Source organism: Garra rufa, chromosome 7 (genome assembly GCF_049309525.1).
Source record: "Garra rufa chromosome 7, GarRuf1.0, whole genome shotgun sequence".
NCBI lineage: Eukaryota > Metazoa > Chordata > Actinopteri > Cypriniformes > Cyprinidae > Garra > Garra rufa.
This window is the reverse complement of record NC_133367.1, coordinates 33,972,111-34,044,199: the sequence shown is the minus strand read 5'-3', so window position 1 is coordinate 34,044,199 and position 72,089 is coordinate 33,972,111. Positions and strand designations below refer to the sequence as shown.

The following is a 72,089-nucleotide window of genomic DNA, read 5'->3' as shown; positions in this document are numbered from 1 at the left end:
CCATTCCAGTGTTAAAATTGATCTAGACGTGTGTTTACATGGACAGAATTTCTAGTTTAAGTGATAGTTCGCCCGAAGATTAAAATTACCACATGATTTACTCACCCTCAAGTCATCCTAAGTGTTTATGACTTTCTACTTTTAGACGAATACAATCGGAGTTATATTAAAAAAGAATTAGAAGTGCAAAATGAGGATTTGTACCGAAAAATGTATGCCAAGAGGAGACCTAAGAGCATGAGATCTAATTTCTGAAATATTGACTTAATCTGGTTATGATTTAATCGGAATATGACCAAATTCTGATTGATATCGGAATATTAATGTGTGCATGTAAACAGTGTCATTGTGGATTAATGGGAGAAACTTTTATTAGCATTGTGATTTATATCTAGCCTTGATTTAGCTCTATATATCATAACGGTTTAACATTAATGGCCGGAACTTTCTTATCTCATCGAGCTAAATCTTTCCAGCTTTCTGCTCAATCACACAAGTTTGTTTTTATGAGATAAAATTAAACTCTCGTTGTTGATTCGACCATATTAACATCCCAGTTTGACTAAATATTTAGCCCTCAGTTCTCTGCTTTCCATTGTATGGCCTTTTTTTAATTTATTTAAAAAAAAAAAAAACACTGCCCAACAGGTGCAAGCGTTTAAGCGATTTCTTTTATAACTTCTTGACCTGAGTTAATTTGCTTTTAAGAATTTTCCCAGTGGAGACATCAAGGTGTTTATGTGAAGAGTAATAAGATGAGTGAATGGTGAAGAAGAACATACTGTGTTCCTCAGCAGATTTATGAAAATCCGTTCTTGCAAAAAATCCATGAGAGCCTATTAACAGCTAAAAACAGTTCTTGTCAGAGAAATAATAGACGTTTCCTGATTAATCTGTCCTAATAGAACGACCAATTCATACGTAGTTTAAACAAACAGCGTTCCTCTCCAAGTGGAGATCACATCGCATGATGGAGCGTGACATTTTCCATGAGCCACGGCTCTCAAATTCAGAACAGATTGCAGAAGTATCATTTAATCAGAAAGGGTAAGGAAAATGTGATTATTATTTCAGCATGTGGAAAGGTGATATCATAGTGCGGACCAGTGCGCTAACAAATGTCTTTTTCCGACAGAAGGACTGGAAGTGGAATTGCCTTTTCTGCTCATTTGTTAACTAAAGCTCTCATTTGTATAAAAACATCTGCCGAATGACAAAAAATGTAAATGAAGTTCAGGAAAAACTGACAAAAAATGAAAATTGTCTCATTATTTATTCACCCTCATGTTGTTCTAAACTTGTGTAACTTACTTTCTTGCTTCGTTTCTTCTGTGGAAAATAAGAGAAGAAAAGAATGTTTTTGTCCTTACATTGAAAGTCAATGGGGTCCAAAACAACAGTATTGACTTTCACAGTAACAGATTACTTAAAGCTTTTATTTATAATGCATTGTGAAGGTCTACATATTTTACATTGCAATGCATTATATCTGTTCATAACTAATTGTAAACAATAAATATGCATACGCATACATGTATATACAGTTGAGGTTAAAAGTTTACACACACCTAGCAAAATCTGCAAAATGTTAATTATTTTACCAAAATACGAGAGATCATACAAAAAAAGCATGGTATTTTTTATTTAGTACTGGCCTGAATAAGATATTTCACATATAAGACGTTTACATATAGTGCACAAAAGAAAATAATAGTTGAATTTATAAAAATGCCTGTTGTTCTTCAGAAGAATCCTCCAGGTCCCACAAATTCTTTGGTTTTTCATCATTTTTGTCCATCTGAACTCTTTCCAACAATGTCTGTATGATTTCAAAATCCGTCTTTTCACACCGAGGACAACTGAGGCACTCATATGCAAATATTACAGAAGGTTCAAACACTCACTGATGCTTCAGAAGAAAAAAAATGCATTAAGAGTCGGGGGGTGAAAACTTTTGAAATGAATGAAAATATGGAAATTTTTCTTATTTTGCCTAAATATCATACATTTTTTCATTTAGTACTGCCCTTCAGAAGCTGCAGAAGATACTTGCATGTTTCCTAGAAGACAAAATTAGTTAAACTGACCCCCCCCCCCACAGCTTTTAATGCATTGTGTTTCATGCTGAAGCATCAGTGAGCGTTTGAACCTTCTGTAATAGTTGCATATGAGTCCCTCAGTTGTCCTCAGTGTGAAAAGATGGATCTCAAAATCATACAGTCATTTTTGGAAAGAGTTCAAATACACAAAAATGCTGCAAAAACAAAGAATTAGTAAGACCTGAAGGAGTTTTCTGAAGAACAGCAGCCAGTTTAACTTTTCAGGACAAACAAGGGACTAATGAACCACTATCACTAAACAAAAAAGAGACAGCGTTTCTCTAGTTAAGACCCCCCTTAAGATCCTCGGCTGGGATCGTGTAGAGCCTTTTGAAGCAGCACTGAAACTGCAGTTTGGACCTTCAACACGTTAATCCCCACTGAAGTCCACTATATGGAGAAAAATCCTGGAATGTTTTCCTCAAAAACCTAAATTTCTTTTCGCCTGAAGAAAGAAAGACATGACTCTTGGAAGACATGGGGGTGAGTAAATTATCAGGACATTTTTATTCTGAAAGTGAACTAATCCTTTAAGAAGCATTTATTAATATTGTCAATGCTGAAAACAGTTGTCCTGCTTCATATTTTTGTGGAAAAAAGTGAACTAATCCTTTAGGAACTGTTCACTGAAAGGTTCTTTGAGGAACCAAAAATTCTTTCTTTCATTTCATCACTACGAAAACCCCCTTTTTCGATCTTAATTTGTAAGAGTGTACCACTTTAACAGAAGCGTAAGACTGTGTTTTGCAGCAACGCTGTTACACACTTCGCCAGAACATTCTCCACCGTAGATGAAGCATGTCTCCAGTCCCAGCAGCCGTTTTAAATTTCATCATCCTAATTATTCACCCTCCGCCATTGTGAGAAGTCATCGTGATGTGTAACACGGCTCCAGCGTGCGTGAAGTGTAGGTGGGCTGCAGGCATCAACGCCTGTCATTCACGACGCTTGTTTGGATTAGGGTCAAAGGTTATGAGGTATCTGTTCACTGACCTCCGAGTGTGTGTGTATATATGTCTCATTCAGGTGTAATCGAATCTCATTTCATACAGACTGCAATCAAACGCTGACGTCTGGAGTTCCTCACTAACAATCTCTGGCACTGTGTATGACATACATACTGCCAACTCTCCCATTCTCTTCCTTTTCTCTTCTTCACCCGTCTGTCTCTCGCGTTGAGGGCCGCAGTGAGATTTTGCTATGAAAGACAGATGGGACGCTCTGCAGGCAGTAGAAAGGAGAAGTTTATGTTTGGCATGTGGGGGAGAATCAAAGTGCAGTTTTAGGTCAACTGTGTGAAGTTTGGAGGTATACAATCTGAACTTTTGACAATGGCCACAACTCACGAAACACAACGAAAACATGCCAGAGTCATGTTTCACTGTTACAACATCAAAGAATTGGGAATTAAATTTAGCTTGAAGAAAATGAAAATGAAGCCATTAAAATTTGTTGCAGTGGCAATTAAGTGCTTTTCAAGGGTTCCTGCAGGCCTTGAAGTCTTAATTCTCCCTTCAACAAATTAGGTCTTAAAATAGTATTAAATCAGAGCAGAACATCTGAAATTCATAAAGTAATGGCATTAAATGTTGCATACACTGCAAAGCATCCAAACTTCCTTGAATCAACATTTATTTGAGGTGCAAATTGAACATATGTGATCCTGGACCACAAAAAAGTCATTTGTACTAGATTTATACATAATCTGAAAGCTAAATATTTAAAAAGATTTTTTGGCATAAAAGAAAAAATGATCATTTTGACCCATACAATGTATTTTTGGCTATTGCTACAAATATACCTGTGCTACTTAAGACATATGGTTGACATATGAAGTCTCATTTTCTGAAAAAATAAACAAAAACAAGAACAAGTATCTGCCAATGGAGTATGAAAACTTGTTTTCACTTTGTTTTGATCAGTTTCTCTTAAAACAAAACTTATTCTAATGGAAACAATACATTGTATGGATCAAAATCATTAAAGATCATGTTCCATAAGGGTATTTTATAATTTTCCTACCATATATATATATATATATATATATATATATATATATATATATATATATATCAAAACTTAATTTTTGATTAGTAATATGTATTGCTAGATTCCAGATTTTCACATAGTTGTATCTCAAATATTGTCATGTCCTGACAAACCACACATTAATGGAAAGCTTATTTAATCAGCTTTCCGATGATGTATAAATCTCAACATCAAAAAATTGACTCTTATGAATGGTTTTGTGGTCCAGGGGTCACATTTTGTTTCTCAAGTAAAAGTATCTTGATTTAAGAATTTTTGGTACAGTAAAAGTTATATAAGATATAAGTTGTATTTTCAAACGTTAAAGCATTGCTAATACAAGACATTTACTTTCAGAGAACGTATTCACTTTTAAAAAATGTTTAATTTTTAGAGTGAACTTGGTCTTAAAGGCCCGGTTTCACAGACAGGGCTTAGACTAAGCCAGGATTGGCAGATAGTTCAATTAGGATATTTAAGTAATTTTTATAAACATGCTTAGAAAAAAACATTACTGGTGTGCATCTTGAGACAAAACAAAGACACCGATATATTTTAAGATCAGTCAGTGCAAGTTTGTTTCAGTTCAAACAGCTCAGACTTACATTTTAGTCTAGGACTAGGCTTAAGCCTTGTCTGTGAAACCGGGCCCATATGTTTTTACATTACTTTAACTCAACAAACTAATTTTAACTCATTTCAGAGAGAAGATTTTACTTTTTCAAGTCCGTTTAATAGTATTATTTAAGTTGTAATGATTTGTACAACAAATTTGATTATGCTTAAAAAAAAACCTGGACCACAAAACCAGTCATATGTAGCACGGGTATATTTGCAGCAATAGCCAAAAATACATTGTATGGCTCAAAATGATCAATTTTTCATTTTGCCAAAAATCATTAGGATATTAAGTAAAGATCATGGTCCATGAAGATATTCAGTAAATTTCCTACTGTAAATATATCAAAACTTCATTTTTGATTAGTAATATGCATTGCTAAGAACTTAATTTGGACATCTTTAAAGGCGATTTTCTCAATATTTAGATTTTTTTGCACCCTCAACTTCCAGATTTAAAAAAAAAAAAAAAAAAAAAGTATCACAGCCACATATTGTCCTATCCTACAACCCATACGTCAATGGAATGCTTATTTATTCAGCTTTTAGATTATATATTATTCATCATCTCAATTGTCTCAATCAATCTTATTATCTCAATTTCCAAAAATGAACCTTTATGAAGTCCAAGGACATCAAATATAAAAACTAATTCAAAATATGAATAAAAACTACAATAGTTTATTAATGAGACCAATATAACCCTACCTGGAGCATCTTTTGCTTTCAGGCCCCGGGACTGATTTGATCCCTGGATTTAGTTAGCCTTTAATAAAACACTCCATCTGCGGAGCAACCGTGACAGGATTTATAGATCACACAGGACGAGTGTGTGAGCGAGAGAAAGAGGGCAGGCTACATCTTGGCAGAACACCCTGGTGCTCACAGCCGCCCACTCTGGAAAAAAAGACTGTGGCTGCTGCCCTCATCCTCTTTCTTCCATCCTTCACTGTCAGAGTGTCCAATGAAGCTTCGCACATGCTGTCAGTATCAAACGACTCCAGTTGTGATGTTGTAACCGGGTGGTGTTTCACATGGACAGCCACACTTTTGACAGAAAAGTCTAGTTTGCGGCTTATTCTGACCAAGAACTGTTTTTTACTGTTTTATCGATCTGTGATCATTTTTAAATATTTTTACATAAAATCAACTGCGTGAAGTTTGGAGATACCTTAATGCAGTCCAGAGAAAATGGACTGTATGCTAGTACAAACTGTGACTACATGGTTCCTGGAAACGAAAGATGTGAATTTGTTACACCTAAAATGCCTCAGGAAATGTGAACACACACACCAATACAGGATCTCGATCACATTCATGTTTACTCAAGTTATTTGATCCTAAAGCTCGGCTAATCTTAATCTACTTGCCTGAACCTTTTTTCACATCCAAAGGAAGTACTTTACCAATCTGTGAGGTTGAGCAAACATCTGTTTTAGGCTCAGTGATTGAGTCTCATCTGTCTCTTGGGTGGATGTTGTGATAGGAACACTGCCCTGCTGAAAAAAACAGCTAATACGAGCCTAGGCTGGTTGGCTGGTCTTAGCTGGTTTAAGCTGGAAGTGGCTGGTTTTAGCTGGTCTCCCAGGCTGGTCAGGCTGGTTTTAGCTGGTGGTTTCCCAGCTAAGACCAGCCTGAACAGCCTGGCCAGGCTGGAAAAGTGGACAAAACCCCTCTAAAACCAGCCTGCCTTCCAGCTATGACCAGCTAAAACCAGGCTGGTTGACCAGCTAAAACCAGCCAACCAGCCTAGGCTGGTTTTAGCTGTTTTTTTCACCAGGGTGATTTCATCTGCGTTTGAGTTCATGGTGCAAAAACTCATTGAACTGAAATAGATAAAGAGCTTTTGTGTAAAGTCATTCTGGTTTTGAGTTCGGCAGCGGCTGCGCAAAGTCATACGGATGGTTTTCATTATGAGCCGTGTAGTGCGAGGCGATCGTGAAGAGTTTGCAAGTTTGGCAGCTTCCTCCTCGTGTACTTGAGCTTTTCCCCAGGGACAAAACGTAATGGTCAGGAAAGGTTGAGGACTGCGCGATACGCCAAGCATCTTTTCTCTCGGTTTCTTTCTCACAGAGATCTCAATGATTGTTCGACCAGAACTTTTACATTTGGATTTCACAATGTGAAAACTCAGAAACATGCTCAGGCTTCATTTGGCAAAGATAATATCACTCTAAATGCTCCCAAAAGACCATTTAATGCATTGTCTTTGTGATACAATTAGCCATAGGCTTACTGGAAATATGTGCCTTTACCTACATTTTTTTTAAACTCCTAAAATACAATTCACTACAGTTTTCAGCTGAAATGAACACCAGAGGCAGTGAACTTTTATTCGTTTTTACTCAAATTATGCTTACAGGGCCAGAATATCAATAAACAAATGGTTATTTTTCCACAGTTTCTTGCAGAATACTACGTCTCAACCTCAGATTTTTTTTTTTACCATACCAGTGATTTGTAAACTAATGTGTTTGACGTTTCTGCCACATAATCAGCTCCATATGTGTGGCTTTTCTGACAAGGTAAACTTGCTCGATAGCTCACCTGGTACAGCATTGCACCTGTGACTTTCATGCCAGTAAAACATGAGTCATTATAAAAATGATAAGGCCTTGATGAGAGAAATGGCATTGTTGCTTCGCCAAATGTGTTTTTATCTCATGTTTGCCTTTGTTGAAACTATCGTTTAGGTTTGCAGTATAGTTTAGCTTTGCTGGTACGTTATTTTCAAACGCAATACAGTAGGGCTGTCACTAGCCATTATTTTGGTAATCGAGTAATCTGTCAATTATTCTGACGATTAATCGAGTAATCGAATAATTATAATTATTTTTTTCTTGTAGTAACAAAAATAGTGAACACTAAGTGAACAATAGCCTTTGAAATGACTTAAAATACATACACTGCCTCTCAAAAGTTTGGGATCAGTAAGATTTTTTATGTTTTTTTTTTTTTAAGTCTCTTCTGCTCATCAAAGTTCCATTCATTTTTGACCAAAAATGCAAAAAAAAAAATAATATTATGAAATATTGCAATTCAAAATAACTTTTAATAATTTTTGATTTTAATATACTTTAAAATATAATTTATTTCTGCGATGGAAAGCTGAATTTTCATCAGCCATTACTCTAGTCTTCAATGTCACATGATTCTTCAGAAATCATTCTAATATACTGATTTATTAATTGTATTATTCATTTTGGAAACAGTTGTGCTGCTTAATATGTTTTGGAACCTGTGATACTTTTTTTCAGGATTCTTTGACAAAATCTTTTAAAACAATATAAGTCTTTACTATCCCTTTTTATCAATTTAACACATCCTTGCTGAAGAAAATTATTCATTTCTTTCAAAGAGAGAAAGAAAGAAAAAAAGGTACTGACCGAAAACTTTGAACTTAAATACTAAAATTCCTAAATACTTAAATTCTATCTTAAATAAATGTTGTTCTTTTTACAGTTTTTCTCAATTGCTAAAACACTATAACCAGTCTTTTGAACTAAAATTTCAAAACTATAACGCCATTTTTGAAAAAGCACACCCATTTCCCTAAACTATAAACACTATTCCCTGCTTTGACACATGAGTTATATTTGGTGAACTGTTACTTCAAAACTCTACACACAAATCCCTACATTTCTCAGTGCTTACACCATGAGGTCATTTAGAAAGCACAAGCATTCAATATTGTTCACTCAAGTCTGCGAAGTTTGAGCTCAATTAGCACACAATTACCCAACTGGAAACACTAGGAGTCAAAATTTAGCACACACCAATCAGAACCTTCGATGGAGATAAAAGTTTTTCTCAGTCACTTTGGTGCATTTCTCAGATCAGAAATGAAATATACATTTGTGCAGTTTCAGTTGCTATTGTCATGTTGCTCAAAATGTATTATATACTGTAGTTCTCTGTGCAATAGTCTTACCCCTCAAAACATCAAGTCATTAGCTCATCGTATAAATCATTACCTAAATGCAAATTTTTTGATCTAGTTGTCCTAAACTGTCAATCATATATTCTACACATTTCTATTAGACTTTTTGTAAATTTGCCATGAATTATTCAAGTGAATCTTGACTTTCACTAATGAAGATAATATAGATCAACCAATGATAAAGCAGTTCTCTGAAATAGATCAAAGGTACATCTCATGAACCTTCCATTGGAAAGCATATAGACAGAGGACAATGCAGGAGTTACACATTCTGACAGTGGACTTTCTTATTTTTATTTTCACCTTTGTGAAACAGAAAAAAAAGAAATATGGGCACAATGACGTTGTGTGCTTTTATTTTATTTTTTTATTTTTTGTCAGACCACTAGTACAAGTGTAACTGTGAATCCTATCCAGTCTTTTTCAATCAATATCCCACATACAGTAATGTGTAATTTTGAAGAGGAAGAGTAGGAGGTGAAAGAGGAAGAGGAGGAGGAGGAGGAGGAGAAGGAGGACGATGACGACAACAACATGGAAGAGACAGAGGAAGAGCAAGGGCAAGAAGACAAGCAGTCTCATATATTTTAGTTGATGAGTGCCAGGGTTGGATCAGGCATGCAAGAGGATTTTACCCCTGCTGCCTGGCCAGGGCTAATTTAGCCTGTGATGCTGAAGAGGTTCTTTGGCCTGTCCCAGACCAAAGACAGGATGCTGGGCCGAATAATTATTTTGTTGTTTTTTGCTGTTTTGTACTGTACTCTACAGTACATTAAATTAAGGAATAAAACACGCAAAGGAATAGATTTGTTGTGTTCATCATGTGAAAAGTTTTTTATTTGTATTGTTTTTGTAGTATTGTTTTGAATTTATCTCATCAGTGTGTAAAACTGTGTTGTAGTGTGTTTGTTTTTGAGGATTTGTGTGTCATGTCTGAAAGCAAAGTTTGGTTTTTCAGCAAGATTGAATTGTTTTGAGTGGAGAGCTTCATTTTGACCTCAATATAGGAAGTTTGGGGAAATGAGTTAGGAGTTGTGGATTTGTGTTTAGAGTTTCGCAAATAAGAGGCATAATTTCAAGAAATGTGTTTAAGCAATTGAGAAAAACTGTAATGTTTTATTTATCAAAGAATCATGAATAAAGTATCACAGGCTGCAAAAAAAAAAAAAAAAAGCAGCACAACTGATAATAAACCAGTATATTAGAATGATTTCTGAAGGATCATGTGACATTGAATACTGAAGTAATGATGCTGAAAATGTACCTTTGTATCACAGGAATAAATTATATTTTAAAATATATTTAAATAGAAAACCACTATTTTAAATTACAATAACATTTTACAATTTTACAGTTTTTTTCTGTATTTTTAATCAAGTAAACGCAGCGTTGATAAGCATAAAAGTCTCCTTTAAAAAGCATTAAAAATCTTACTAATCCCAAACTTTTGAGTGCAGTCTATATAACCACAAAGAGGCAATAATATTCGTTCAAATAAAGTATCAAAAGCAAGTAATCATATAGTTTTACTTAAAACTGTTAGAATACATAATGTATTATAAACAATAAAGCTAATGTACATTACACATTATAACAAATGACACGATTGTTTTTACACTTTACTGCGTGATCTAATCCTTGTTTAATATTGACTCAACAATATTTAATTCAAAATTTCTAAACGATTAAAATGGTTGTCAAGTACTCACGCATTTACATACATGCATGATGTTTCTGTTTTCGCATTTTCACATTTTTGTATTTTAAACAGAATAACAATAACAGTATCGTTTTCAAAAACTTGCACTTTGAAACCCGTTTTCAAAAGTTCAGGCCTTTTTTTAGCTGTAAACTGTGTTGTGTAAATGCCCCCTTAATTTCAGAACTTTAATAAAACATGCTTTTATTGTTACTTACTGGACATTTAACTATGAAAGTGACGCAAAGCATAAAGAAAGCAATGTAATATGTGGACTATGTTCACATAGTATGCATAATGTGCCAGTAGATATCTATGTTCATACCTTTATTGTCTACCTAATCTCATGACGAAAACGTATCTGTGGGAACTTTATCGCAAGATGCAAAATATGTACCAATAAGTACGTATCACTGCAGTTTTCCAAATAAATGAACACGTTTTCGTACACAATTATGTTTTGCTTTCCGGTGTTGACCTACGTCAGATTAGTAGGTTTCCTCCCTAGTATTAGTAAGTTTAGGGTTAGGTGTAGAAATGTAGAAATTTCTACAAAAGTCGGTAATAATTTGGCACAGTTTACAAAACACCGGATGTTATGTATTAATAGTACGTATTTAGCTTCTCGCGATAAAGTTTCCACAGGTACGCTTTCGTCATGGTGTTAGCATGTTGCTAAGATAACAGTTCAAAATCCACATCTGTTAATCTCAAAATCTCAAAAATACAGAACACAAGAATTTAGCTAAACATCTAAAAACGCTGTATTATATACTTCTCAAAAATATACTTAAAATAACATTTAAGTATACTTGACTTATACTTAGAAAATGTCTAAATATACTTGAGCTTTATTTGTGCTCTGAGAATCTGTGTGCTCATTGTTAAATGTACAACAACAGATGATTCCACATGTAATCTAACACAATTTTCAGACATAAAAAAGTATCAAAACCATAGATATGTCAAACTGTCATAAAATGTCGACTCACGAAGAGGTAATAATGACTGTCAAGCTTTGGGGTGTTGATCAACTCTATCTACGTTTTGATTATCATACTCTTTTTTTTGTTTTTTTAGCTTTTTGTTCAAAATGTTGTTTATTTATTTATTTTTTCATTTATGCAACTTACCCCCATTCAAGTGTTTGTAAAAAAGAAAGCATGAAGCTAGAATAAAAAAAAGGAGATACCGTGTTCTTTCTTTTGATGTTTTGTTCAGATATTCTTATAACAAAATATATACAAATTAATACCTAAATAGGGACATAGTAGTATACTTAAAGTATGATGTAAAGTTCACTTAAAGAAAACTTATGAGTATACTTGTAGTATAACATTACTAAACTAGTAGTTTACTGAGACTATACTTCAAAGAGCACTAAAAATGCATAAGAAGTATTGAATTAGTACACTATATGTATATCTATAAATTCACTTTTAGTATACTTGCAGTACAAACTAAAAACATAAATGTAAACTAGTTGTGTACTTAAAGTTTACTACTGTTATACTTTTAAGAATAGACAGTGGGCCAATCTAGTCCCAAAGAGTATTGAGGTACACTTAAAAGTATATCTGCTAGTACACTGATATTTGTATACTGACTACTACAAGTACATTAAAAATATACTGGAACTTTACTTAAGTATACTTAATAAAATAAACTTGAAGTATACTTCTTTTTGGTAAGGGATGGATGAGAAACTTTTGAAAAACACTAGTGTAAATGAAGAGCATTTTGAAACAAAAACACAGTTTTCAAATGCATATGGATTAGACGTAGCCTTTAATAGTCAGTTTCAAAAAAGAGAGTCTGGGGTTAGCATGTTGCTAAGCTAATGGCTTAGTAGCCACTCTGATAATCACAAAATCTTAAAAATACAAAACACAAGGATTTAAGGAGAAATTTCAGTATTTAGTTAAATTCAGTACTTAGTAAAATACTAAACATTTCCCTCAACTTCAGGGTTGCCAGGTTTTCACAACAAAACCTGCACAATTGCTATCCAAAACTAGCCCAGTCGCAATTTAAATGGGTCCCCCCCTTAAAAATTGCATTTCGCGAGTAGAAATAGACATTTTTTGGTGGGGTTCCACTGGTAAAGTTCGCATTTCAAGGGATAAATATCATGTTTTTGGGATTGCTTCAACCTGCAGAAATAATAAACAATCACCAGCAACAGTGTTAAAGCAGCCCAATTCCACTGGAAAACCACATACTTGGCAACACTGCTCAACTTAGATATTTTGATATAAGGGTTTAAGGGTTTTTTATGCATCTTTGCAAATGGCCTTTCTTAATAATGTGCTAGTTAGCAAATTTTGCAGCTAAACGCGGCTAAATGTGCCTAAACATTATGGCAGAGAGGGGCGGGGCGAACAGAGCTCATTAACATTTAAAGGAACATGCAACAGAATTGCTCGCTCTAAAAAGGGCTGATTTTGACCAAGTAAAAAGAGATTTTAACCAAAGTATGGTATAGACTTCTCATTAGGACCCTAAAGAATCATATCAACTTGTGGATAATGGGCATCGAATGATACCTTTAATGTGTTGGGAACATGCTATAAAACCTAAAACTGTTGCTTAGACGTGTGGTGCATTTGAAACAGAGTTAACTAAGTACGCTATATTATTGTATGTCAGGTGCAATATGAATGCAAATATACTTTTTAATACTATTTTTAGCTGTAAACGTCATTATTTCTCCTATACTTTGTATTGTTTTACCAATACAATCATTTCATCAGTGCTCATTCACACTAGTACCAGAGGAAGCTACCATACACTCAAGTGCATTATCCTCTGTCTCTGTGGAAAAGGGCTCATTGTGTTCAGCAGAGAGCGCTGTGGACAGATGGCTAATTGTGAGGATATCTGGCCCGTCCTGTGATACAAAGAGATATGGCCACTTCTAAGGCCATGACGAGTGTTTGTATTGTTTTCATTTGTGCTATCCAGCTTGAAGTTGGGCGTCCCAGCACCTGCACGGAATAAAAGGACGAAGTTGGTGGGAATTTGACTGACCTTGACCTCGAACTCACTGTAGGAATCAATGTTTTTGCCTCGCTTTTTTCGAGAAAAGAAAATTCCCATAAAGCTGATGCTAAACATAACTGAGTGCTCTGTCATCCCTACAGCTTCCAAGACTACCATTTTTGCAAATCTGAGAAAATCTCCAGTCTGTTTTGCATTTAGTAGCTGTTTGCATCATGTGGCATGCATCTGCTTGTCAAAGAGCGTTTGTCATTGGCATACCGACCGCGACAGTAACACCGCTCCGCTCCCTTCCCTCACACACGGCCCCGAGCATGTCTTAACCTGCGTTATATTGCTCTTAACTAGCGCCCGTAAAAGAGGGGTTTATTTTGCGGGTGGCCATTTTGTAGCTAAATTGAACCTCGTATAAAGCAGCCCACAGGCCTGGAGCAGCTACTATAGAAATTGAAAGTCTTGTGGTTGCAGCGAAAAGTAGTCTTGCGCATAAAAACTAAGGCATGTGAGCACGCGTGCAAGAGAATGTCCCTGACGTGCCTCAGCGGCGCACCTTATTGCAGGAGGTTAAAGGTCAGACGTGGGGGTACGAGCCCTGAGGTGGTAATGTGTGTTTAAGGGTCTTTGTCCATCCTGCTCAGGGAGAAATGAGGTAGTGCACATCTGTGGTGTGTGTGTGTGTGTGTGTATATTTAGGTTTGGCGTTTATAATTAATGTTGTTTATAATGAATGCTGCTACACTGCAAAATTAGATTTTTCAAGGTACTTAAGAAGCAAAATATAGGGTAAATGTAGGATATTAAAGGGACAGTTCATCCAAAGATGAATATTTTGTCATTATTTATTGACCCCTTAAGTTGTTCCAAAACTGCAAGAGAAGTTGGTAACCACATAGCTGAAGGTAGCCATTGACTTCCAGAGTATGGAAGAAAATACTATGGCTCCCGTCAACTATTTGGTTTCAAATGTTCTTCAAAATATATATTTTTGTGCTCAACAGAAGAAAGAAACTTTTACAGGTTTGAAACAACTTGAGGGTGAGTAAATGTTCACAGAATTTTGTAACTAGGTGAACTATGATTTGAAGTCTTGTTTTCCAAAAATCTTTAGCACTATTAGTAAGTTTATTCTTGAAACAAGAAATATATCTGAGTTAATCTTGTTTTCCTTATGAATGAAGGTCTTTTTGCTATCCTTAGCTCACTGACAGATATTTTTCCTCATTTTAAGTGTAAATTCATATAATTTGTATCTTTTTTTTTTTTTAGAAAACATGACTAAAGGTCCTTGAGTCAGAAATTCTCATCAGAATTTTCCACACGTTAAAAAATAAATAATATAAAAAAAGGATCGGGTTCAATTTTTTTGACCGATTTTGGCGAATGCGAAAAAACGCATACGAAAATTTCGGCCTCATTGTGCAAGGACCTAAAGACTACCAAGACATAAATATTGCAAGACTAAATTTTGCTTTTCAATATAACTTATTTTAATTTTTAGATGTTTAGTCTTATGGTCCTTGCACAGTGAGTCTGAATTTTTGTAATGCGTTTTTTCGTATTTGTCAAAATTTGACCTCTAAAAAAGCTTGCCACGAATGTGAAAAAATGCAGAGAACCTGATTTTTTTTTTACGTGCGAAAATTTTCTGACGAGAATTTCAGACTGTGTGCAAGGACATAGACTAAACAAGACTAGACAAGACTAAATATGGCAAAATATTGCAAGACTACATTTTGCTTTTCAATATAGCTTGATTTAATTTGTAGATATTTGTACTAGGAAACATGACAAAAATACTGTGTAACCTTTAGTCTCTTGACTAGTCCTGTTTAGTTTAGTAGAGTACATTTTTGGTATTCGTTAAAATTTTTGCTCTGAATTGTCAAAACACCTCTCAAAAAGCCTGCCACGGATGCAGAAAATTAAACCCAATCTGATTTTTTTTTATTTTTATGATTGATAAAAGTTTCAGTGTGTAAACATAATTCCATTATATTTTAACGTGCAAAAATTTCTGACAAGAATTTTTGGACCTTTATACTAGACAAGACAAGACAAGACTAAATATGGTTAAATACTGCAAGACTAAATCCTGATTTTCAATATAACTTGATTTAAGAATTTTTTAAAATATTTGTACTGGAAAACATGGCAAAAATACTGTGTAACCTTTAGTCTTTAGTCTTGTCTAGTCTTGTTTAGTCTAAATGTTCTTGCACACTGAGTCCGAAATTTTAGTTAGAAATAAAATAAAAATATATTGTGTCAATCACGTTTACACACTGCCCCCGAAACGTTTGTCTGTCATAAAAAATTGGATCGGGTTCAATTTTCAGCATTTTCCACATCCGTGGCAAGCATTTTGAAAGGTTTTTGACAATTCGTTTTGACAATTCAGAGCCAAGATTCATGACGAATTTTGACAAATATGAAAAACACATGCAGAAATTTCTGACTCAATTAAGACTAAATGAAACAAGACTAGACAAGACAAGACTAAAGACTAAAGCTTACACAGTATTTTTGCCATGTAGTACAAATATCCAAAAATTCTTAAAACAAATTATACTGAAAAGCTAAATTTAGTCTTGCAATATTTAGCCATATTTAGTCTTGTGTCTTGTCTTGTTTAGTCTAAAGGTCTTTGTACAGAGTCCGAAATTCTCGTCAGACATTTTTGCATGTTAAATAAAATTATGTTTTGTTAGTCACGTTTACACACTGCCTCCGAAACATTCGTCCATCAAAAAAAAAAAAAAAAAAAAATCGGATTGGGTTTAAATTTCTAAGTTTCAAAATTTGTGACGAATTTTGACAAATGCAAAAAAAACATACGAAAATTTTGGACTCAATGTGCAAGGACATTAAGACTAAACAAGACTAGACAAGACTAAAAAGACTAAAGGTTACAGAGTATTTTATGTTTTCTAGTACAAATATCTAAAAATTCATAAATCAAGTTATATTGAAAAACAAAATTTTGTTTAGTAATGTTGAGCCTTATTTAGTCTTGTCTTGTTTAGTCTTAAGGTCTTTGCACACTCCAAAATTCTTGTCAGAAATTTTTGCAAGTTAAATAAAAATATGTTGTGTCAATCACGTTTACACACTGCCTCCGAAACATTTGTCCGTCATAAAAAAAAAAAAAAATCGGATCAGGTTCAATTTTCAGCATTTTCGCATCCGTGGCAAGCATCTTGAGAGGGGTCTTGACAATAATAAATTATTCAGAACCAAAATTTGTGTCAAATTTCACAAATGCGAAAAAACTCGTACAGAAATTTTGGACTCAATGTGCAAGGGCCTTAAGTCTAAACAAGACAAGACAAGACAAGAATAAAGACTAAAGGTTACACTGTATTTTTGTCATGTTTTCTAATAAAAATATAAAAAATCTTAAATCAAATTATATTGAAAAAATTTAGTCTTGCAATGTTTAGTCATATTTAGCCTTGTCTTGTTTAGTCTAAAGGTTCTTGTACACTGAGTTCAAAATTCGCATCAGAAATTTTCACAAGTTGAATAAAAATACGTTTACACAGTGCCTCCGAAACGTTCTTCCCTCATAAAAAAATGGATCGGGTTTAATTTTCCACATTTTTCACATCCATGGCAAGCATTTTGAGAGGGGTTTTGACAATTCAGAGGCAAAATTTGTGACAAATGCGAAAAAGCACATGAAAATTTTGGACTCAGTGTGCAAGGACCTTAAGACTAAACAAGAAAAGACTAAAGACTAAAGGTTACAATGTATTTTTGTCATGTTTTCCAATAAAAATATTTAAAAAAATCTTAAATCAAATTATATTGAAAAAATGTAGTATAGCTATATTGAACCATATTTAGTCGTGAGTAAATGTTCACAGAATTTAAATTCTTAGGTGAACTATGATTTGAAGTCTTGTTTTCCAAAAATCTTTAGCACTATTAGTAAGGTTATGTTTGAAACAAGAAATATATCTGTGAGTTAATTTTGTTTTCCTTATGAATTAAGTTCTTTTTGTTATCCTTAGCTAACTGACAGATACTTTTCCTCATTTTAAGCATAAATTCATGTAATTTCACATATTATTATTTTTTTATAGAAACCACTGCACACTGAGTCAGAAATTCTCGTCAGAATTTTCCACACGTTAAAAAAATAAATATGTTGTGTAAATCACATTTAGACACTGCCTCCGAAACTTTCGCCCATTATAAAAAAATAAAAGGATCGGGTTCAATTTTTGGCATTTTTTCACATTCGTGGCAAGCTTTTTGAGAGGTGTTTTGACGAATGTGAAAAAACGCATAGGAAAAGACTCACTGTGCAAGGACCTTAAGACTAGACAAGACATAAATATGGCTAAATATTGCAAGAATAAAATTTTGCTTTTCAATATAATATAATAATTTAATTTTTTCGTATTCGAAATAATTTCGTAATAATTTAGTTTTTTCGTATTCGTCGAAATTTGTCACAAATTTTGGTTCTGAACTGTCAAAACACCTCTCAAAAAGCTTGCCACAAATTTGAAAACATGCAGAAAATTGAACCCAGTCACATTATTATTTTTTTTTTTTATAATGGATGAAAGTTTCGGATGCCGTGTGTAAAAATGATTGACACATCATATTTTAATTTAACGTGCGAAAATTTCTGACGAGAATTTCGGACTAGACTAAACAAGACTAGACAAGACAAGTCTTAATATGGCTAAATATTGCAAGACTACATTTTGCTTTTCAATATAACTTGATTTAATTTGTACTAGAAAACATGAAAAAATACTGTGCTTTTGCATGCGTTTTTTCGTATTCGTCAAAATTTGTCACAAATTGTATACTTGATTAAGGGATTTTTAGATATTTGTACTGGAAAACATGGCAAAAATACTGTGTACCCTTTAGTCTTTAGTCTTATCTTGTCTAGTCTTGTTTAGTCTAAATGTCTTTGCATACTCTCATCAGAAATTTTGCACGTTAAATAAAAATATGTTGTGTCAATCACGTTTACACAATGCCTCCGAAACGTTCGTACATCATAAAAAAAAAAAATCGGATCGGGTTCAATTTTCAGCATTTTTGTGACAAATTTTGACAAATACGAAAAAAGCATACAAAAATTTCGGACTCAATGCACAAGGACCTTAAGACTAAACAAGACTAAAGATTGCACAGTATTTTTTTTTTCATGTTTTCTAGTACAAAAATCTAAAAAGTCTTAAATCAAGTTATATTGAAAAGCAAAATGTAGTTTTGCCATATTTAGCCATATTTAGTCTTGTATTGTCTTGTTTTATTTAGTCTAAAAATCCTTGCACACTAAGCCCAAAATTCTCGTCAGAAATTTAGTCTTGCAATAATTAGCCATATTTAGTCTTATCTTGTCTAGTCTTGTTTAGTCTAAAGGTCCTTGCACACGAAGTCCGAAATTCTCATAAATTTTCACACGTTAAAAATATGTTGTGTAAATCACGTTTAGACACTGCCTCTAAAACTTTCCAATGTCATTAAAAAAATTCTGGTTTAATTTTCTGCATTTTTCACATCCGTGGCAAGCATTGTAAGAGGTGTTTTGACAGTTCAGAGGCAAAATTTGTAACGAATTTTGACAAATACGAAAAAACGCATACGGAAATTTCGGACTTACTGTGCAAGGACCTTAAGACTAAACAAGACTAGACAGGACTAAAGGTTACACAGTATTTTTGTCATGTTTTCTAATACAAATATCAAAAAATCTTAAATCAAATTATATTGAAAAAAAAATTTAGACTTGTCTTGTTTAGTCAGGTTCTTAGTACACTGAGATTGAAATTCGCATCAGAAATTTTTGCATGTTAAATAAAAATATGTTGTGTCAATCACAATTACACACTGCCTCCATCATTACAAATGTTCATCCTTCATAAAAAAAAAAATCTGATTAGGGTTTTATTTTTCTACATTTTTCACATCCGTGGCAAGCTTTTTGAGAGGTCTTTTGAAAATATAGAGCCAAAATACGAAAAAACGCATATGAAAATTTTGGACTCAACAAGACAAGACTAAAGACTAAAGGCTAAGCTACACAGTATTTTTTTTTTTATGTTTTCTAGTACAAATGTCTAAAAATTTGTAAATCAATAAATCAAGTTATATTAAAAAGCGAAATTTTGTTTAGCAATGTTTAGCTATATTTAGTCTTGTCTTGTCTTGTTTAGTCTAAAGGTCTTTGCACACTGAGTCCGAAATTCTTGTCAGAAATTTTGGCAAGTTAAATAAAAATACATTGTGTCAATCACGTATACACACTGCCTCCGAAACGTTTCAGAGCCAAAATGTGTGATGAATTTTGCCGAAAACAGAAACACGCATACAAAAATTTTGTAAGACTAAACAAGACTAGACAAGACAAGATTAAATATGGCTAAATATTGCAAGACTAAATTTAGCTTTTCAATATAATTTGAGTTTTTCGATATTTGTACTAAAAAACTAAAAATACTTTGTAACCTTTAGTCTTTAGTCTTGTCTAGTCTTGTTTAGTCTTAAGGTCCTTGCACAGTGAGTGCGAAATTAAAACACCCCTTAAAATATATACTGTGTGTATGTATATATATATATATATATAAATAATATTAAATTCAGTTAAGTAACTTTGAATTTACAATTATTTTGGGTTGTTTTAATGGTGAATATATATTTTTTTTCTTTTTTGATCCTTTTTTGTTTCATGATTTTTTTTACTTTCAGGATTCATAAGGTCGAAAGATAACAATTATATATTCAGAAGTCTTTTTTCTTTTGCAAAATCTCATTTTATTTTTTGTTAACAAAGACTTTTTTTTTTCTTTTTACTGGCGCAGTTTTGTTTGAATGCTAATCATCTTTCTGCATTGCGGTCTTGGCCTGTTCAGAGCTGTCATCAATTGTAGGAGCGCTGCTGGACTAAGCTCTCTCAGCCATTGCTATCTTAATCCATAATCATAACAGCTGCGCACAGCTCCGCTAGTTAAAAAGCCCATCTAAATCATACTTTAGAGGTTTGGCTGCTTTTTTAAGTGGAGGGACTAAAGCCCTGGATGGGGCTTTCAGAAGTCAGCTCCATGTAAACAGACAATTATGTCATGTTCCTTCCTGGTACCCCCGCACACATGCTAAGAAACCAGGTTTACTTTATCATACACACATGGTTTTAAACCTGCCCATTACTGATCATTTCTACCATGTTGGCATCTCTGCCAACCAACGCACACTCATTGGAAAAAACATGCCTTTGCCGTCACTTCTGCAAAAAGTCTGAATCACAAAAGCAACACAGAGGAAGGATATTTATAGAATCACTTTCAGAACAAATGTTCCAGCTGATGCACACTAAAACTGACAGATAATCAGAATCTGCATGATTTCATCCTATGTCATCTGCTGGAACGCCACTCTCTCATAAACAGTTAGCGGAAGTTAGCGATTAAGGTTTATAAAGTTTTAAATATGGATATTTTTCTTACAAAAACACATCGCTTCACGTCATAAGGCCTTTATTAACCCACCGGAGCCATGTGGAGCACTTTTTATTATGTATGGATGCACTTCATTGCACTTCAAATTCTCAACACCCATTCACTGCCATTATAAATCTGGGAAGAGCTAGGACATTTATTAATATAACTCTGATCATATTCGTCTGAAAGAAGAAAGTCATATACACCTAGGATGGCTTGAGGCTGAGTATGGCAAAGATGAAATGACTATTTTTTCTAATATAATTGGTTCTTATATGCAATTTAACAAACCTCCCTCTGTTACTGGCAAAACAAATTAGATTTTTTTGATTACTTCAGCTCGTTACTTATGTAATGGGTTGTTATGGTTATTTTTATATTCAGACAGATGTCTAGTCATCTTGTCCAAATGCATCCGCTATTGCAACACACTAAAGTGCTGGTACGTTTCTGTTCTCAAAAGCATACAAATGTTAGGCCTGCAAGGAAAAGGAGTTTAGTTATGGTTAATTTAAGGTGAACAATTTCCTTCACACATCATTCTGACTTTCAGTGACGGTTATGGCATAATTGTACAATTTCTGTATTAAATATTCTTGTTACAACACAGATGAGATTGGACAAAGAACTGAAAGACACAGAACTAAACCAAACATTGAACCATAACAGAGAGTCCACCTGAAGAAAGAGGGCAGAGGCTTTGGAGGAGGGCGTGGAACTGGTGAAGGACAGGAAACAGGAGTAGCAGGCTATGGTGCAGCCAACGGCGGGAGTAGCCTGGGTGGAGCTTTGGCTGAAAGGCTGGGTGGAAGACGGTGACCGACTGGCGAAGCACAAAGGCAGATGGACCAGTGCAATATCGATGGCCTGGAAGCCCAAGGTGTAGTTGCTGGCTCATGTAACTGAGGCGTAGACAAAGACTTGGCTTACCGGGCAATGACAGATCAAGCGAAGATGAGAAAGGGAGGAGCCGGGTGGAGCCGAAGTGGTGGAAGTTAGCAGCAGAGACTAAGCGAGACCTGAGGTATAGCCGGGGACGCTGAGCTGGTGGATGGGAAGCCTGAGGTGAAGTTGTACAGAGCTAGCAGTGGGGGCAGAACCGAGGACCTGGATGCTACCAGTGGACCCAACCAACACATTCTCACTTCCAACTCGTCACATATTGACGCTTGGTCAGGACCCATTGGTGTCACCTTTTGCTGCACAGGGTACCCCTTTAGTGTCATTTTTCAACATGCAGGGTCATCCATTGCTTTAAATAAGAAAGCCTTTGGCATCAATATGTCGATGCGAAAGGCATTGGGAATTTTATTGTCGTGATTAAAAAAAAAAAAAAAAAAAGTTTTTTTTTTTATTATTATTACCCAATTAAATTATAATTATATTTATATAATTATATTATTACCCAATTAAATTATATATTGGGTAATAATATTGCCATCATTGCATATATGTTGGGGTGGTTTCAATCTAAACCAGGGATCACCAAACTTGATTCATGGAGGGCCTGTGTCCTGCAGAGTTTAGCCCCAACTTGCCTAAACACACCATCATTTTTAGCAATTAAAACCTTAGGTACTGCCCCCTAATAATCGACTAACCGTTAGTTGACGAGAAGAGGCATGGTCAACCAAAATTTTATTAGTCGCTTAGTTGAAGAAAAAAAATTCACAGGAATTGGTGAAATTCAAGCAGTCTGTGACGAACAGATTGTTAATGGCTGTGGTATGTGGTAATATAGTACATCGGGCAGGACATCCAAATACTAAACTCAAAGTCATCATTGATCGACGTCAGATATGGCTTTTCATCTAATATATGTAAGTAGTAACAACTTTACATGGCCGCTCAATCTAATGTTAGCCTATAAAAATGTGCACTATTAAAGTATGGAGTGTGGAAGCTGAATAGTGCACCGATTCTTGCTCTTAAAATACTCCGTCATTTTTGGTCATAAATATAAAAGTAATACATTGTTGGAATCTGTAAAGACTCTACGTTTATTTGTGTGCACTCAGAATAACAACGAAACATTGCACTTTTGTAAAATACTGAAAGCAAACAGGATGCGCTTTCTGTCATCTCAGTTTCTGTGAACTTGAGTGCGAAACTTTGAAACAATGTGTATACTTGTCTTACAGACATGAACAATATAGGCTATTTATAGAGAGTGAAATGTCTACTTTTAAATGAACCAATTCAAATAGAAAACAGATATTCTCAGATTATATAATCCGTATGAAACATGTAGGCGCATCACTATTGCGGAGATAAAGTGTCAGTGACGCGGACTGCATCTCTTAAGCCGAAAACGAAGAAAGCACTAGTTTATCAATAAACTATTAAAACGTTAATGCAGTCTCCTTGCTGTTTTTTCCTGAAACATTCATAATTATTATATCTGCTGGTGCACTTGAGCACTTATTAGGCTATGTAGGCAATTAAAGGTTTATTATTATGTTTTATATGGCTTAATAAACGTGCAACTAATAGTCGGGAAGCCCTAGTTTTACTCTCAACTTCGCATAAAAATATTGCATAGCTTCGGAAGACTTGGAATGCAACACGACTTGAAATACTTTTGTACTGCTATGGTCAGTATTTGCAATATTTGCTTTTATTTGTGTTTTATATTGTTCAGAAGTGGGTCGATTAGGGTAGGAGTGGGGTTAGGCCCTCCGATTAAAGTATAAATTCATATAAAATGATTTCTATTTTATACAAATGTATGTAAACTATTAAATTAAGCCAAACAACTGGAAGCAATGAAGGACCCTGCACATGGAAAAGTAACGATAAGGGTTCCTGACCAAGAGACAATATGTGACGAGTTGGAAGTTTTGCAGGAAACTGGCCAAAACAAGTGGATGAGATGGGACCAGGAAATCAGACAGGAGCATTGGAGAAGGAAGGTCTCTGGTTGGGCCTGGAGCATCTGAATATCCAGACAGGACCAGCAAAGGCAAGAGTTCCAGGATGGGGACTTAGGTGGGAATTGAATCCGTGGACCACAAATATATCAAGTTCAGGTCCGGTCCTGGTTCTGGGATGGATTGAGCAGCACACGTAGACTCCAAGACCGTAAATGGTAACCACTGTGGTTCAAGGACAACTCCAAATAGCCCAGTAAATATATATATTTTTAATTCAGTTTATAGTTTTAGGCCTTGGTTTAGTTTTAGGATGGCCTTTTTTATACCTTTATTAAGATAGGACAGTGTAGATGAGACAAGAAACAACAGGGAGGAGAGAGGGGAACAGGACATGCAAAAGACCTCAAGTTGGGACTCAGATTCGAGTCGCTGAGTACATATAGGGTATTGCTCTGACAGTTTCTTCAATTCCTATTTAAACTTCAGCCTAGGCTGGTGTTTCTAAAAGCTAAATCTGTTCTTCATCTGCTATTGTTGGGTCTTTGTTAGTCACCAGCAATTTAGCATTTAGGTCCACTTTATCTTATCTGTCTTTAGAGTTAATGGTCCACGCAACCTGATTCATTGTCTTTCTATTTGCCGTTTTCATCTTCCTCACTCTCTTACCAAAGATATGTTCTGAGAAGTGTGGAGTTTGATGCTGTATATCTGCCAGCGCTGACCTGCGTATGAGCGCAGGAGGGGGCCGCTGAACGAGGGGCCCATTTGAGCCATTATCAGACTTAACCATCAGTCTCGACTCAAATTTCATCCATCCCCCACCTCCTCATACCTCCTTACGCTCCACGCACCTCCTCTTTTCTACCTTCCTCCACGTTGTGACCCCCTGCAACCCTGACCCTGTATTATCGGCGCCAGCTTTTTCAAATAAATAAAATTCCTCCGTCTTTTCCCGCTTTCCCAACTGAGCGCCGTATAATGGGAACCACATTAGACGCACTGCTGAGTTTAGTTTTTTTTTTAGGTGATTTAAAGCTCATTTTGGATTGCATCCGTTGGGACCGTTTCGCAGTGTGCTGTGACATACATCCACACAAATGTGCTACGAATGAACTGCATGTTCTGCTCCAGAAATATTATTGTCTTTGTCTTCATTTCATCTTAAACTCTTGGTTGGATTCAACTTCTTTAGAGTTTAGAGCTCTTGCTAAAGTCCTCATTTAAGCCTAGTCTTATTGAAACATTGTCATTCTGCCACAACATACAAAAACTGCGTTTGTGGATGGAGCTGAGCTTTTCAATGCCTGCCCATTCAATTTCTCCATTCCTTCATTTTTAGGCATGAGCCAAACAAGACGTGGGGGCCATTAGCTGTGTTTTTCCTCTTGTTGCTTTTATTTGCTGGTCATTATGACAAAACAAACCCTGACAGGATGACCTCAATGTGAAGGAGTGTGGTAAAGAGAAAGAAGTGAAACCTCTTGGCTGTACATTATCCCACTTTTTATATCCATTTATATGTTATTATTGTAAATATAGACTCAAAATCATGTATTTTAGAGTTCCATGTAATGAAGAAACATAACACTGTATTAGTAAATGTGACCCTGGACTACAAAACCAGTCATAAGGGTCAATTTTTTTAAATTGAGATGAATAAACTGAATAAATAAGCTTTCCATTTATGTATGGTTTGTTGGGACAATATTTGGCTGAGAAATCTGGAATCTGAGGGTGCAAAAAAACAAAATATTGAGAAAAGCACCTTTAAAGTTGTCCAAATTAAGTTCTTAGCAATGCATATTACTAATCAGAAATTTTTGAATCAGAAGTTTTGATATATTTATGGTAGGAAGTTTACAAAATATCTTCATGGAACATGATCTTTACTGAACATCCCAATGATTTTTGGCATTAAAAAAATCGATAATTTTGACCCATACAATATATTGTTGGCCATTGCTACAAATGTACCCGTGCTACGTAATACTACTTAAGGTTTTGTGGCCCAGAGTCAAAAATAACAAAGGTTGTAGCTTAATTTCGCTCGATTTTTAGATAATTCCTGAAATTTCTCAAAATGTTTGTATTGATCTAAACTAAAGCCTTAAATCTAGGATTAAACCCCAAAACCAGAACAGCACAGAAAAAATTGTATAAATTAGATATTTGTGGTCACGCAATCTTTGTGGTTACAGTGTAAAGCATAACGTTTCGGCAGGGAATAACAGTCACAGGAGAGTGGTTTTTCCATTTTATTTTCTCAACAGATGTCACATTTTTCTTCCAGAGTACACATTTTTACATCCAAAAAAAGAGAAGACTTGGCTTTGTGCACAACAAAAGAGAGAAACAACAAGCATCCCAAAGTAAGCATGGGACTTGAAAGCGGTTTTGAAAATGTTTCAAATATTTGAAGCCCCTCATGCTGTGTAAAGCTGTTCCTCTTTCCAGTTCAAACGTTTAGATGTGCTAGACGCTGACATCTTCAGCGCACATACTGCATACGGGCACAAATATGTGAGATGTGGGGCTAAAAAAAGAGGCTGCTGAGAGTGGGGAGAATTTGACAATTGACCTTTCCTCACTTTGGATTAGATTACTGGCTCCATTTCTCCCAACACAAATTTACTGCGCTGATAATACTCATAAAACATGCAATTCCATAAAGACACTTTTGGCTTCGACATATTTGCAATTTCACAGAGTCTCGTTGTGCATTGGTCTTGTTATATTCTTTTCTGACGTATAAGCTTACTGAAGATTCATGTGCTAAACAAATTGAATTTGAAAGGTTTTTGGCATAGTATTTTTTATTCATTTAGTACCCTGGTATATATCAAAGTACCATGGTACGCTTCTGTAAGTTTTCATAGTCTGGTTGAAACAAATGGGCAAAGACATCTGCAATCAGCTTGGCAACGAATACAAAAACTGTCTTTGAAGCCTTCCACTAGTTTGTCTGTTTGGGGCCCAGTCTAAATCAGGACTACAGGACATTTTTAGAAAGCTGGCACGTAAAAAACAGCTTTGTTAAAAGCGTTTGTTATCCATATCCTTATATATTACTAGCGTGTTTGTTAATGTGTGGAATTTGTTTGAGGTCAAAAATGGCTGCGGGTGTTTATAGTCTTGCAAAGTGTTTCTTTGTCAGACGCAGGATGAAGGCTTCACTCATGTAAAGTGAGTTTGTTTTCATTGAGAAGTAAAAGCATTTTAACTTGTTGCACTCAAGTGAGAGGAGAAAGAATGTCTGCTACAGTCTCATGTTTACAAGTCAAAACAAACACAACAACTAAACACAAAAAGGGACGTTGAAAAAGCTCACCCAAAATGAAAATTCTGTTTTCATTTACACACCCTAATCACTTTCCAAACTACACTAGGACTTTTGGGTTTGGAATGACATGAGGGTAAGTCAACGCCAGAATTCATTTTTGGTGAACTGTTCCTTTAAAAATACAAAAACATAATAACACAGTTTTACATAACAGCGTAAACTAGACAAAGTAAGAAAATGTCTCTTCATGTTTGTTTTTGTTTTTTTCACAGCAAATAATCTCCTGTGCGGGACAGATGGGGTAGAGGGACAGAGGGGTGCTTTGATGCTTGTATAAAACCTATTCGTAGCATCGTTTAAGAGGCTGAACACTTTCAGCGTCTACAGGCACCTCTTAGGCACAGTCCCAGTGTCTCTGATCAGTGCAATTTGTTTCCGGACCAAAAAAAGTCCAGGCGTCCAGGCATGACCTTTCGACTCCTGTCTACCACTTCCAGAGCCAGCTACACAAATAATGAGCTACATCTAAAGAAACCTCTTTTCTAGCCTATCAATACTGTGTTCAGTAATGTCTGGCTACTTCTTAGAAAGAAATTCTTGATAGAGTCTGATATTCATGGTTATAAAAGGCACTTAAATGCATCTGTAAAAAATGCTGTTGGCAAATGCACCCGGTTTAAATACTGGCAGTCAGTTTAAGCGTTTGGCTGGGATGCATTAAAATGTTCACCAACCCACCAGAGTCTATCTAGTGTCTGCATCGCACCCGCCTGCAGGAGTCATGAAGCACATTGCCCTCTGGGGGGGCTGGAGGTATGAATAGCGCAATATGGCTTTTACACGTACAAAGGTTTCATACAAGCTACATTATTGTTGGCCGGACACTGTCCTTGTATTAAAGGTGCCTCGTATTCCAAGCTATTTTGCGCTAGAGATGGGCAGAGGGTGATGTCGGGTTGTTTCGGATGCGTCAGACCATTCTCTGGACTGGTTTTTACCCCTTCTAACTCCAACGGAGATGTTTCATGTAAGTCCATATCTACTGGAGCCTTGGATCTCCTCCTGCGGCGGATGACCACCACAGTAGCTATGATGGCCGCAAACATCACCACCGCCACAGCTGCCACGATGGGTATGAGAGAAGAAGAAGGTTCAGTCCTGTCAACACTTGGTTCGTGGGAGGACGGTGGAACTCCTGCTGTGCGAGCCTCCATGCAGGCACTACCCGAGACATCAACAGGCTCTCCTAGAGGGCTGGCACATACAGAATAGGTGCTATTTGGCTGTAGTCCTCTAAGCGTGTATTCGGGGTAAGTTGGAGGCACGTTCAGCTGTATTGGTCGCCGGTCAGGGCCGGAGAGGTTTCGGTAAATCAGACGGATTCCACGGATGTGCGGTCTTGTGTGGATGTAACGGTGGAGGTCTAATGAAATGGAAGTGCTGGTTATGTGAAGGGAGCTGATTGTGTTGGGCTGGACTGTGGCAATGGTCTCGATAGAAACTCTGGGTGAAGGTGGAGGAAGGAAGCTTGGATTTTGAATCTCACAGTAGAGTCCTGACATCGAAGGCGGACACAAGCAAACAATTGCCCCGTTTGAGTCAAACATGCACGTTCCCCCATTTAAACAGATATTGGAAGGGCAAATAATGTCCTCTTCTTCAGAATCCTCTATGATTTCTGCAGGGAAGGCAGTGGTTTGGGAAAGAGAGAAGCTGTCTAAGTCTGTTGTGGGCATCTCGCTTGGTGGCGCCGGGGAAATGGCATGTGTTGTGCCTGATGGTGTGGTCGAGTTTGTGGGCTTGCTTGTAGTGCTACTTGTCCCTGCGCTTGTTAACTCAATGGTCGTTGTGGGACAGCCAAAATCTTTATGCTCCAACTTTGCCAAAACTTTTCCTGAGTTTATTGGTGGAAAGTGGCAACGAGTCTCCTCCATTCTCAACAGCTCTACATTTGCATCTTTTAGCCATGCTGGAAACCAGGCCAGTGGGCAGAGGCAGTTAAAGGGGTTTTCAGCTGCAGTGAGCTTCTCGAGTTTGGGGAAAAGGTTGAAGAAGCCCTCGGGGAAGCCTTGCAAATTTAGGCTGCTCAAGTCAAGCTCTAGCAAATTGACCAAATTTTGGAAGTCCTCTCGTTTTAGGGATCCCAAAGGATTCCCAGTTAAATTGAGGTTTCGTAGGCCTCCCATTGCCTTCAGTGTAGGTTGTATCTCTACCAGCAGGTTCTGGGAGACATCTAGAACATGTAGGTTCACCAGGCTGCTTAGCAGCTTCTCATCCAGACTAGTCAGCCGCAGTCCAGCTATTTTAAGAGACTCCAAGTGTGGTGTCTGTAAATCTTCAGGTCCTATAGGTGGGATGCTATTATAACTAAGGTCCAGGTGAAGCAGTCTGGGCAGTTGCAGAGCTGGCAACACACTAATCTGATTCCCCTGTAGCTTCAGCTCCAATAGGTTTTCTAGTCCCTCAAAGGCAGCTGGGTGAATGCTCTGAATGCGATTGCTGTAGAGATACAGCCTTTCCAGCTTGACCAGTCCAGCAAAGCTGTCTTTGGAAATGTGGGTAATGTGATTTGAGGAGAGATCCAGGTTGTGCAGAGAGGAGAGTGGGCTGAACACCCCATCAGGGACTTCACTGAGGGCATTCTGACTCAAGTCCAGCATTCCAATTTCACCAAGCTCAACAAAGTCCTGCTGTTGCAAGGTGTTGATGTTGTTCTGAAAGACGTAGAGGACCTTTGTGGAGGACGGGAAGCCACGAGGCATGTGGCTCAAGTTCCGCTGGACACAGAAGATTGAGCCAAAGGTGGTGCACGAGCACTCCTGAGGACATCTGCTGCTTAGAGATCCACACAGTAAGTGAAACAAAATGAGATGAGACAGGGGAGATAATGGCCGCATCGTCGATCACCGTCTGGCCTTGGACTGAATCCTGCAATAGAAAAAAAAAACAGAAAGCCAATGTCAAAATTACATAGATGAGTTTGCACACTATTAGGGCTTTGACATGGGTGTCCAGTCCCAATCCTGGAGGGCTACTGTCCTGTCCAGTCCTGCAGAGTTCAACTCCAACTCTAATTAAACACACCTAAAATAGCAAATCAAGGCTTTCAGAACCTCTACTATAAACTTTCATTGATTGGGCCTGAACTTTGCAGGATGCTTGCCCTCTAGGAGCAGGGTTGGACCCCTCCGCCTACACAGATCATAGCAATATTAATAATAAACATTTAAGTGTTTTTATTTATTTAGTTATATATTTTGGGCTTTTAATGCCTTTAACCAGACAGGATAGTGGAGAAAAGACAGGAAAGCATTGGGTGGAGAGAATGAAGTGGGATCAGCAAATGACAACGAGACGGGATTCGAACTCGGGTCGCCACAAACGCAGTTGCGCTGTATCACGCAACACTAACTACGAGGCTATTGGTGCTGACAGCATTTCAGCGTTTGATGTTCAGATGCTTCTCCATGCTAAACCATTTTGGTACTCTTTTGGGATCATGTAAAATGTTGGTTCTGACACAAAACCAGCTTTAAACAATTCCTTTACGTAGCTTATTTATAGAGGTACACTTTGAAACTTACACGAAGAAAACAACTACAACCATCCTGTAGGGCAAACCTCCAGTTGTGATGACCACAATAATCATGCCCAATGTAACTTGTATTTACACTGCACAAGTACTGCTTGGTCTGAAACACTGTGGCGGAAAGTTTGTAAAAGTGTGAGTTCAGAATTAGTCACTGGTGCCTCCTTTGTAAAAATGAATAAATAGGTGCATGACTCTCTGCGCTATAATTGAAGCTTGTTTCATAGTGTGGCTAAACAACTTTTGTCTTTATTTTCCTCCTAAAATTATCCGACAAAGGCTGTGGTATATGGCCCAGCTGACCGAATGTCTGTTGACCTGCCTTGCACTCAGTTTCACTCTTTCCACTGTTTGCTTAATGAGTTCATCTCCGAGAGTTTAGCCCTCATCCCAGAATGTGTCCTTAGAGCAGCCCACCCAGCGTTTCCACGCCTAGCACACACACACCAACCTGTTTGATTCTTTATTGAAACGACTGATTGTCTGAGCATAAGTAGCATTCTAAAAGTGAAGAAATAAATAATTACCAGCTTAAGTGGTGCAAGTGGTTCCCCTTGATTTTAATGAAAGTCCTTGTGTCATTTTGTGTGTGTCCCTTTTTGCTGATTGTTCAATCTCTTTGATTTCCTGGTGAACATTTTGTGTGTGTCCCTTTTTGCTGATTGTTCAATCTCTTTGATTTCCTGGTGAACAAAGGGCAAGGCCAAGCCTCTGCCATCTTCTCCACCGCTGAACAATGTGTATGTTTGTGAGTACAAAGAATAGTTTACTGTTCCAAAAAAGAGTCCTGGCTGCTAAAGGGCCAGTCTATTGAGGAAGATGAACAACCATTCGTTTGGCAGGTACACTCACTCTTTTCATCCTTCTGTTTCTGTCCAAGTTTCCTTTGTGAGTCTCTTTTTCTCACATTAAACATTTATCTTTTTTCTCTGCCCATTCGTTCCTGCCTCCCCTTGAAGGGCAATGTCTTGGTTATTAGGACAGCTTGTGATTATATTTGCTCATAGTCTTGTGATTATTTTTGCACGCTCTGTTTTGTTTTAATCTGATCTGATGTTTCTGTAGAAGAAGCCTGTTTGACTGTGTTGTGTTGCAGTGTTTTGGAACATGATATCTACTTGTTAGCTGGCCCAAGCTAGTCATTGGCTGGTCGACCAGGCATCACTTTCCACAAAGCAGCTTGACCAGTTAATTTGGTACTGGTACAAGTTGGTCTACTAGCTAATTGCCAGCTGGGATCGGCTAGAAATCAGCTACCAGGTGAACAGCTTAAGCTTGACTTTCTAGCAGGGATGGGAAGGAGTGAGTATGTATGAGTTTTCCATGTGATTAGATTATGTGACATTTAATTTAGTCCAATTATTAAAATGATAATTATTCTACCATTTCATCTTAGTCAGATAATTCATCTTTTGGTTTCCCTCTCCAACCTTATTTGACATATATTTAGTTTCGATATTTTAGCGACTGTTTTTGTCCTTTACTTTGGCTCTCCATTCCATCGTCCTTCTTGCTATACACCGTGTTCGGACTCTCTAGAGCTAGAACTTTTTCATTAAAGTCCTTCTTTTCTCTCCTGTCTTCTTTCGCCCTCCTTCCATTCTCTCTTTTTTCTCCGGCGTATGCACAATCCCACCGGCACGGCAGGAATTTTGCAATAACCCTAAAAATCCATCTTCATCACAGGAAGGCATGGGGCCTCCTAAGGGTTTGACATTTCTCTCTCTCACTCTTCTTTATTTGTTTCAGCATTCATGTACTTGTTTGCCAATCTTCTGTCAGAAATGATTGCATGAAAACAGGTTTGACGAGGATGGCATGAGGTGCAAAAAAAGGTCGCAGGTGAAGCAGAGCAGAGCGACATTGAGACTTTTGTTTTCTTTATAGGTCACATCAGAATGATCTTAGTCACTGATTTAATAATAATTGGTAAATTTGCAGAATGCTGTTTATTAAGGGATTAAGGGACAGGCCACCCAAAAATTAAAATTTAATTGGAATTGTCCTATCATCCTGTCCTATCAGTTTTTTTTTTGTTTTTTTTTTGTCTATACAATGAAAGTCAAAGTTGTTTTGGATTCCAACATTTCTAATTAAAATATCTTAATTTTCACGACAACGTGAGGTTTTTCTCTTTACAATTAAGTCGGTCTGTTGATTTATGGCACTTTTTTAGCCTCTCGCCAGACACGAGAGTACTGGCATGCTTACACACACCCAAAAATCAACACACAGGTATCACTCCAACACACACACACACACACACACACACACACACACACACACACACACACACACACACACACACACACACACACACACACCCCTCTGGGTTTGGCTCAGCTTCATTTTATTTATAAGCCATGAATGATGAATGAATGCCCAGCCGAACGAAACCAAAAAAAAAAAACATCCGTTTGTATTCTTCTTATTACTTCTGACAAAAATGTTTTTTAATATTAGTCGGTGATGAGAGAGAAGACTTGGAGAGTGGGATAAAATGAGATTTAGAAAGTGGAGAAAGACAACATAAGATACCTCGAATGACCCCGTTTACATAGAATTTTGTATTTGTGTGGGGTTTTGTTTTTCACTCATTCCTTTTCATGCTTTATCCTTCCTTTAAAACCTGCTTTTGAATAGCGAAGTTCTGAATAAATATAGCCGAAACCGTAAGCTTAGCCTAAGTCCTGTAAAGAGGCTAATAAATTACAGTATGTGCGTATTTTGTGAATGTGATCGTCATGAAGAGAGACCAGAGACAGTAAAACATAGTTGTTGGGGAACTAAACTCAACTAAAGTTGTCCAAATGAAGTTCTTAACAATGCATATTACTAATCAAAAATTAAGTCTTGATATATTTGCGGTAAGAAATTTACAAAATATCTTCATGGAACATCTCTCTCTCACTATTACTTAAAATCGTAATGATTTTTGGCATAAAAGAAACATTGATAATTTTGACCAATACAATGTATTTTTGGCTATTGCTACAAACATACCATGCTACTTAAGACTGGTTTTGTGTTTCACATTTGTTTTCAGAGCTATTGAATAAAACATCCCCTTAGTTAGCTTAATGCAGTTAGCTATTAGTTTGTAGTGTATTTGACTTTTAATAATTTACAAGACATTTAGCTATATGACACGTTTCTTATAAAACTATTTTGCTACAGTTTTTGTAGTTTAGCTAAAGTATCTTGTGATGCAGCTAACAGCTAGTTAACAGCTTGCGGTGTTGCTAACTATATTTGTTAGCTATTTTGCTACACCAAACTACTAATAAAGGTATTTTAGCTCAAGTTTCTGCTAGTAGCTAATGCTATTTCAGTTAGCAGACTGTAGTGTTGTTGTTAGTTGCTGTTACTTTGATGAAAGGTTTTGATCCACTTCAAATGTTGACTACTGTATTTTTGATAGTGTTAGCTGCATCACAAGCTACTGTTAAAATATTTAGCAGCTTGTGGTATAGCTAAATAATAAGCTAGCTGCAAAATGCTGGTAGCTTGCAGTGTAACCAACTACTTATTCTTAGTATTTGCAATGTAATTTCTTTTTCTAAATAGTAGCTTGACTTTAGCAGTTGGCCTGCTGTAAAAATGAGGGACGCACATACAAACACACTCATAGTTTGACATTTCCTCATACAGACAGAGGTGTGAATGTGTGTTTCTTTAAATAACATACTTGTAATGCTACTGTCCTGAGATTACTCAGCCACACACACATATTGACACACAGATAAATACAGATTTCCGTCAGCAGCGCCTAAGCACAGCTGGATTGTGTTACCCAGAATGCACTGGGGCGGTCTCTCCGGGTGACAGCGCGCTCCCATTAAGTAACTGTTTTGTGATTAGGGTAGGGGGAGGATTTCAGGGAGGGAAACCAAAAGAGAAACAGGCATGTGCAGTTAAATGTGGATTCTGTACGAGTGCGTACATGCCCGTAAGCAGCTGTTTGTGTTTACGCACGCTTGAATCGTGCTCATGAACATGTGGCTGATTTAAATATGAAACAGATTCATCAGGACACTTGTGATTTTCCTCATGCTTCGCTTCAACCACAACAGAAGCGTCTAAAGCAGAGCCAGAGCCAATTCCGTGTTGTCCTTAACTAGCACTAAAATCACAACTACGATTGCTTCAGTATCTTAACGGTTTCTCCCTTAGACATCAATGAGACAAAATGTGGAGCAAACGGAGACTAAAAAACAATATCTCTGTGTTGAGACCTCAATATGAACTTAAATATGTTATAGCGCTAGTCTAGTTTAGTGTAAGTCAACAACTTTGTGACTTTAAAAAAGCCAAAATGCCAAAAATCAATATGCTCAAATGAAATTTTCAAAGAACCAACTCAAAAATGCAAGCTAAAATGTTTAGCAGTTTAGAAAGGAGGATTGGTCTACAGTAAACCCAAGGTTGTGCAGAAAAAAACCCTTAAAACTATTTTGGTAAGATAAGATAAATTCACGACAAACTCATATTTCTCGTTTTAGTATCAAAAGTGTCTCAGATGTTTCTCCTAAAATTCCTTTGGAGAAATAAAAGTAGACATAATAGACATTAGAAAGAGTAGAATAGAGTCCAACATGAGAATCTCTTTCAAGACACTATTATAAAAATGTATTAATGCTGAGGTGGCTCTTTAGTTACACTGAGGTTTTTTATCTTTAATAGTCACAGTAGGTGGAGAAACAGGAAACAGTGGGTGAGGTGAGTTGAGAGGGGAACCGACATAGGAAAGTACCTTTAGGTGGTACTCAAACCCTAAGGTGCCTTCACGTTGATCTTCTGCCCACAAGGCCATGGCTCTGACAGAGGTTACTCTACACCCAGGAAATTAATGGGGGATTCTCTTATATGTCTCATTTAGGTATCAAATATTTTTGCCTGGACAGAAATGAGGTTACTTTAAGATCAAATGGAGACTTTGGCTTGAGTTTTCTGATTCTCACACTTGTCTCCTGAGATGTTCTCACAATGGTCTTCTTTAAAGTATTGGAAGATATTTCAACATTAGCACACACTGTGCTCAGATATTTCTCCTTAGCTAGAAATTTGTCTCCTCAAAAGTTTAGAAGAGATCTCAACAACATCACAAATTGTGCTCACATCTTTCTCCTAAACTAAAGACTTTGGTGGCCTCATATTTGTCTCCTACAAAGTTTCAAACGAGATCTCATTAACAGCATACTGTGCTCAAGTCTTTCTCCTTAGCTCGATACTCTGGATCTCTCACATTTGTCTCCTTCAAAGCTTTAGAAGAGATCTCAACGACATTACAAACTGTGCGCAGATGTTTTTCCTAAACTTAAACTCTGGTAGTCTCATATTTGTCTCCTACAAAGTTTCAAACAAGATCTCATGAACATCACACAATGTGCTCAGATCTTTCTCCTTAGCTAGACACTCTGGATATCTCGCATTTGTCCCTTTTAAAGTTTCAGAAGAGATCTCAACATCACAAACTTTGATCAGATCTTTCTCCATAGCTAAAGACTTGTGAGCTCTTACATTTGTCTCCACTTAATTTCATAAGCTGTACAAAATGTGGACCAAGTCAAATGTCTCAATAATAGCTCAAACAAGTCTGCCATATAATATGTATTAATAATCAAATTAGTCAAAGATTGAGTCATAAGCCATTTAATGGTGCCTTTTGGCAAAGAAAGCTCCAGGGTTACTGTTTCTGTAAGTCAGTTTTGATAAAGGCACTGGGTATTATTGACTAAATTACTATTTCCAAGAACAAATGATGTGCCCTATGCACATAAACTGTACTCTTATTGTGTGTCAACACAATTATAAGTAAGAATAACATCTTTATTACAGCTTAATTTCATAATTCAGCATTAAACTCAGAATTTATGGTTTTTAAACATTATTTAGAGCCTTTCAAGTACTTGTCTTGGTGCAAACTATTGTAAAGTTGTTGAGATCTCTTCTAAAACTTTAAATGACACTCTAGCTAAGGAGAAACATCTAAAGAGGTTGTTAAGATCTTGTTTAAAGAGGAGACAAATATGAGACCACCAGAGTCTTTAGGTTAGCGGAAAGATCTGAGCACATTGCATTATGTTATTGAGATGTCTTTTAGATGTATTTTGAGATGTCTTTTTTGTGATTGTGTTTGTCTCACAAGATTCAAGCAAAACTCTTCATTTGATAGTAAACCAACCACATTTCTATCTAGAAAAAGAGAAAATGTTGAATAAAGTCGTTATTTCTGTTTTCTTTGCTCACAAAAAGTTTTGTGTAGCTTCATAAAATTATGGTTGAACCACTGATGTCACATGGACTATTTTAACAATGTCCTTACTACCTTTCTAGGCCTTGAACGTGGTTGTGTTGCTGTCTACACTCTTAAAAATGAAGGTGCTTTAAAAGGTTCTTCACAGCGATGCCATAGAAGAACCATTTTTGGTTCCACAAAGAACCATTCAGTCAAAGGTTCTTTAAAGAACCATCTCTTTCTGACCTTTTTATAATCTGAAGAACCTTCTTTCGCCACAAAGAACCTTTTGTGAAACAGAAAGGTTCTTCAGATGTTAAAGGTTCTTTATGGAACCATTTAGACAAAAAGGTTCTTCTATGGCGTCGTGAAGCACCTTTATTTTTAAGAGTGTATGCAGGGTCAGAAAGCTCTCGGATTTCATCAGATATATCTTAATTTGTGTTCCAAAGATGAACGAAGGTCTTACGGGTTTGGAACAACAGGGTTCCTATCCTACCTTTCTTTCACCACAGTGCCTTTGCTCTGTTTTCATTGTTTGTGTAGCATTAATTTAAAGACACATTAATGTTACAATGTTAAGAACTCACATTTCTGGTTCATATTTCTTTGGACTATTAATAACTAACCATAATTAGGTCCTCATAACGAGTACTTTCACCCTAAGCATTCATCCAAACACCCTCAAGACAAACACACACAAAAGACACTAAAAAGGCGGAGAGTGGCTTAAACCAGACTGGGTGCAATAAAGGTAGACCGTCCTCCCCCAACTTTGCCCAGGGCCTGCAGGCAGTTCAAGTTACAATCTACTCTGCGTGCATGTGCACACCTGCTAGCCATGCACATCGGCGGAGATACCACATTTCTGTGTGAAACGTGAGAAACTTAACAAGACAAAAGACCAAAGTAGACCAACTTACACATGCCGCTGACACACGCCAGTCTGTCATATACTGTTACAAAGATGCCTATCTATCTATCTATCTATCTATCTATCTATCTATCTATCTATCTATCTATCTATCTATCTATCTATCTATCTATCTATCTATCTATTTATCTATCTATCTATCTACCTTCCTACCTACCTACTGTGGTAAAAACTATGTCTGGAAACTGTAGCACGTCTGGTACGAGAAGCATTTTAGGATGGGTGTGTTTGGGACAGATGTCATTTAGTCTTCTTAGCATCCTTTTGTGTTGTACATTTCTTTCTGAAGGGCTGCATTCGAAAGTTCAGTGTTAACGCGACTGGATGGCCTGTAATATATTGCTGCTATGACTAGCATGCTGTCAGGTGGCATAACACATGATTCATATTTGCTTTTGCCTCTCTTTATGAATAGGCCCAGTACATTTTTCAGTACAATTAAAATATGTGGACATCCATAAAACATGTTGAATTTAGTTCAGAAACACATTTCACTCTTAAAAATAAAGGTGCTTCACGATGCCGTAGAAGAACCTTTTTTGTCTAAATGGTTCTATCAAGAACCTTTAACATCTGAAGAACCTTTCTGTTTCACAAAAGGTTCTTTGTGGCGAAAGAAGGTTCTTGAGGGTATGAAAAGGTAAGAAAGAAATGGTTCTTTAAAGAACCTTTGACTGAATGGTTCTTTGTGGAGCCAAAAATGGTTCTTCTATGGCATCGCTGTGAAGAACCTCCTAAAGCACTTTTATTTTTAAGAGTGTTGCATACAGATTTTAAGACTTGTTTTATGTTTATCTTCATACTCCATTGGGCAAAAAAGTTTGCTATGGAGAAGTAAGATTGCATTTTATTTTATTACAACTCCTTACCAATTTGTAAGGAGTTGTAGTGAGATTTATGAACATCAATCAATCATATGTTTACTATCACTATAAAGTGCAAACTACACTTCCATTGTGCTGTGATAAATAAAGAGTGAGGGAGAACTGTTTCTTCCTGTCTATACATGTCTCTTTCTCTCTCTCACTATCTGCCGGTTTAGTTGGTCAGGACAGGTTCCTTGTAGTTTCTAAGCTTTGTTTTTCTGGCTTACCTTCAGACCAAATCTGTCAGTAATAGAGCGAATCATAACAGCTTTCACCTTGACATCTCTCAAAGAAAAACAAACACACACCATACCAACATATTTATCTGACTGAGGTGAACGCTTGTACACCTGCTCGACACATTCAGAAGCTAGTTATTCAAGTTAGCATGTTCTTTATTGTTACTCCGTGTACTACGTAACACATAATGGGTGTCAAAATGTTGCTGGCCTGACGCCATAGAGCTTAATGCCATGACTCATACACACATACACAGATTATAGACGCTAGTGTCAGTCACCAGTCAAAGCCCTGAGAGTTAAAGGATGTTTAAAACGGATCTGCAGTCAGAGTTCAGCAGATGCACAGGTGTGGAAAGCATTCGTGCCAGAGAAAGAGAGCGAGAGAGAAACTAAAGGACTAAACTATTAGATGGAAAACATTCTTTAGTTGTCACTACCATCCATCAAATTGATTCAAATTTGAATATGAATTGAATGTGAACCTAAAGTTGAACACGAATTGAATTCAACTGAGCTATACAGGGAAAAAACTAAATTAAATTAGTGTAAACCATAAAATAAAACGATTGCATGGAAAACATTCAACCTGATCTCATGACGAAAACGTACCTGTGGGAACTTTTTCGCAAGATGCGAAATACGTACCCACCATGTACGTTTTGTAACATTTTCTCCAGAACACATGAACATATACGGATTTTATGTGACGTTGGTTTTGTCTTGAAATGTTTTTTGAGTGGCGCTACAACTCTAATGCTCCGTGACGTTTTAAAATAACATACCATCTGGACTACACTTAAACCTGCCCGATAGTATGAACAAAAGTGAATGTGACGTAAAAACGCAATCGCAAACATGCCGTTTTAGCTTGTTTTTCGAGCTCTCATCTTTCAGTTCTGATCTTTGCGAGTCATGTTTTTCACAGGATTCGTGTCCAATTTCGTGCGGACTAAGCAACCGAGCAAGTTTGTTACGTTCGGAAAGCTAAACATATGCAGCTGTAATCATAACTGCGTATGAAAACGATTACAAGTGCTCACTGTTTTACCACCTCTAGTGGACTATTTTGTTGGAAACTGAAGTCATATGTACTTTTTGGTACATATTATGCGTCTTGCGGAAAAGTTCCCACAGGTATGTTTTCTTCATGAGATCAGGTAGAAAACATGAGTTTGAATTTGGATATGAAACTGATAAATGTGAATGAGAAGTGAATTGGGCTGAATTAGTCTAAGTGAAAAAATGTTGCGTGACAAAGTAAATTGAATCATTTTTGTTGAACAAACTCAACATAGGGAAGAACAAAAAAATGTATGGAAAATTGTCATGCCAGTTGTGTACATTTAATTAATTTGAATTTGGAAATGAATTAAATGTGACCCTGGAACACAAAACCAGTTTTAAGTAGCATGGGTATATTTGTAGCAACAGCTAAAAAACATTATATGGGTCAAAATTATCGATTTTTCTTTTATGCCAAAAATCATTCAGATACTAAGTAAAGACCATGTTCCATAAATATATTTTAAGTTTTTTAATCCGTAAATATATCAAGCCGTAATTTTTGATTATTAATATGCATTGCTATGAACTTCATTTAGACACTCTTTAAAGGTGATTTTCTCAATATTTAGATTTTTTTGCACCCTCAGATTCCAGATATTCAAATAGTATCTCAGTTTCGAAAAATTGACACTTATGACTGGTTTTGTGGTCCAGGGTCACAAATGTGAACCCAAAGTTGACATCTACTGGAGTGAATGGGTGCCGTCAGAATGAGAGCCCAAACAGATGATAAAAACATCACAATAATCCACAACAGTCCAGTTGCTCAACATCTTGATAAGCAAAAAAATCAGCATGCTTGCAAAAACAAATCTATTATTAAGATGTTTTAACTTTAAACTGTTGCTTTCGGCAAAAATAGCCAGTCCTCTATTCATAATATCTGTATATCCAGTGAAAACATTGATTTGTCTGAATCAGGAGAGAAATATGCACAGATCAAACACTGTTTGCAAGTGAAAACAGTTTAAAACAGTTCTAAACAAACATGTTGGTGTATTTTGATGCGAAAGGACAGAACAGAGGTTTATATGGACTTTTAATTGGAAGCGACAGTTTGAATTTAAAATCATTTTGATAGATTTGTTCGGTAAAAACGCAGCTTTTCGCTTCACAAGATGTTAATTGTTGGACTCAAGTCATGTGGATTATTGTGGTGTTTTTATCAGCTGTTTGGACTCTCATTCTGACGGCACCCATTCACTGCAAAGGGTCTAATGTTGAGCAAGTGATTTCGAAATGTCTCCAAACTCCTCTACATCTTGGATTACTTTTCAACAAAATATAATATTTTTGAGTGAACTTTTGCTTTAATGTGAAGTTGAATATGAATTTAGTGTTCCTGCAGTTGAAAGGGAGAAAACTCACGGCTGGGACATGCTGGAACAAATCGCCCCACCGCCCCCTTCTTGCCCCGCAGGGGGTGTCCTGTCTTCTGACCAGCTGTGTCAGCTTGAGCGTTTTCTGTCTCAGGGGCTCTAAAGACTTTAGTCTGTCAGAACCAAATCTCAAATCTGAAATACAGTCAGATTCTGCACAAATTCTAGGCCATTAATCAAATAATCACATTTGTGATACTGAGCATGTGATCTCCTTACTGTCCTTAATTCCACTGAAGGTCCACTTTAGGTCACAAAACTCTTCATACGACTCAAATGCAGCTGCCTTTTAAACAAAAAAAGCAAGAAACTAAATACCAAAACACTACGAAAATCAACACAGAAGCACTGTTCAGAACTCAACACCTAAGTCCTGAATTACACAGCAGATATATTTACAACCAACAGCCCATTAAAGCAAATAAACCAATGTGATACCAGAGCCGGTTCAACTCCAGCGATGACGAGGTATGTTGGAACAAGACCAAATCAATTTCTCTGCCTGTCCCGACCTGTTTGTGCCACGCACGGTGACATTGGGGCTCCCTGGGAGAACATTTACCTCCTTTGAATGATGTGGCTGTTGCTTGTAATGTGTAGACATGGTGTAAGCGTGGCTAAAGTAACTAAATACTATAGGGAAGTTCTCCGTCACTCTCCAGCACACTGATCTGTTTGTGTACTGTTGCAGCTCACTGAAAAGCAAAGAAAGACAGTCCATACAATGTGTGTGTCTGTGTGTTTCAAATGCTTATCTGATCCTGTCCTGGCAGTCTGCTGATGAATTTGTTCTGGGACCATTCAGTTGTGACACTGATCGATTAAAGTGTACAAGTGACCTCAGTGTGACTCTGTCGGTATTCTCAAGTTAGTTTTGTGACTTGGCCATGTGAATATGCAAAGGGATTAGCCAGTCATAACAGGCGTCACTTATATCTTAAAAGGATAGTTCACCCTAAAATGATTCATCATTTAATCATAATATCACTGTCTTTCTTCTTTGGAACACATAGAATGAACTTTTTTGTCCTTACAATGAAAGTCAATGGGGTCCAATATTTACGGAAGCCCGTTTCCACCACTAAATAGATTTAATAAGTTAACTCCAACATTTTATATCACAATTCTGACTTTATTTATCGCAAATGCAGGTTTATATCACAATATTTTAACTTTATAACTTATAAATTTTAGTTTATATCATGAAAACGAAAAGTCCAATGTTTATGAAAGCTCGCTTCCACCACTGAATAAAAATAAAAAAGGTAACTGCAAATTTTTAATCTCACAATTCTGACTTTTTTCTGAGAATTGCGAGTTTACATCTTACAATTCTGACTTTATTTATCGCAATTGCAGGTTTATATCACACTATTTTAACTTTATAATGGGGTCCAATATTTACGGAAGCCCGTTTCCACCACTAAATAGATTTAATAAGTTAACTCCAACGTTTTATATCACAATTCTGACTTTATTTATCGCAAATGCAGGTTTATATCACAATATTTTAACTTTATAACTTATAAATTTTAGTTTATATCATGAAAACGAAAAGTCCAATGTTTATGAAAGCTCGTTTCCACCACTGAATAAAAATAAAAAAGGTAACTGCAAATTTTTAATCTCACAATTCTGACTTTTTTCTGAGAATTGCGAGTTTACATCTTACAATTCTGACTTTATTTATCGCAATTGCAGGTTTATATCACACTATTTTAACTTTATAATGGGGTCCAATATTTACGGAAGCCCGTTTCCACCACTAAATAAATTAAAAAAGTTAACTCCAACTTTTTATCTCACTATTCTGACTTTTTTCTGAGAATTGTGAGTTTATATCTTACAATTCTAACTTTATTTATCGCAATTGCAGGTTTATATCACACTATTTTAACTTTATAATGGGGTCCAATATTTACGGAAGCCCGTTTCCACCACTAAATAGATTTAATAAGTTAACTCCAACGTTTTATATCACAATTCTGACTTTATTTATCGCAAATGCAGGTTTATATCACAATATTTTAACTTTATAACTTATAAATTTTAGTTTATATCATGAAAACGAAAAGTCCAATGTTTATGAAAGCTCGTTTCCACCACTGAATAAAAATAAAAAAGGTAACTGCAAATTTTTAATCTCACAATTCTGACTTTTTTCTGAGAATTGCGAGTTTACATCTTACAATTCTGACTTTATTTATCGCAATTGCAGGTTTATATCACACTATTTTAACTTTATAATGGGGTCCAATATTTACGGAAGCCCGTTTCCACCACTAAATAAATTAAAAAAGTTAACTCCAACTTTTTATCTCACTATTCTGACTTTTTTCTGAGAATTGTGAGTTTATATCTTACAATTCTAACTTTATTTATCGCAATTGCAGGTTTATATCACACTATTTTAACTTTATAATGGGGTCCAATATTTACGGAAGCCCGTTTCCACCACTAAATAGATTTAATAAGTTAACTCCAACGTTTTATATCACAATTCTGACTTTATTTATCGCAAATGCAGGTTTATATCACAATATTTTAACTTTATAACTTATAAATTTTAGTTTATATCATGAAAACGAAAAGTCCAATGTTTATGAAAGCTCGTTTCCACCACTGAATAAAAATAAAAAAGGTAACTGCAAATTTTTAATCTCACAATTCTGACTTTTTTCTGAGAATTGCGAGTTTACATCTTACAATTCTGACTTTATTTATCGCAATTGCAGGTTTATATCACACTATTTTAACTTTATAATGGGGTCCAATATTTACGGAAGCCCGTTTCCACCACTAAATAAATTAAAAAAGTTAACTCCAACTTTTTATCTCACTATTCTGACTTTTTTCTGAGAATTGTGAGTTTATATCTTACAATTCTAACTTTATTTATCACAATTGCAGGTTTATATAACACTATTCTAACATTATAACTCACAACTTTGAGTTTATATCACGAAAACGAAAAGTCCAGTGTTTATGAAAGCTCGTTTCTGCCACTAAATAAATTAAAAAAGTTAACTCCAACTTTTTATCTCACAATACTGACTTTTTTCTGAGAATTGTGAGTTTATATCTTACAATTCTGACTTTATTTATCGCAATTACATGTTTATATCACACTATTTTACCTTTATAACTTATAAATTTGAGTTTATATCACGAAAACGAAAAGTCCAATGTTTATGGAAGCTCGTTTCCACCACTGAATAAAAATAAAGAAGGTAACTGCAACTTTTTTATCTCACAGTTCAGGATAGTTCACTCTGTCACCCTCATTTAATCATAATATCACTGTTTTTCTTCTGTGGAACACACGAAATGAGTTTTTTTTTTTTTTTTTGCCCATACAATGAAAGTCAATGGGGTCCAATATTTATGGAAGCTCGTTTCCACCACTAAATAAATTTAAAAAGTTAACTCCAACGTGACTTTTTTCTCAGAATTGCAAGTTTATATCTTACAATTCTGACTTTATTTATTGCAATTACAGGTTTATATCACACTATTTTAACTTTATGACTTACAACTTTGTGTTTATATCATAAAAATGAAAAATCCAATGTTTATGGAAGCTCGTTTCTGCCACTAAAAAATAAAAATAAAAAATAGGTAACTGTGGGTTTATATCTTATAATTTTCACTTATTTATCACAGGTCCAGGTTTATATCACACAATTCTGACTTTATACCTCACAATTTTGACATATCTTGATAAGTCCAATGCTAATGGAAGCTTGCAAAGTTTATATCATATTATGCTGACTTTATCGCAATTGCAGGTTTATATCACATAATTCTGACTTTACAACAACTACGAGTTTATATTACGCAAAAGTCAGAATTGCAAGATGTAAACTCGCAACTACAAAAAAGGTCAGAATTGTGAGATAAAAAGTCGCAATTACTTTTATTATTTATTTATTTTTATTTTTTTTTTTGGTGGCGGAAAAGAGCTTCCATAAATGTTATTTGGACAACTTTTAAAAAAAGTTTTTTGTATGGATGCAGAAATGGTGTTCTGCAGAAATGATTAAAAAAAACCATCTAAGTAAAATACAAATCTTGTTTTGAATTTCTCTACTGTCCTTTTTGATCAATTCAATGCATAAAAAGACTTTTTGAACATAGTATGTATCTTTGAGCATCTTCCTTACCAGTTATGTGCATGTTTAGTATGTTTGTCTAAGAACTCACTGTTACAGCTTTAATATAACTCAGCCAAAGTAATCGGAGAACCAGATCCCTTTGATCAAACAGTGCTCTCCTGAGCGCCTGCGTTTGAAGGACGGCAGACGGATGTTTGCTGTTCTTGACTTGTGAAAACCTGAACACCACCCAACAGACGCAGCCAAAGGCCATAACTCTTCAACCTCAAGATGTTACAGCTCACATTCAGAAACAAAAAGAGAGTGGAAAAGATGTTCGAAGTGCACCTGGGACGTTTTACGTGCAGGGTTTGCATCCTTAAAAGTGAATTGCGTAATTCCCTCTTAAAAATGGCAAAATGATGACTGTTTTCAAACAGGTTTCTCTTCTTATCTTCTATTGGTTGGATTAACAGATGGGGCTCTGCCCCAAACTCACACTATTGGCTGAGCTAGTGTTGCTATGTGCCCTTGGTCAGTATGTTTTGAAAGCAACACAGAGTGTTTACAGTTCTCAGGGGATTCGGTCAACAAATGGCTTTTGTTTAGCTGTCTCTGCATATTAAAGTATTTTAGTGTAGCATCCAAATTTATTCATGCTTATTTCGATCATTGTTCTGACCTCTGTTATGCTTTATGTGTGTTTGTTTTTCTTTGTTTCTCTTGGCATTGGTTCTTGCCTTCGCTCTGCTCATGATCGCACACACAGCAGGGCTGCAATCTAAACTGTGTTTTTACAAGTGGACACCATGGCAGAACATACATAAAATGAATCCTAAACGCCACAACGTGAGATAAAACAGTGCTTGAGCTTTTCTTCACCAGCCTTTCTTATCTCTTGTCAGCAGTGTAGGAAAAGGTTACATTTAAGGCAGATTTATATTAAACACAACTACATTTTCTTACATTTAAGATAGATTTATAGTAGATACAATTAAGAAACACAAGAATCAAACACATAGTAATGATTAGCAACATTTAAAGGATTAGTTCACTTCCTGAATAAAACTTTCCTGATAATTTTATTCACCCCCATGTCATCCAAGATTTTGATGTCTTTCTTTCTTCAGTCGCAAAGAAAGTACGTTTTTGAGGAAAACTTTACAGGATTTTTCTCTATATAGTGGACTTTTATGGTTCCCAATGGTTTGAACGTCCAAGTTGCAGTTTCAGTGTAACTTCAAAGGGCTCTACACCATCCCAGCCGAGGAATAAGGGACTTATCTAGCAAAACGATTGGACATTTACTTAAAAAATTTTTTTTTTATACTTCTCAACCACAAATGCTCATCAAGTGAGATGTAAACAAAAGTACTTACCCAATATTTACAAAGTGAACGTGCAAAGAAAGTCAAAAAAAGGTAAAACAACGTTGTAATGAGTAATGAGTCAAGTCGCGTATACGAATTCATAGCTAGTGCAAGACGAGCATTTGTGATCAAAAAGTATGTAATTTTTTATTTTTTTAGGAAAATGACCATTCGTTTTTCTAAAAAAGACCCTTATTCCTAAGCTGGGATCGTGTAGAGCCCTTTGAAGCTGCACTGAAACTGCAATTTTGGAAGTTCAAACCATTGGGAACGATACAAGTCCTGGAATTTCTTTGCGACTGAAGAAAGAAAGACATGAACATCTTGGATGGGGGTGAGTAAACTATCAGCAAAGTTTTAAATCAGGAAGTTATTAAGTTATTGAAGAAAACTTTAAACTTCAAGAGGATATAATTTTCATTGTACCGATAATGGAGAACATGGAGATTGTATACAATATGGACAATCCTGATCTGAATGTTTATTTTACATTTATTTTATGTGACCCAGGACCACAAAACCAGTCATAAGGGTACATTTTTTAAAATTAGGATTTATGCATCATCTAAAATCTGAATAAATAAGCTTTCTATTGATATATGGTTTGTTAGTATAGGACATTTGGCCGAGATTTAACTATTTGAAAATCTGGAATCTGAGGGTGCAAAAAAATCGAAATATTGAAAAAAATCACCTTTAAAGTTGTCCAAATGAAGTTCTTAGTGATGCATATTACTAATCAAAAATTACATTTTGATATATTTACATTAGGAAATTTACTAAATATCTTTATGTAACATGATCTTTACTTAATATCTTAATATATAAAATAAAAATGTGAGGTAAAATCTGTTAAACAGTAGCTGAAAGCATAATAAAAAATGGACAGGACATACATTGAACTTGTTTTGAGCTTTCCGACACTAGTAAGGTTGAATGTCGTTCCATTGTTTCCTGCTTAATGCTCCTGTATTGCAACTCTTTGTTTACCCAACACTTGAAGGAGGAAGAAACCAAAGGAAAACTAAATCCCAGTCTTAGTAGGAGGGCTCATGCTTTGGCAGTCACTACTGCAACAGATTTTTGTGATTTTGAGTGATCACTTTAATCCAAACAACAAGTGACGTGTTTCTAGAGTTTCCATCTGACCTTTAACAACAACCAGAGTCGCACTCGAGTCACAAAAGGCCCAATCCTCACAATCAAAGTGTTTCCAACTAAATAACCTTCAGATGTCAGACACTTGACTCTACCGTGGGGTAATTAAGGCCATTCTTAACTTAGCATCTGCACACACTTATTCCTGCTCACTGTGTCTTAACGTCCATCATGCAGTTATTAACTGTGACTGGGAAGCTGCTTTTGAGATACTCCCCTATTTGGTTGTCATGGTGGCATGACCCGAGCACTTATTACCTGACCCTTGGGATTAGTCCAAGCTTGGCCAGGGGGGGTTAAGCCTTCACCTCCGAATGCCCACTATAACGTCCCACTAGTCCCTTTAATTAAATTGCTGAGACACCGCGTCAGGAATGTTTGCCTGTGCTTTTCGCTTGCGCTCCTTCTATATCTCTGTCTTTGCTTTTCTCATACGCTCATCCCTCCTTCATAGCCTAAGTGCCCCCTCTGTGTTTGCCTCTCCCAAACGATGACTGGCAGCTTGCCAGCTGATCTCTAAGTCTGACTGAACAAAAACGAGAAGAACGTGTTAACATGCTTACTACAGTTATTATCACACATTACATAAGGAACACTACCCAGATTACTAATGACGGATCAGATTTAACTCGCAGCTGGGTCTGCTTTGACGTCATTCATAAACAATATCTCACTAAACAAACAAATAATAACTTGGGTTTTCTGCTCAAAGGGTCAGCTGAGTGCAGTACAAACGTGTGCTAATGCAATCTGTTAAACTGTTGAAACTTCATCTGCACACTACCAAAAATAAAGGTTCTTCAAAGTGTTCTCAACATCTCAGAGTAAGTTCTTGAGATGCTTATGTGGTTCTGATGGTTGAAGATTAAAATAGTTTGTTACATTATAGGATCTTTAGACCAGCATATTGGTTTCTGGGTTCCTGCCAGCAAAATATGGTTTTCTAAGGGACTTAGAAAAGATTAAAAAGCTAAAGTCATCTTTAGGGAGTGTACACACTTAAAAAAAACTGGTTCTTTATTGGCACTAGGGATGCTCATATTGACCGTTTAACCGTTAATCGACAGTAAGAATTTTAACCGATTATTACTATCAGTTAAACGGTTTAAAAGGGTTTTTTTCTATTCTTTTTTTTTTAACGTTTGCTGCATGGTGAAAGAAATAATGCTATTTGTAAGTTATCTGTTTACTCACGCGCGCGTGTTGACACGTGCAGTGTGGCTGTACAGACATATTTCGCTTCACCTTTACTTAGTAAACAGATGTAGTATATGCAACTCAATGGCAAGAGGCGATATTGGGTTATTAGAGAGTGAATCCGTGAGTGAATGTATTCAAATTCTGAATGAATTATAGTCTAGAAAGTGCGCAATAGGCGCTCCCGTTACAATCACTGGAAAGCTATCACTCATCTTAGAGTAGTTCATCGCAATCTCATAAAGTTATTAAAAAGTAATAAAATAACCTTTACACTGCACAATTAATCTCTTATTTATATAATGCCAACACTTTCTTTGTTTTAATAAGAGAGTTCGTGAAAGTGTAGTTTCAGCAAAACTGAAACCGGCACTTTGGTTGGTGAGTGGATTGTAACATAGCCTCCTCTGATTGGCCACAGTGATAATCAAATCAACATACATGTCTGTGATTGGCTATTGCTGAACGCTGTAAAACACGCGCTTCTCCTCACGCATAACAGTGGATGGAAGTCCCGAACCGCAAATTGAAAGGGTTTTTGTGATGGTGTTTTTTTCGCGGATCTAAGAGTTAACAGGCAGCGGTCCTGCCTATCCGTACAGCATGTGGACATGTTAAAAACTAGGCACACTGAGGTATTGGCTGGCCTGCTATATATTTTTATGTCCGACGAGAAGAATAAGACCGGTACAGTTCTTCAAAGCGCATAAAAGGATTCAGTGTGTTTTAGTTTTGTCATCTTAATTAGGTAGTTATTTAATTTATACATATTTAGTGTAGGCCTATTTATATTATTCTTTTTTTTCATTCAGATTTTCTCTGTTCTCAGAACCGCTGCTGATGCGTGATAATTTAAGTTATATGTCAATACAGTTTTTTATGTTGCACTGTATGCTGCTGTTTGCACGTTAAAATAAAACATTTGCTTGTATTTTTAATGTATCATCACAGATACTCGTGCATTCTATTTTTATTTTAAACTAATTTATTATTCAAATTTTATCAGTTAACGGTTAATGTTCGGATAACGAGCAGCGGTTGTCGGTCAGGAAAATTAACCGAAATGAGCATCCCTAATTGGCACTGATGATTCCATAAAGAATTTTAATCAACCATGGAATCTCTCCTTTGCACAAAAGGTTCTTTACATTAAGAAAAGTGGTTCTTTTAAGAACTGATCACTGAAAGGTTTTTTGCTGAACTTACAATGGTTCTATTATTGAGAAAAATCCCATTTTGGACCCTCTATAAAACCTGTATAATAGGTAACTTCACAGACGCTACACTTCATATGTTGTAATAATCAAGTGGGTATTTAAAGGTTACGACCATTTCAGCATCTCCTTCGGACTTCTTACCAACCGCTGAGCAAAGAAAACTGGTGTACAGCTGAGGAGGATTACCAGAACTATTCAGAATCACTAAAATGAAGAGCCAAAATCTCAGCATGTCACTTAACCCTTGCTCCAAAGTACTTCTTAATAAACTCCTCCACAAAACTTTTCTCCTCAATTGTTGGGATGTCTCTGAAGCAACAAAGATAATGAGTTTAAAAGCTGGAATAAATGAGAATAATCTACTTTACACCCTGTGCAGCTAAACTAATTCACGCCTGAGAACCACTACGTGCCAGTTTGGGTGAGAAGGAAGGGAATAAAGGTTTAATGACTTAATGAGACAATATGTACACATTGTGAATAACGCAAACACAAGCAAGTCACTACAATCCACCGATAATCTTATTGTACAGTTGACTGTTTAAACATTTTATAGCCTATAACCTAAATTAATAACAAAAAGAGATGCTATGATGCTTTTTAAACAAATATACATCAGTTGTTTTTTTTTCAGGATTGTGCTGCTGATGTTGGTCTTGCGCAACGATAGCTGTCTTGTGGCGCCCTAGCACTGTTTATATGATATAGTCTGTTTGTGCTGTCTAAATGTAGATTGATAGCACTTTGTTTTCTAGACATAGCCTACTGAATGATAATTAACGGTTGTGGTTATCTCCTCAGGAGAACGCAACTAAACGTTTAATCTAACTTTATGGTTAAAAGCACAAAGTGGTGTTTTTGCAATCTGTTCACACATAGGTAAAAACAATTAAACCTAAATTAAGGATGTCAGCCCACAAAACACACCACCATATTCGCCCATATAAAATAATGTAGGCTAATAGCCGATATATGTTATGTGGTTAATGTATTCAAAACATAATGTAGCCTAATTCATAAAAGTGGTGTTGTGTTTTAAGATTCACATCCTAATAACTTCCTAGCTCACAATTAAGATTTATCGCTTCACATAGCGTGCATTCGTTATGTTTCGTTATGTTTATGTTCATTATGCGAAGGAAACAGGGGAATGTGGGTTTTAATTCACATCCATTCATCACTGACCAAGCAGTCCTTGCACAATATGATATATTGACTTGAGTTACCTGGTACGAAGCACATAATTTTAAAACAAGCATGCTTTAGTGAAGCCACTTCGAGAGCGTTTAAGAAACAAGTAAAACGTTCAAACGTTTAAAGGTTGTTCACTGCCAAAATAGTTTTCGCAACAAAAGTAAACAAGAGTTCCAGAATCACAAATTAATTCCATAATATTAGGGTATTAGCATTCTGAAATGTTTTGTGTAACCCCTAAAGATTAAGATTTTTAAATGTTTACATTGTCACTGTCAATCTAGTAATAATTCCCAGCACTGCTTACCTGTAAAAATGCGAAACGTGAAGCAAACGCGCGTTGTTTTATCCACAAGAAACCACAAAAGACTTTCAAAACTATTGTAGGGTCATTCCCTAAGCAGGAATAATTTCTCCTGAAGGGAAGCTTTGACACACATCACTATACAGCGCACATACAGAGCCTCCTCGTTCCGTACAGGTTGCGTCCAGCCAGACGTCTGAACTTTAGGAACACGATAGTGTTTTTACTGAATGGCAGGAGCGCAACACCTCCAGAGTTTTGGGAAGGAGGAGCAAAGCTCTTCAGGCTTGACACAACTCTCCGTCGCCGGGCTGTGGTGACAAGGGGTATGTTTCTATAATATACCAAACGAGAAGTGTGCCGTGTAGCCTACACTATTGTGCTGTGCAGTATGGAATAGAGTTATTTAATTATACAAATACAATAGTTAAGGTGCGGCCACATTATTCGCGGGCAAAACTTGCCATTGTTTATTGTTAGTGTAGATGTATGAAGCACAGCTCACACAGAAGTCACATCCCTGGCGAAAACCATTTCTTTTATAGCAAAAGTGTACAACAAATACTGTTTTTAAATTATAGTAACAGTTTTTGGCTTTATTTGTACCATGTTAATTTTTGTAAGGGTTTTAAACCAAGCTGCTTTAACGCGGAGAATTCGCGGCAAAATCTGTGTGGAAATCTTTTGCCCGCGAAAATCAACCGAATAATGGTAAATTCAACCGCACAATTAGTGCATTTGTAGTTTTTACAGTAAAAAAGTTGTTATTTACTGTTTTGAGCTGTTTTGTTCTACAGCAGTTACAATACCAGTAATTTTAGTGGAAATTGTTAAGTTTTGTTTTGTTCTCGCTTAGGTTTTCTTGTGTAGCATTTTGCTTATGTGGAGGGTTACTTGTCATGTTAAGCTCTAAAATCTGTCACTTAGTTGTGAAAACAGTTATTTATAGCTTGTGTCTTGAGAAATCATCAATGGTGTCACAGTACACTTCCGACATTCACCCAAAGTAGCAGTGAGACTGGTGCACCAGTGCTAAATGCCCAACCTGGACTTGAACTTTTAAACGCAAAAATCACAATGGTGTATTTATCAAACAGTGATGTAAGAAATGTCACTTTTAGTTAGATTGTTATAGTGCTGCTAGCTAGTAATGTGAGACGCATATGACCATTGTGTAGCAGTTTTAAGTTGTTTTCAAGAGATGTTTTCAAGTTCACTCCTTCCTTTGAATGTTTTTTTTTTTTTTTTTTTTCGAAATGCATGATAATTAATGTGTACACTTTGGGTTTGTGAGTTTTAGACTTTGTACATGAAGCTTTGATTCTTAAAGGGGATTTTTAGCTTTAGCCCTATGAGTCAACAGTTTTGCTCTCTGTTTGTACCTCTGGGATATTTATGAGATGACTTTGACAATGTCGGCCAAACATGAAACTCAGCTCTTAAGCTGGACTATGAGAGTATTGTTATGTTTTAAAGCAGCTCTGCTTTATGTAACTGAATGAATAAGTGTGTTGAACTTTTCAACTAGCCTTTGGTGAGAGTGATTATAAATTTTCCTCACAGTTTACGCATGCACGTCACGAACCCACTCACATGCAAGCGTGCAATACTCGCAGACGCCATCCAAGAAATCCAAATCCTATATAGCCAGTTATTTTGAGTTTAGTTAGTTGTGACAGAGTGGGAATGGATTGCATTTCCAAGAGGTACAGTACTGAAACCAGAAGTTATATGACCAAACCAAAGAAATAAGATAGGCCAAACAGTGAACTACCTCCCCTGCAAACAAGCCAGCACTGGCCCTTTACGGGCCCACTTAGGGCTAGCCTAAGGGCCCCCAGCGGGCTGCCAGCGCAGGGCCCATGAGAATTTGCTCATTGGCAAAACGTTGGCCCCTTAGCGCTGGCCCTGCACGGGCAGCCCTCGTTTAGCCCCTAGGAAGCCCTCACTAAGCCCTCACAGGGCCCGCACTATTAATTTACAACAATAAATCTGTTTCACTACTTTTCAGCTACTATAACTTATTCTATACATCTGAAATGGATGCAGTCACCACATAACTAATGTCTGAATTGTCAAAAAATGTACAGTAGTCAAAGGGATTTCAAATCAATGTATTTATTAATTACAAAATATAAAACATTCAATTCAGGTCAATAAAGATAATTTAACACGCTGAAAGGCACTAAAAATGTTCTATACATATATAAAATAATTCAAATCAATGTATTTATTAATTACAAAATATAAAACATTCAATTCAGGTTAATACAGGTTAATAAAGATAATTTAACACTCTGAAAGGGACTAGAAATTCTCTATACAAATATAAAATAATAAATAAACAAAAATAAAAAAACTGGTAACACTTTATAATAAAGTTCAGTTGCAAGTCATGTAAGTGGTTAGTTAATGATGAACTAATCATTTACAAAACATTCATAAATGATTAGCAAGTGATATACTAATATTTTCGTATGCTTTGTAAATTCCATTGCAAGTCATTTACTAGTGATTAGTAAATGATTAACTAATTATTTATGAAACATGACTATGCGTTCATAAATGATTAAAAAGTGATATGTTAATTATTGTATGTATGTTTTGTAGATTCAGGTTAAGTCGTTTACATTTGATTAATGATTAGCTAATCAAAGCATATGCGTTTCATAAATATTTAATAAATTATTTTTTTGTATGTATGTAGCAATTAGAGGGAGCAGAAAGTGTTGTAAATGCCTTAAATACACTAACATATAATTTGTAACAGGTAAGTTACAGTTATCAACACAATGATGTGTAAAGCATGTATAAAGCATTTTCAACACTTTCTGCATCCCCTAATCTAGTGTAAACTATTCATCACTTGTAAATATGTTACACATCATTCGTAGATTACCACTTCAAGAATCAATAAGGCATAAGATCAACGAATCGTACCCATGAATGATGTGTAACACATTTACAAGTGATGAACAGTTAACACTTTAGATTTAGGGGATGCAGAAAGTGTTGTAAATGATTTATTCATGCGTTTACACATCGTCTATAACAGGCGTTGAACACTAGTGTGTAGTTAGTGTAGAGTGTGTACGACAGCTGTCTTCTCTGAAACACATGGAGTCTTTAACCACTGTGCACCTGATGTGAGCAAAACATACACAAAAATGTAACAATTTATTAAACATTTATGAAACGCAGTCTTGTTTTGTAAATGATTAGTAATCATTAACTAATCAAATGTACTGTATATGAAATAACTAAATCGAAAAAACATACATAAAACAATGAACATATCACATAAATGAATATTGGAAAGTACAGAACTGTACTCTGAAGGCACATTTCGTAACGCAAAGTAAACGGCCCCCATTTTATGAATCTTAGTTTTTGATCCAAGAGGATTTGTTGTTTCCAAATCATCAAAGTATAACTGAATTTGTAATGCATTGGGATGGTTTCGGTGAATAGGATGTTTAGAATAATGAACACCATCACAATAATCATATATATACTCAAAAATGGAAAAATCTGAGTAAAGTTGGCTTGAATACTGAAGATTGCCCAGCCAGAAGAATTTGAAAAGTCTGTCTACAGCACAGGTCAGGCTTTCAAGATCAAGTGGAAGGGCAAAAGAATCATTCTTTGCCACAATTACGTACTGGGCTCCATGTCCTAGAGCAGTGTTTCTCAACTCCAGTCCTCGGGACCCACTGCTCTGCACATTTTGTATGTTTCTGAGTCTGACACACTCAGTTCAGTTCATGAATCTTTCTACTAATGAGCTGATGATCAAAATCAGGTGCCTTAAATGAGGAAGACATACAAAATGTGCAGAGCAGTGGGTCCCGAGGACTGGAGTTGAGAAACACTGTCCTAGAGAACCGATGGAAACCAACTGCGACTGGGCTGACTTCAGGGACCGTTTCATGGATTCACTGAGCAAGGTCGTCACATTGGTACCAGCCTACAGAAATCAAACAAAGAAAAGCATCAGAAAATGTTGCTGCATGAGAGGCAATGTTGTTTATCACAAGCTAACACAGTAAAAAAACAAAAAAAAGCATACCGGCACTTGCTCCAACAGGTCCGAGACTGCAGGGTTCATACAGCATTTACTGCCAGCAACACTTCTCCCAGATGCTGTGGGTGGAGGAAGATGAATGAGGATCTTCAACAGTGTAGCACAGCTCATCCTGATGAAGTGAAGATGCAGATCACATGCAAAATTTATTTTATCATGAATTGAACATTAAAATTTACATTAAGTTTTCTCATTTAAACTAGGTTTAGAAATGTGTGCACATGCAACAGACATTGAGGCAGAAAATCATACCATCTTGCTGATTGTTGGCTTCCTCCAGCAAGTGTCTGATGTCATTTTTCTTCTCCAAGGATGCTATTTCCTTGAGCTTTGGAATTATGGTCCCTTCCAATTTCCGGATAAACATGTCTTCTTTCCCATCTGTGAGCTTGGAAAATTCAATGTCCATCTTCAATGCAAAAAAAACAACAGAAACAAATAAATATCAGTATTACAATTATGAATTACAAGTTTGTGTAAAGTTCTCTTTTAGTTGAGCATGTCTATTACCAATGCAGGCATGTCAAGAAATCTGGGATATTCCTTGAAGATTTCAGCAACAGTTGGGGATTTTGTGGCTATCCATCTCCTTCGGTAACTGAAGGTTTGGTCAATTGCAGTCTTTATTGATGATGAATTCTCTGGTTACGGTCGCATCCTCTCTATCAGGGTCAACCACTCACTTGGCACTGTTTCTTCTGGACTTGGCAAAGAAGGTTGCAGTGTACAATGGCAACGTTTCAAACTGTACATCCGCTGGTTCTGTTGAAGCTTCCGTCTGATGTTCCGCAGTCTCATTTCTATGAAGCCACTGTGTGATGGCCCATCAAAAAAATGCTCCTGACATGAGTAATGCAAAAATAGAATTAAGCTGGATTCAAATATACTTGAGCAGTTTACATTCACATTGCTAAGTAATTCATTTTATAATGTAAAAACATCCTTACGTGTCCCTCATTTTCACCAAACACGTGAATCCTTAACAAGGGGAACAATGACACAATCTCCTTTGCTAGTGCCAGCTTTTCTGTACCAGATGGATAGCTGAAAAAAAGTTCAATAAAAAATGTGGCAAAAATGGCTCTAACACAAACATTATCAAACACAAAAATATAACATACATATATACATATATATATATATAAAACACTGGTACTTTAGACTGTTAAAGTTATACTGTTAAAGTTATTTATTAAATTAACCTTATTTACTATGTATAACTGTTTTAGTACATGTTTAATTTATTTAAATACAATGTAATTTAATTTGCAAACAAATACACCTTACATCTTATAAACAACCACATATACTCACAATCCATGTTTCTCAACAAGGTCACTGACAGCAACCTTAACAAGAAACTTTCTTGAGGAAATAGACAGTGTCTTTGTCTCTTCGTGTTCTCTCAGGATTGTAGGGGCTTTTTCTTCAAGCAGTGTAAGTAGGGCTGTTCGATTCCGAAAATTTTGGAATCGATTCCGATTCCGATTCCTGGTTCTGGAATCGATTGGATTCGATTCCAGAATCGATTCCTCACTGTTGTTTCGATTCTTTTTCGATTCTTGTTTTTTAGATTGGAGGAAGCTAATTTCGCAATGTATGCAGGATGTAAAGGTTGTATAAAGTTACCTTCTCATAATATTAAGCTTCATTTGTAAAAAAAAAAAAAAAAAAAAGAAGATATATATATATATACTATTTTTCTGTAGCTCTGACTGATTTCAAATTGTAATTCGTTGCCCAGGAAATTAGTCATAACCCACAGCTCAGCGGTGGACATGCATTTATTGCATGAATAAAACAAGATGTGACGTGTATAAAATGACAAAACTATACACTGAAACAAAATAAACAGAACTTTAACAACAACACTGTATGAGAGCTCGTGGCGAGAACTGTCAATCAGATGCGCTCTCGGCCACTGATACGTGCTCTCTGCGTTTTCTTTCAGAGTTATCATTTGGCTGATAGATTAAAAATAGCATTTATTTAAGATGTAAATAAGATCAAGACACGTCATGATCTATTCTGTCGTCTAAATTGTGGACATCATGAGCCAGTTCTCCCGTAAAATAACATCTGAATCGTTTTTTGAACTGGTTCATTTAAATAATCTATCCGAACGAATCTTTTTGTGGAAATGTATCAGACTATAATAACTATTAGTGAGCAAGAGGCAAATTAATGGGTGCTTCTCAAACTGAAGGCTGCGTCCTTAAACTCATTTTTATTACGTTTATTTTCGTCAATCGACGTTTGATGACTTGCAGCCGAAATATGCAGCCTTCATGGAATGCAGCCTTCCGTTTAAGAGGTAAGTTTTGTTGAACTGAAAACGGCTCTGAATGAGGAGTCGATTCCCCTTCCAATGCCTCGGAATCGATTCTTTTTGGAATCGATTCCCAGCCCTAAGTGTAAGCAATCTAGTTGTAGTAGTATCTGAAGACAGTTGCAAGCACCCTGTTCAAAATTGTTAGATTAACTAACATTTGTTCCTCGACATCCATTATCTAAATAAAAAAATAAAATAAAAACATTTATAGACCGGACAATGAGAAAACAAATAACAGTGCATAACAAAAATGTACATTTTAAATAGTCGGTGACTGGTCAGCTAACGTTAGCACAAAATGGCGCGCAAGGTTCATTACGTTGTTTATGAAACATTTCATTGTACAGTTAATTGTAAAGGGACGGGGAGGTTATGAGTTCATGCTTAACGTTCAATATAAGTATCTTTCGCTTAATATGTATAATCAATTCTGCCAACACAGCTTTACAAAAACCGTGCCAAATGCGCTAGCTTGAGGGCTATAGAAAGGGACACTTAGTTAACAGGCCAGCCGTGTATTTGCGGCACGAAACATGGAGACAACATAATAAAAAATACAACAACAACTTCTTGGACTACTAATACAAAACAATCGTTTGCAAGGTGGGGGAAAATTACTACTATATAAGTGTTTTAATTATTTTCACTTACCTGAGGCAGACGGTCGCATTATCTGACATGCTTGACAGAGTGACAGTTAAGAAAGAACGTCACTGCGCAGGCTCGCCGTGCGTGCGGCCGTGCGCGCCGAAGCTCTCGCAGCACGTATTCCCGAAATGCAGTATTTTCACCCGCGCACCCAAATGCTTATTTTATATTGGCAACATGATAAACTACATACATACAGTATATATCGCCTTTTGATTTTGAAGTGTGATTTTATTTTATTTTAATGTGTTATGAATTTTCCTTGTAAATATTTTAAAAATGAATGTATAGCCTAAAGTTAAATTTATAATCTCCGCTGTTGTTTTGAGTGCTATAGACAATGGTGTGAAAAACAACTATAACGGATAAACATTTATTTGACTTGACTGAGGTGTTAATAGTCATGTGAACTTGTCTTTTCTTTCAGTTTAATGTAATTTTTATTGTTGAAAATGTTTAGCTATATTAGAATGATATAAATGGCATTAGGCCTATACGTCTATGGGAAATTGTATAAAAAACAGACAAAAAGAAGAGAGAAGTTTCTAAACTAACTCTGAGTGATGGATATCATAAAAACTAGTTATAACTTCTTCATATCTCTGTACCATCAATAACTTTACATTTTGACCTTCTAAAATAAATTGAAAGGATCATGCGTTGTCCTGTAGACACAATCCAATGCAAATAACAATTTTTTTTCTTTTTATTCCTTCTAAGCAGAGTTATTATGGAAGGTTTATTGAATTTCACATTCAATTTTAAAATCAGCCAAAACTTAATGAAAGTGGGCTACCTAAACAAAACCTGCATGGGCCCAAAGGTACAAAAGCTGCTCTGGGCCCGAACGGGCTGGCCCACAATGGGTCATCATGGGCTTAATGTGGGCAGCCCGCTAGTGTGGGCTGCTCACAGATAGCCCGCGGTGAGCCCAAAGCTGTGGGCCTCACCTGGGCAAGCCCGCACTGGGCCTGTTTAGGTTTGGTGTGGGCTGGCACTAGCCCACTGTGCCCGCAAAAAGCCAGCATGGGCCCCGCAGGGGCATGTTTGCAGGGTCACTGACTTTTGCCCACTTAATCAGTTTTCTAGCATCCTAACTATCATGGACTTCATTTTTGATTGATTTGGACACTCTATATAGGCAACAATTATAAATATAATGCTCAACGCATTTTAACAATATTTTTTTATTGAATGAAATACTTGTAGAAAAATGGATTTTGGGATTTCTTAACCAGTATTTTTGTCTTATATTCCAGTAAAAAACATTATAATAATGAGTTCAATAATGAGTTTATATTATATTATAAATCGAAATTGTTACGCCAGTCTTCAGTGTCACATGATCCTTCAAAAATCATTCTAATATGCAGATTTACTGCTCAAGAAAAAAAAACTTATTTTAATTATTATTGAAAGTTTTTTTTTTCAGGATTCTTAGATTATTAAACATTAATAATAATAAAAAATAAAGCATCTATTTAAAATATAAATCTTTAGTAACAATATAACTTTTTAGTCTTTACTGCCTGTTTTGATCAATTTAATGTCCTCTCTGATTAAATTTATTTCCAAAAATCTTTCTGACCCTTCTGAACGTAATATATAGATTATTATCATATCTGTACACTACCAGAGTCAAAAGTTTTTGAACAGTAAGATTTGTTAATGTTTTTTTTTTAAAGAAGTCTCTTCTGATCACCAATTGCATTTATTTGATCCAAAGTTCAGCAAAAACAAATTTTGAAATATTTTTACTGTTTAAAATAACTCTTTCCTATCTGAATATATTTTAAAATGTATTTTTTTCCTGTCATCAAAGCAAATTTTCAGCATCATTACTCCAGTCTTCAGTGTCACACAATCCTTCAGAAATCATTCTAATATGCTGATTTGCTGTTCAGAAAACATTTTTAAATTATTATTATTATCCATATTTAAAACAGTTGAGCACATTTTTATCAGGATTCTTTGGTGAATAGAAAGATCCAAAGATCAGCATTTATCTGAAGTAAAAAGCTTTTGTAACATTATACACTATACCATTCAAAAGCTTTGAGTCAGTATATTTTTAATTTTTGGGGGAAATAAATAATAGAAATTAATACTTTAATTAGCAAGGATGCTTTAAATTGATCAAAAGTGATGATAACCTCTAGGTTACGTAGGTAACCCTCGTTCCCTGAAGGAGGGAACGGAGACGTTACATGGGAACTCGCCTTGAGAGTCCAATCAGTCACGTGCACAGGTAGGGCTCAACCTGTGCAGAGCACATGCCCTTTTTGTAATTACACTTGGAAGTGCCCTTTTTTTGGGGATTTTTTTTTATTTATTTTTTTATAAATCAATGCTATTGATAACCCTTTACGTCTGTTTGTCTTTTTAACAAATATTTAACCAATTAAAGGCATTAAAAAGCGCATCTCTTAGAACCGCTGAGCGCCGCGAACTTACGTTATAGCACGTCAGTCAGAGTCATAGAGCAGAAGCAGATGAACTTCTTCGTCTTGTAACGGTAAAATATCTTGTTGTTTGAATAAATGAAACGTTGTCTTTATGAAATAAACACTAGTATGTCTATAAAGGTTCATATGCATGACCACACCGGTGTGATGTTGACGTAATGTGATGTCGTCGTTTTAATGATGGACAAATTGCACACATTCGCTGGTCAAAAAACCCGCGGTGTAACTGCATTTGAGTTTGACACAAAGCAACCAAGTGATCCTTGTCAGCTAGGTAAAATATATTATAAAAATGTTTATTTAGATTTTATGGCTATCTGCTGAATGTGCTGATGTATGTATATATTATCTGTGTAAAAGTTATTAATACTAATTAAATATAATGTAAGAATATTATTGTGTGTTATTTTTTTGGTGATGGAGGGGTTGGGGGGGTGCCCTTTTTTCAGTTTCAGCACATGCCCCTCAAAAGGTTTGTGCACGGCCCTGAGTCCAATCATCTCTGCCTTATACAACAGGCCAATGAAAATTGGCGAGTGGAATTTGCATGCCAAGCCACGCCCCCGTACATACGGGTATATAAGATGGCGGCTGCAATACACTCACTCAGGTTTTTGCTGAAGAGCCAGAACGAGTCGGCGTCAGACCCACGTGCCAGCAGGCGGACGTGCCAGCAGGCAGATATGTACCGTAACCTTTCCAACGCCCTGGGGGCCAATAAGGGAGCCCCACAGGGATGCCAGAAGAACTGAAGCACGGGTTGGGGGGCGGAGCACATGAAGTTTTCTACACATGTGGAAATAGAGAAAATTCAATATATCCATAAGGCTAGGGATATTCGAGGGAAACAGCGGTCTTCTCCGCTGGAAAGAATAAATAAGCCACTACCTGCGGGGCGAAGGAGACCCAGGCAGGAACACAGTCAGAACTACTCCGCATCTAGCCCTGACTGCGGGGCATGGAGGACCCAGGGTTCACCGGAGGGAACCGACTGGAAATAGCGCACGGATCCACGAGGGAATGGCGCAGCAAGCCGACACCAGCCGTCCTCCCGCTCACCTGATGTCTATGTTAAGACACGGGAGGAGACGGCCTCTACGCGGAGGTTGTAAAACCTAGCGAAGGTATTAGGTATCGCCCAGCCGGCAGCTCTACAGATGTCTGCTAGAGAGGCGCCGTGCGCCAAAGCATAGGAGGATGCAACACTCCGAGTGGAGTGGGCATGCACACCCAAGGGGCACGGTTGTCCCTGGTACAAGTAAGACAGGGAGATGGCATCTACCACCCAATGAGCCAACCTCTGTTTGGAGACAGCATTCCCTTTCTGCTGACCTCCGAAGCAGACAAAGAGTTGCTCAGTGCGTCTGAAGTGCAGAGTACGGTCTACGTAGATACGCAAGGCGCGGACTGGACACAGCAGCGCAGAAGCTGGGTCTGCCTCCTCCACCTGATCGCGGAAAGGCGTGGTGGGAACCTTGGGCACATAACCGGGCCGGGGTCTCAGGATCACGTGAGAATCGCCGGACCCAAACTCTAGGCACGATTCATCGACAGAAAAAGCTTGAGCACCAGTCAACGAACAGACCCCACCTCAGTGCGTAAGCCTGCCTCGTAGAGGGAGCTCGTGACTGAGTGATCGTGTCAATCACGGCCTGGGGAAGGCCGGCGAGGTCTGACGCGTCCCGTCCAGGAGCCAGACATGCAGGTTCCAGAGGTCGGGACGTGGGTACCAAATTGTGCCCATCCCCTGAGAAGGTCTTTCCTCAAGGGGATTTTCCAGGGAGGGGCTGCCGCGAGGGAAGAATTCTGGGAACCAGGTCCGGGTGGGCCAGTAAGGCGCAACCAGGAGAACCTGCTCCTCGTCCTCCCTGATCTTGCACAGGGTTTGTGCAAGGAGGCTCACTGGGGTAAAGGCTTACTTGAGCCCCGGAGGCCAGCTGTGAGCCAGAGCATCCCTGCTGAGGGAAAAATACTGCTGGCAGTGGGAGGATTCGGGGGAGGCAAACAGATCTATCTGGGCCTCGCCGAAATGGCTCCAAATCAGCTGGACTGTCTCGGGGTAGAGTCGCCATTCTCCAGGGAGGGTGGACTGCCGTGAGAGCTGATCGGCTGCACGGTTGAGTTCCCCGGGAATGTGAATGGCACGTAGCGATTTCAGCCACGTTTGACTCCAAAGGAGCAGACGGCGGGCGAGTTGTGACATGCGAGGAGAGCGGAGACCGCCCTGGCGATTGATGTAGGCCACAGTCGCAGTGCTGTCGGTGCGAACAAGCACGTGCTTCTGACGCAACGTCGGTCGGAAGCGACGAAGGGCCAGGAGCACTGCCAACAACTCGAGGCAATTGATATGCCACTGCAGTCGAGGTCCTGTCCAGGAGCCCGAAGCTGCCTGCCCGTTGCATACAGCACCCCAACCCGTGGTGGAGGCATCTGTGTAAACCACAATGTGCCTGGACACCTGTCCCAGGGGCTCTCCAGCCCTGAAGGAAGGCAGGGTCTGACCACGGGCTGAATAGGCGGCGACACTGCGGGGAGACGCCAATCCGGAGTGTGCCACAGTGCCATGCCCGTCTCGGGACTCGGTCGTGTAATCAGTGCTGAAGCGGTCTCATATGAAGCAAGCCGAGCGGTGTCATCACGGCTGCAGCTGCCATATGCCCCAGGAGCCTCTGAAAGGTTTTGAGAGGAACCGCTGTCTTGTGTCTGAACAACTCCAGACATCTCAGCTCCTCGTGCACCTCCGCGAAAAAGGGCACCGGGGGGGACCGCCCTCCCCAGGAACCAATCATCAAGCCTAGAAGGATCGGCCGAAGGTGCTGGGGGCACCTCAAGACCGATCCCCCTGGCGGCCCGGAGGAGCATAGCCGAAAGCTCGGCGTCTGCGTCAGACGGAGCGACCGCCTCGAGAGGGGGTCACACCGCCGAGGCGTCCGGCTCGCCCTCCGACTCTCCCTCTGATGCTGCGATTGACATCTCATCATCTGCAGGAGCACCGAAGGAGACGCTCAGCCCGCTGGGCGGGCAAGCGTACTGCTGCGGGAACTCGACGGGGTCACGCTGTGGTGCAGAAGACCGCAGGGCTTTCTCAGCCGGCTGTGCGTTCTGCACGGTGACTCTTAGGTCCCCCCCGCATCTCGCCGCGGTGGCCAAAAAGCATTGACGGCTCAACGACTTACCGCGGGAGGAAGCCGGGGGGAGCCGGCTCGCGAACGAGCGGCGGGACCTCAGCGTGGCCATGGTCATGCGTTCGCAATGCGGGCATGAACCATCCATGAGCGCTGCCTCAGTGTGTTCAAAACCTAGACACGTGAGGCAGAGCTCATGTCCGTCCGCAGAGGAGAGGAAACTACCGCATCCTGAAGCGCATGGCCGAAAAGGCATTCTGAAAAGAACGTCTGAATCGGCCGTGAGAAATTGACTCTTTTAGCTCCCGGTCTGCCCAGGGAGAAGCCGCGGGGCGGCTGTGCACTCGACGGGGCTTGCTCGCTGGAATGCAGGGCGGCTTGAGCAGCCCGCAGGAGGATCGCTGGTGGCTGCCAAACAGTTTCTTTTAGAAGATCTTTTAGAGATTTGGCAGCGCACCAGAAGAGAGACTTGAAGAACTCTTCTATTAGATGAAGGCTCGAGCATGAAGGCTCTGAAAGCAAAAAGCTGAGTGAGTGTATTGCAGCCGCCATCTTATATACCCGTATGTACGGGGGCGTGGCTTGGCATGCAAATTCCACTCGCCGATTTTCATTGGCCTGTTGTATAAGACTCAGAGATGATTGGACTCTCAAGGCGAGTTCCCATGTAACGTCGGAGTGACTCGACTGAGGGGGAAAGACATTTATGATGTTAAAAAGAAACCTGAAAAAGTCTACTCAGCTGTTTTCAACCTAATAATATTAAATGTTTTTTTTTTTAAACAGCAAAACAGAATATTAAAATAATTTCTTAAGTATCATCAGCATCGAATCACAGGAATAAATGAAATGTTAAAATAGTTATTTTAAATTGTAAACAAAAAAAATGTACTGTTTTTGCTGTATTTTGGGTCAAATAAATGCAGGCTTGGTGAGCAGAAGACACTTCTTTAAAAAAACACTAAAAATCTTACAGTTCAAAAACTTTTGACTGGTAGTGAATACTGACACACAGGATGCAGCCCTTTAAAAAATGTGTTTTTAGCTCCATCATCTGGTCACATCTGATATCTACTGTAGTGTGAAATGTCCGAAACAGAGGTTCAAACTCAAAGCGTGGCTGCTTGTTGCCTTTCTCTCTCTCTCTCTCTGTAGTGTAACTGTTGATATCAAAAGTTCGGGAACAGTGTTAAAGTCTTTGACCTCTGCCAGACCCCTCAGCATAGCGGAAATGACTTGACTCTCTGTAATCCCTCACTCTCTCCTCCTTTACTCATATTTTCAAATCCTGACTCAACCTATCTGCCCTCTCAGCTCTCAGCCGTGTGGTTCTTGTTGGTATTCTAGCCACTGTGGTAAAGGGTTGTTGCTAATGCTAGTTTGAAATGTTTGTTGAAATGAGTTGTTGGTTTTCACAACTTGTGGGAATGCGTAAAGCTGTATTTACACAGTGTAAGTTGCTCTTAAAGTCGTTTCACACCACCAGCTTTTGTTTGGTGCTACATTGTTTTTTCTCATGGAAAAAGTGAAATTGCTGAATGGAATCTGGCCTGCAGCATGCAGCTCTGTTTGTTTGTGTGTGTGTGTGTGTGTGTGTGTGTGTGTGTGTGTGTGTGTGTGTGTGTGTGTGTGTGTGTGTGTGTGTATGTGTGTGTGTGTGTGTGTGTGTGTGTGTGTGTGTGTGTGTGTGTGTGTGTGTGTGTGTGTGTGTGTGTGTGTGTGTGTGTGTGTGTGTGTGTGTGTGTGTGTGTGTGTGTGTGTGTGTGTGTGTGTGTGTGTGTGTGTTTGTGTTGGTTCATGTTCCTCAGGGGAGCCTGTTAAACAGCATCTGGTCCTTGGCCAAATACCGCCTTGATAGAAACCAACAAATCAGCTCACACACTTCCCCTCTCTCTGTTTTATTCCTTTCTCATTCAACCAGATTTTTAAAAATTCTCTCCTTTAATTCTCATTATGACTTTTCATTCCTCCCCCATGACTGTTTTATCCTTCTTCTCCTTTATGTTGACTTTACTCACTTATCAGATAGAGAAGGTCAGGCAGCCGGAACGCTGAAGTACACACACACACACACACACACACACACACTTTCTCTGGGAGTGATAATGTTTTCTTTATCACACACTTCCATTTTGTATTATGTTGCAAATAGGTTCTGATAACATATTTATCTAACATACATTAGATTAGATTACAATATGTATTTTTCATAAAGCAGCAGAGCAGCTGTTGATCATAAATCAGATTTACATCCATGTTATACTCTGAAGCTGAAAGTTATATATGCAGCTTTGAAAAGTTATACATAGATAAAATAGTATACACTGTAAAACGTTTTCACCAGATTCAACTTAAAAACCTAAGTTCAGCAGCTGCCTTAAAACTTTAAGTTAAATCAGCTTAAAACTACAAGTCATTTTAACTTATTACAATAAAAATGACTTGATTTAACTTGTGAGTGGAAATGACTTAAGTTGATTTAACTTAAAATTTTAAGGCAGCTGCTGAACTTAGGTTTTTAAGTTGAAACTGGTGAAAACTTTTTACAGTGTGTATGTATATATATATATATATATATATATATATATATATATATGTGTGTGTGTGTGTGTGTGTGTGTGTGTGTGTGTGTGTGTGATTAATCGTGAATAATTTCAGAAAAATGTGTGATTAATCAATTTTTTTATCGATTGACAGCACTAATACATATATACTGTCTTTATGTTAGTTCTACATTAATTTTAAGATTGAATGTGAAATTATTGCAATATAAAACTATATTTAAAAACTTTAATGTTGGGTGGGATTAACTGTGATTATTCACGATTAATTGCAATTAATTTCAGAATCAAATGTGATTAATTATTTTTAAAATCGATTGACAGCACTAATACATATATACAGTCTTTATGTTTTTTCTAAATTAATTTTAAGATTGAATGTGAAATTATTGCAATATAAAAGTATATTTAAAAACTTTAATGTTCGGTGGGATTAATTGCGAATATTTGTGATTAATCGCGATTAATTTCAGAAAAATGTGATTTTTTTTTAATTAGTTGACAGTACTAATGCATATATGCTGTCTTTATGTTATAAGATTGAATGTGACATTTTTGCAATATAAAAGTATAGGTAAAAATTTTAATGTTCGGTGGGATTAATTGTGATTAATCGTGATTAATCGCGAATAATTTCAGAAAAATGTGTGATTAATCAATTTTTTATCGATTGACAGCACTAATACATATATACTGTTTTTATGTTATTTCTACATTAATTTTAAGATTGAATGTGAAATTATTGCAATATAAAACTATATTTAAAAACTTTAATGTTCGGTGGGATTAATTGCGATTATTCGTGATTAATCACGATTAATTTCAGAAAAAAGTGTGATTCATTGTTTTTTTTTATAGATTGACTGCATTAATATATACTATCTTTATGTTGTTTCTACATTAATTAGAAGAATGAATGTGAAATAATTGCAATATAAAAGTATATTTAAAAACTTTAATGTTCAGTAGGATTAATTGTGATTATTCGTGATTAATCACGATTAATTTCAGAGAAATGTGATTAATTATTGTTTTTATCGATTGACAGCACTAATACATATACTGTCTTTATGTTGTTTATACACTAATCTAAAGATTAAATGTGAAATAATTGCAACATAAAAGTATATTTAAAAACTTAATGTTAGGTGGGATTAACTGCGATTAATTTCAGAAAAAAAGTGTGATTAGGTAATTATTATTTTAATCGACTGACAGCAATAGCCTAGGTGAACATAAGATATCTTAAAAAACATTTTCTAATAATTATTCAGATTAATTTTCTTAAATCTAACCAATTATTTTAAACAGTCTAACTCCAGCATGACAAGGCAGTACGCTACTAAATATGATGAGTAAATCCAAATTAATTATTCATACACTGGTGCATGCTGGGAAGAGGGCAAATGAGGCTAAACCAAATAATAATAATAATCAGTGTTGCCTATTTGGTGTCTATATAGCTCTCAAATGCCTTCCATTCCTGTTCTCGGTCTCATTTCCACTCTTTCTTTCTGTTTGTAAAACCCATCTCTCTCTGTTTGCCCGTCTGTCTGGGTTCAGTTTAGGTCAGCGTGTAACTATCTTGACTGTAAACGTCTCCCCTCTGCTGTATTAATAGAAGAGCATGTGTAATGATAGAACCACCTGGCTAAAACACAGCAAACGGATCTAACACATTCACATGCTCTCTCGCTCGCTCTCTCTCACATGCTTTTCACATACTATGTGCCTTATCTGCACAAACACACGCACACACTTTCCCACGCATCTAAACACAGCTAGTTACATCTCTGGAGAGTTTCCCCCTGCTCCTGTAACACCAGATCCAACAGAATATCTCTCATTAGATCACATAGAAATTATAAATAGTAGGTATTAAAACTGTATTTTGGAATTGTTCAAATGTGCTTGCATATATTATTTAATTAAGGATTCAGTTGTGTATTATATAATACAAACTCTCTTGCTTACAGCAGTGATTTGAGTTTCCAGTAAACAGGTTTGCAGCAGGTGTGTGTCAGCAGCAGGACTTTACCGAGGCGTCAGAGAACAGCTGTGTTTGTTCACACTCCTTCAGAGCATGTGAGAGCGGCACGGCTGATTATCAATACTGCATTCTGTATGTGTGTGTGATCTTGTTAAATGATTGTACGCACTGTCCATGAGCACACAGCTGATGGTGATGATGACACGGCCAGAAGTACGGCCCCCTCCCACCCCAGCCTGTGACCTCAGGGTTACCTTCGTTCCCACAGATCCAATGTACATGTCCTCGTCGCTTGCCATGGGAACCCACAGGCGTTATGGAAATCTCGAGCCCCTCCTGTTGCCTGTCAGTAGCGAAGAGTGAAAAGGCCTCTTGAGTAAATATTTTATTTTCAGGTCTGAGTTCAGTTTGGTTCTCCTCTGGTTCTCCTTTAATTGTTTTATGATGTTATATTATGTTTACTTTTTATGTATATGTGTTCACATATATTTGTGTGTGCGTGAATGGAATGTTCTCAGCTGTTAATGCTTGTGGTTTAGATTTGACTACAAAAGACAAAAACACAAACACACTTTTCCGATCCTTAGTAGCTATAAAACAACTCAGGTCTCAGCAGGCTAAACACCCCTGATATATATGAAACAGGTTTTAGGTGTTTTAGCACTTGAACTTTAGTGTGCACTTCACACCTCCTTTGAAGTCTGTGTGTTGACATACTGGCTTAATTAAAGACATTAATGAAGACCTTTGTGTTTAAAGCTTAAACTTTTAAAGACTTGGGTGTGATTTAAAAACACTGAGTTTTTGCTTCTGATGCTTGTTTGTGTTTAAAAAAAAAAATGTTACGAGGAGTCACAAGAGAGGCGCCGGTTGTTTATGAAAGCATAAACTGTGAAGCTATTATCAGATGTAAAATATAAAGTGATATTGAAAAGTTCAAAGGTTTAGACTTAAAATATCTAAACGAAAGCTGCAGATAGTGTGCCGTTAAAGAGCGTGAGAAATGGAAATGAGGTTTCTCAAGACAAGATTTTTTTCCTTCGATGGTGTCCTGAGAACAGTATTTATTATTTATTTTATTTTTTTATTTGAATGCTGATGATCTTATCCAACAATCTAATGGCGCTTTTCCACTACACAGTACCAGCTCGCCTCAGCTCGACTCGACTCGGCTCTGTTTGGTTTTCCACTGTGTAAAAGTTGTACCTGTACCGGCTTCCAGGTACTTTTTTTCGTACCACCTCCGGCGAGGTTCCAAACGAGCTGAGGCGAGCTGAGGCGATACTAAAATGTGACGTGAAAACACAGCAGACTGCTGATTGGTCAGAGAGAATCGTCACTATTCACTGCGTCATCATTGCACGCGCCAGCAATAGTATCCAGAATCACCCCGGCATTTTTAAAAAGTTTGGCCAGAGATTGCGTGACATATCCAATCCATTACATATTATGGCAACTCGGAAGAATACGCCGTGGTCAAACGAGGAGGTGCAGACAGCGGGTGTGTGTCGCGTAGAAGATTACATCACGGCAGTTTCTTGCAGCGTCGCTATGACAACCAGGTACTATTGTGGAGGTACAGGTACAACTTTTACACAGTGGAAAACCAAACAGAGCCGAGTCGAGGTGAGTCGAGTCGAGCCAAGTCGAGGCTAGGCGAGCTGGTACTGTGTAGTGGAAAAGCGCCATAACACAGCATAAAGGAAAGAGACTACTAATATACAAAAAAACAATATAGAGTGTTTTCACAACGCGTCATCAATCGGCCATATTGGCGGCACTCAGTGTAAACAATGCCACTGAACCGAACAAAACTCACATATTTTGCTGATTATTCCTGCTGAAAATGATCAATTATTGTCATGTTTTGGGTTGTACTAATCAGTCGGACCGGCAAAAAAACATTTGGAGTGCTATAGACAGCCAAAAGTTATAACAAATCAAGGAGAAGTGTGCCTTTTGTGTCTTAGGAACAAAAGGCATTTGTGGTTGGCCAAACTGAACCAGGCTTTCCAGGGTAAGAATCTTGACAACATTTGTGTTTGTTCTTATAATTTCCGGTCAGGTAGGTGAAATTTTGGGCTATTATCTTAATTAATATTGCTTTACGTATCTTTACCACCTGTTAACTTTACAGGTATGTGCCAAAACATTTGAATATCGAGGGAAAGTCCATTTATTTCAATAATTTGTTTCAAATAGTGAAACTTGTATGTTATATTAGTTCACTACAAACAAAGTGAAATATTTCAAGCCTTTATTTGTTTCAATTTTGATGATTATGGATTAAAGACAAAAACAAAAACAAAAAACAAATCCAGTATTTCACAAAATTAGAATATTTCATGTGACCAATAAAAAAAAGGATCTTAAACACATGTTGGCCTTCTGAAAAGTGTGTTAATGTACTGTATTATGTCCTCAGTACTTTGTTGGGCCTCCTTTCGCACTAATTCCAGCATCAAGGCGGCGGGGCATGGAGGCGATCAGCCTTTGACACAGTTTGTGGTGTTATGGTAGCCCAAGTTGCTTTGATATGGGCCTTCAGCTTCAGCTGCATTTCGGGGTCTCTGTTCCCTCATCTTCCTCATTAGATTTTCAATGGGGTTTAAGTCAGACGAGTTTGCCGGCCAATCAAGTACAGTTATTCCATGGCTATTAAACCAGCTACTGGTAGTTTTGGCTTTGTGGGCAGGTGCCAACTCCTGCTGGAAAATAAAATCATCATCTCCAAAATGCTTGTCGGCAGCAGGAAGCATGAAGTGCTCTAAAATTTCCTGGTAGACAGCTGCGTTGACTGTGGACTTGAGAAAAGACAATGGACCCACACCAGCAGATGACATGTCTCCCCAAACCATCACTGACTGTGGAAACTTCACACTGGACTTTAAGCAGCTTGACTTTTGTGCCTCTCCAGTCTTCCTCCAGACTCTGGGACCTTGATTTCCAAATGAAATGCAAAATTCGCTTTCATCTGAAAACAGGACTTGGGACCACTGGGCAACAGACCAGTACTTTTTCTCCTTAGCATGGA

The 72,089-nt window shown here is 37.2% G+C and overlaps 1 protein-coding gene across 1 annotated transcript; it reads right to left on the bottom strand.

Annotated features, from left to right (window-relative positions):
• Nucleotides 1-25,963: 25,963 nt before the first annotated feature.
• vasna (vasorin a) lies at nt 25,964-52,033 on the bottom strand. Its single transcript, XM_073843430.1, has 2 exons — nt 51,854-52,033; nt 25,964-29,931 (listed from the first exon to the last, which is right to left on the bottom strand). Exon 2 carries the CDS (start codon nt 29,898-29,900, stop codon nt 27,840-27,842), a length of 2,061 nt encoding a protein of 686 aa, XP_073699531.1. The 5' UTR covers nt 29,901-29,931; nt 51,854-52,033; the 3' UTR covers nt 25,964-27,839.
• Nucleotides 52,034-72,089: the final 20,056 nt, after the last annotated feature.

Excerpts from the sequence above, each read along its gene's own strand:
- vasna (XM_073843430.1), bottom strand. The coding sequence starts at position 29,900 with ATGCGGCCATTATCTCCCCTGTCTCATCTCATTTTGTTTCACTTACTG.